This window comes from Quercus lobata, chromosome 2 (genome assembly GCF_001633185.2).
Source record: "Quercus lobata isolate SW786 chromosome 2, ValleyOak3.0 Primary Assembly, whole genome shotgun sequence".
Lineage (NCBI taxonomy): Eukaryota > Viridiplantae > Streptophyta > Magnoliopsida > Fagales > Fagaceae > Quercus > Quercus lobata.
In genome coordinates, this window is record NC_044905.1 from 9,199,469 (window position 1) to 9,271,557 (window position 72,089).

At 33.8% G+C, this 72,089-nt stretch overlaps 5 protein-coding genes across 5 annotated transcripts; 1 reads left to right on the plus strand and 4 right to left on the minus strand.

The window, feature by feature from the left end:
* The first annotated feature begins 18,887 nt into the window (after positions 1-18,887).
* On the plus strand, positions 18,888-24,987 carry LOC115974370 (proteasome subunit alpha type-1-B-like). Its single transcript, XM_031094697.1, has 2 exons — positions 18,888-19,406; positions 24,020-24,987. Exons 1-2 carry the CDS (start codon positions 19,056-19,058, stop codon positions 24,512-24,514), a joined length of 846 nt encoding a protein of 281 aa, XP_030950557.1. The 5' UTR covers positions 18,888-19,055; the 3' UTR covers positions 24,515-24,987.
* Positions 24,988-27,617: 2,630 nt separating this feature from the next.
* On the minus strand, positions 27,618-31,547 carry LOC115974371 (uncharacterized sugar kinase slr0537). The gene is made up of 8 exons (XM_031094698.1): positions 31,288-31,547; positions 30,699-31,016; positions 30,504-30,575; positions 30,020-30,058; positions 29,231-29,338; positions 28,777-28,874; positions 28,510-28,621; positions 27,618-28,099 (listed from the first exon to the last, which is right to left on the minus strand). Exons 1-8 carry the CDS (start codon positions 31,444-31,446, stop codon positions 27,851-27,853), a joined length of 1,155 nt encoding a protein of 384 aa, XP_030950558.1. The 5' UTR covers positions 31,447-31,547; the 3' UTR covers positions 27,618-27,850.
* A 6,932-nt stretch (positions 31,548-38,479) lies between these two features.
* LOC115974372 (gamma carbonic anhydrase 1, mitochondrial) lies at positions 38,480-43,373 on the minus strand. Its single transcript, XM_031094700.1, has 5 exons — positions 43,091-43,373; positions 41,574-41,717; positions 40,035-40,160; positions 39,782-39,933; positions 38,480-39,110 (listed from the first exon to the last, which is right to left on the minus strand). The coding sequence occupies exons 1-5, from the start codon at positions 43,203-43,205 to the stop codon at positions 38,826-38,828; spliced, it is 822 nt and encodes a 273-aa protein (XP_030950560.1). The 5' UTR covers positions 43,206-43,373; the 3' UTR covers positions 38,480-38,825.
* A 2,685-nt stretch (positions 43,374-46,058) lies between these two features.
* On the minus strand, positions 46,059-52,232 carry LOC115962071 (abscisic acid 8'-hydroxylase 4). The gene is made up of 10 exons (XM_031080949.1): positions 52,094-52,232; positions 50,835-51,156; positions 49,209-49,358; positions 47,752-47,935; positions 47,455-47,534; positions 47,178-47,264; positions 46,994-47,072; positions 46,723-46,829; positions 46,462-46,560; positions 46,059-46,140 (listed from the first exon to the last, which is right to left on the minus strand). Exons 1-10 carry the CDS (start codon positions 52,150-52,152, stop codon positions 46,126-46,128), a joined length of 1,182 nt encoding a protein of 393 aa, XP_030936809.1. The 5' UTR covers positions 52,153-52,232; the 3' UTR covers positions 46,059-46,125.
* Positions 52,233-55,989: 3,757 nt separating this feature from the next.
* On the minus strand, positions 55,990-59,891 carry LOC115977936 (jasmonate O-methyltransferase-like). The gene is made up of 4 exons (XM_031099970.1): positions 59,728-59,891; positions 58,960-59,364; positions 56,666-56,938; positions 55,990-56,455 (listed from the first exon to the last, which is right to left on the minus strand). The coding sequence occupies exons 1-4, from the start codon at positions 59,800-59,802 to the stop codon at positions 56,096-56,098; spliced, it is 1,113 nt and encodes a 370-aa protein (XP_030955830.1). The 5' UTR covers positions 59,803-59,891; the 3' UTR covers positions 55,990-56,095.
* Between the last annotated feature and the right edge of the window lie 12,198 nt (positions 59,892-72,089).

Sequence of the window (72,089 nt, forward strand, 5' to 3'; positions counted from 1 at the left end):
TTCAATTTTATTTTTTTCAAAAAAATCAATTTTGTCTCAAAGTACAAATATCACTTAATAATGTTCGATAATTTCTTTATATATATATATATAATTTTCTTTTCATTTCTAACCATCTACACACTCCTTATTTGGTTTAAGGGGTTTTATATTACTCTCAACATCTAAATTACAAGAAATATGATGTTTGGTAATTTAAATATTTGAAAATGTAACTATTTATATGTTTGGTTTTATTAGAATTCTAATAAGAATCATGAGAGTATGAGATGCTTATATTTGATTTATGTTTTAAAATTTTTAAGATTTATTTCTTTTTTCAAAATCTCTTTTAATTCATGTTAAGTCCTTTTTTTAATCTTCCTTAAATTAAATTATAAAAAAGAAAACATAAAACATAAATTATTAAAATTATTGTACAACATTAAATGCCAAGTATAATCCAAAAAATTATTTAAATTGTCAATTTATAATAATAATTATTGTTATTTAATTTTGTTTCTATTGATTAAATGGTAAAAGGAAATGGGTAAAATTTTAGTTTATAAAAAAAAGTACTTTTTTTTTTTTTTTAAATCCACATTTCTACCCAAAAAAAAAAAGTTGAGTGGGAATCTAATTTTTTGCAAGAATCCTAAAATGGGGGCTCAAGTATGTAATCATTGCCCCCATGCTTCAAGATACATTGCTGCTTGAGTTTTTTGGTAACGTTTGGATATGATCAGCACACAAAGAGACGTACTACTACTAAATTACCTCTGATACTTGATTCAAAATAATAGGTTTTTTCAAAAAAAAAAAAATTACCGTTGTACCACACTCGCTTCCAAATAATAGGTTTTTTCAAAAAAAAATTTACCGTTGTACCACACTCGCTGATAGTCTTGGTTGTATCTAGTATTAGCCTAAAACTTTATAAAGTTTTTTTTTTTTTTTTGTGCTTTCCCAAAAAAACAAATGTTAGTTGTTTTTGTATTTTCCCAAAAAATAAAAACTATTACATATTGGCTGAATCGGCGATTTTTTTTTTTTTTTTTCTTATTATTTCATGGTGTGTGACCCGTGACCGGTAGAGCCCTTTTTTTTTTTTTTTTTTTTTTGAGTGAGAGACAGAAGTGATTTTTGACGCTCATTGTAGTATTAGCTGTTGTCGTGTTGCATGGACTGTTGTTTCGTTTCGGCTTCGCTAAGTTTGCTTCTTCACACGTCCAACCTGTCAATCAAACACGAGATACAGACTATGGGTATTTTAGTCATTACGTCAAACACTTAAACTTTAGCTGTAGCGCTCAAACGCTTAAACTTGAGCGCTACAGCTGTGGATTCTCTTGTGACGTGGCGAGCTGATTGTTTCCTCCGTGTGTATATTAATTAATTGGTTCTAATTAGTTCAATTGATAAAGTCTTGAATAAAATATTTTGAAATTTAATTTCTGTTTATATCAAAAAATAATTAATATTTTAATCTGATGATATACTATATACTATATATTCTCCTTGTTTTGTTTGTTTTTGTAGTTTTAATTTTATATTGTTGTTGTTTTCATAAATTTCATCGACCAAAGATGTTCAACCGGTGATAGATGCTTTCTTTTTTTCTTTTTTCTTTTTTTTTTTTTAATTGGCTTTTAGTTTTACCGTTGTGATTGTGATTTTGGACAAGTCATCGTTTTTCCCGTTGTTATGATTACTATTTATTGAACAGTTCTTTTTGTTTCTTTGTTGTGTGTTTAATGAATCAAGGGGTGAATCCAAAAACCACCAACCAAATAAAAGAAAAAAATTTTGTGGTGGGAATTTGCTATCTCAGTTTGTCTTGCATTTATTTGGTTTAAGATTGAATTAAATAAAACTTAACTTTGAGTTTAAACAAGTTGGCTTATAAGCAAAAATTAACCGTTTACTTGTAGTTTAGATCAATTATCATTCATTATTTGAAATAATAAGATTCAATTAAAATCACTCACCTAAAAAACTTCCTAAAGAATTATTATCTCTTTATAATCATTATAATGTTTTCAAATTTTAAATATCCATCAGCTAGATCCACTCCTAACACCAAGTTAATTACATTTTATTTTCACATAAAGGTAGATTTTACATATTTTGTACAAAAAATTCTACAATTACATAAGAAATAATTACAATATGATGTTAATTTTGCAATTCGAACTTTTTCCCTCTTAAACTCGTGATTTTTTAATTTTTTTAAGAATCTATTTAGATACCGCTTATTTACTAAAAACTGAAAACTTATTGCTAAAAACACTGTAGCAAAAATAATTTTTTTAAAGGCAAAAACACTATAGCAAAACCTATGGCTGCGTTTTTCAATTCTTGATAGTTCGTGAATAGTACTCAAAAGACCCATTAAAAAAACGCAAAATGCGGAAAACTCTGTACGCAAACGCACTCTAGCATGCGTTGCCTAAGGATTATTAGGCTTTTTGCGTTTTTTGGCTGGGTCCTATGACAATGTTCATAACCCAGCCAAACTTTAAAAAACGCACATAAGCATGTTAGTCGTGGATCCCACGATACTATTTATAATTTAAAAATTATTTTATTATATTATTTTCAATAATAAAATTTTAATTTTTAATAAAATAAACAATATTCAAATACACTCCAAGACATAAAAGGTATATCCCATTGGTCACCTGTTTTTTTTTTTTTTTTAATAAAGTTGAGGATTCTTTGTCGTTTCGGATAAACGAAGCTATAGATTCTAGTATGGCAAATTGGCAATTATATGAGATTCTCAAACGTTCGAAAAATTTCAAATCCCAATACCTACACATGCATGGATGGGGACTAGACACATTAGACATACTCACAGGGTAATAATGGTGGGGAATTGGGACCATAAAGTGTGGTCACACCCACCAAATACAACATGCCATATGGTACAAAATATATATTTTTACTTGCCCACCGACCAGTTTTACACAGTTATAACATTATTATTATTCTTTTGTGCAGTATCACACACAAATTCTTTTATTAAATTTTATTCACGGTAAAACAGAAAACTGAAACAGTAATTGAAACTATGATTTGTTGCTTTTTTGCGTGTTGAAAATGTATAAAATAATGTCTGTAATAAGTTTAACTAATTTTATTTTTTTGTGGAGTTGTGGTTTGTTTTTTTTTTTTGCATAAAAAAGAACCCAACTCCACAAAAATTGAAAGTGTCATTACGTGGAAAGGCCGTTGGGTAGCACGATAAATTGTTGGGCAAAGATGGTACGTTACGGTACGTACATATTCTTATATGTCATCTCAATAACCATAAAATCTTCCAAGGCATTTGCTAAAAAAAAAAAAAAAAAAAATCTTCCAAGGCAGTAATTATTGACTCCATGCTCTATAGGTGAAAAATTACGAAACTTCGATTTTTTTTTTTTTTGGTCACATTAAAAGCAGAATAAATGTTTCTCGAAAAAAATATAATAATAAAAGCAGAATAAATGAACAGAGATATTCTTGAGTTTTGGGCAATGGCCCCCCAATTTTTTTAATAAATATTAATATATTACTAATTTTAGTAATTTGGTTCAATAAAATGACACTTGGTTTCTTTAACAATATCATTGATATTTTTAAAGGTCATAAATAAATTTATAGATCTAAAATTTAAACCCAACAACAAAAATTACTAATAACAAAACTAAAAAATATTAAACTCAATCAACCCATTTTACCCAACACAAACAACCTAAGCCTTTAAAAATTATAAACAAAATAATTTTGCTTTTACTTAGCTGCAAATGCATGCATCAAAGGCTTGTACTTACATTTTCAGTTTCTATCACCACTACGGAGCAAACTTTTCAATTATAAATGTAGGGTGTAAATGATTTATGGGCCAAGTCGAGGAGGATTATGGCCCAAGTTCAACGAAATAGACTTTGGGTACCGCCGAGGGTAGTTCAGTCCTCGGCAGACCCAAAGTTCCCCCTCGTAAAGAAGGGTAAAAATGGTATAAAACTGAAACTCGGAAAAAATATCTAAAATATCCAGGGAAAGCTGCCCTTATTGCCATTCAATACTCTGAACCTGACAAAGTCGCATTCTTTGGCTTTTACAACCACCCCCAACGATTTTGAATATGGGCTGATGGGACAAGTATCAATCTAGGAAAGGTTGATCCAATACGTGGACGAAGGACAATGAACGCAGGCAAATATAAAAGGAAAAATAAGTGTGGGTCCGAGAGTTCTGCAGTCCGGCCCAAACTCTATCTGGGCCCAGGGCCCGTGCCGAGGAGGTACCTTGCCGAAGACAAATGCTCAGTGGCCGAAGTAGCAAGGGGAACGGCTGAGAACTTACCCTGTCCTCGGCATTCCATAGCTTCAACAGGAAGACCAACACCTTGGTGTAGGCAATCCCCAAACAGCCCCCTCAAAGGGATGTGAACGGAATGAGGCCCATAGGGAAGCAGGGTGTGAACTCGGACCAGGGAAAGTGCGGCCGACCCCCTTCAGTAAATGCACCTGCCAATACCCAGAGCTGGTTAATGAGAAAAGACGTTTGGGCGGTGCGAACGTCGGTCCATGCAATTAATAGAAAGTTAGACAGGACAGCTGATGGGATGGATACAGAAACAAGCTCCTGCCTGACCTACAAGTGGAGGGTCAGGATCAGCCAAGACGGACTATATAATAAAAAGGAAGGTGCGCCAAGAGGGGGGGTTGGGAAAAATGGCCAGAAACCTGAGCCTCCCAGCCCACCTCCAGGAGAAAGACTCCAGGGGTGTAGGAAAACTTAAACTGGTACGAACACCGTGAAAAACCCACCACCTATCAACCAAGGCCTAGCCTTCCAAACCCACGCTCTACAAATGATATTGTTAGGGGCCTTTTCACGTGCGAACCCGACACTGTTACGGTCCGCCACGAAACGCGTCCCTACAATTGGCGCCGTCTGTGGGGATGGCTTGTGTGTTGGCATAGGAAGTGGGTCGATAGAGTTTCTTCGATTATCTAACCGTTGGTTATAGAGTTCAAGTATAAAATCTCACTAGGGGCTACGTTTCTTGACGAGGGGCTTAGCTGAAGAGCTGACTCCCCTAAAAGCTAAAGCTCCTCGTACAGAACAAGCTAGGCGCTTGGTAACGTTAACCGTATAGATAAACTCAAGGGGCTTGGCTGAAGAGCTAGCTCCCCTAGAGCTAAAGGCGAGCCAAGGCCCCATACAAAGAGAAAACTAGGTTTTGGACAGAACCAAGGCATTGCATGGTCCACCGGACTCAAGCCTCTGGGGAAACCAACTACCTGGATGTAATGAAAACTAGGTTTTGGACAGAACCAAGGCATTGCATGGTCCTCGGACCCAAGCCTCAGGGGAAACCAACTACCTGGATGTAATGAAAACTAGGTTTTGGACAGAACTAAGGCATTGCATGGTCCTCGGACCCAAGCCTCAGGGGAAACCAACTACCTGGATGTAATGAAAACTAGGTTTTGGACAGAACCAAGGCATTGCATGGTCCTCGGACCCAAGCCTCAGGGGAAACCAACTACTGGATGTAAAAACTAGGTTTTGGACAAACCAAGGCATTGCATGGTCCTCGGACCCAAGCCTCAGGGGAAACCAACTACCCGGATGTAATGAAAACTAGGTTTTGGACAGAACCAAGGCATTGCATGGTCCTCGGACCCAAGCCTCAGGGGAAACCAACTACTGGAAAACTAGGTTTTGGACAGAACCAAGGCATTGCATGGTCCTCGGACCCAAGCCTCAGGGAAACCAACTACCTGGATGTGAAAACTAGGTTTTGGACAGAACCAAGGCATTGCATGGTCCTCGGACCCAAGCCTCAGGGGAAACCAACTACCTGGATGTAATGAAAACTAGGTTTTGGACAGAACCAAGGCATTGCATGGTCCTCGGACCCAAGCCTCAGGGGAAACCAACTACCCGGATGTAATGAAAACTAGGTTTTGGACAGAATCAAGGCATTGCATGGTCCTCGGACCCAAGTCTCAGGGGAAACCAACTACCTGGATGTGAAAAACTAGGTTTTGGACAGAACCAAGGCATTGCATGGTCCTCGGACCCAAGCCTCAGGGGAAACCAACTACCTGGATGTGGAAAACTAGGTTTTGGACAGAACCAGGGCATTGCATAGTCCTCGGACTTAAGCCTATGGGGAAACCAACTACTTGGAGGAGGAACCAACTATTTAAAGAAAAAACTACGGCCCGTAAACCTCGAAATCCCTCCGAAGAGAATTCCGCGTTAGCAGACGGGTTAACACCTTGATTGCGCGGATTCCTCGGTCTACCCTCGGATCCCCAGTATCAAAGGGGTTGATGCGATACGGCGCAACATATTACCCCAAAAGCACAACCAAGGTCCCTCGCTACTTAGCTACCCTTTCAGACGAATTATTTAGAGATTATCGTTCTCGAACATCAGTCTAGCATGCATCGCGTAATACTCAGCGCTTATCCCGGTTAGTTCCAGGAATTTAATTTATTGAAAGTTACCATTGTTATACTTGATAATATTTGTGAGTTTAAATTAGAAGGAACCTGTGTTAAAGCATTTTTTCTGCCTGGAATATCCTTAAGGGCAAGCTTGCATTTAATATTCATGCATAAAGTAGTTGTTACGGAGAAGGAAGATATGTATGGAGAAATAGACACATATTTTATTAAGACAAAGGAACAGTACAGTGTACAATGAAAAGCTGAAACAAGCTTACACTAAAGCTGATTACATAAGTAAAGGAAAATACAAGCGAGTGGAGATAAGGCCGTGGGGACAGCTCAGAGGAGAGGTTGGCTACTGCGCCAAGTTATTGTCTAAGGAAACTATTCCTCGACACTTCTGCATGCCCATAACTCAGGCAGCAAAAGAACCTGACCTCAGGCTAACACCGTCTACAGAAAAGGCGCAGGGAGCCGGAAGTTGGGAAGCCCCCGCAAGAATTTGCCGGTTACAAGGTAGACAGTGCTGATAGTGGAAATTCCTTCTTCGGACATACCAAAAATCTGGCATGACCAGAACCTGCTTCGGATTTTGACTGAAAGGAGGGGAGACACCCTCCCCCCTCCGTAGAAGTGTAAATTTCTCTTTAAGTTTATGCTTTCTTGGCCCGTGCATCACTCCTTCGAGTCTCGGGAGGACACGGCGCCTCCGCGGTGGAGAAAGTTCTTTTTCCCTAACCCTCGCCTCAAACATGATTTCCTAAAGGAAGAAACTAAAGGATTTGTGCGTAGGAAAAGTAACTTTCTCTCCTGTTTTATATCAAAAGATAAAATAGTAGCATTTAATTCACGCAGCGTCCCAAGGAACGCTACAGACGAAATGTCTCTGGCTCGATTTCCAACGTCGTCTGCAACCCTGAAGTTAGAGGAGTCTCGAGAAGGCACACCTCGAATACTGGGACGCCCAAAAAGTATCGCGTGGTCTGAGAATACGGAAATACCCCCTAATTTTGGGCCCAGTCAACTCACGGCCCAGGCCCGATTTAGCACAAGGGCCCAGGGACAGAACCAAGGCCTTGTATGGTCCTCGGACTCAAGCCTATGGGGCAACCAAGCACGAAAAATTATAAAAATTACAAGTTTTTGGACAGAACCAAGGCCTTGTATGGTCCTCGGACTCAAGCCTATGGGGAAACCAAGCACGAAGAATTATAAAAATTACAAGTTTTTGGACAGAACCAAGGCCTTGTATGGTCCTCGGACCCAAGCCAATGGAAAAACCAAACACTTGGATGAGAAAAGGTTTGAATCTCATAAGAAGAGTTACTTGATAAAAATGCCAGGTCACTTCATCCACGGCTTAAACACCACAAAGGGTTAAGGCCAATAAAGGTGTAAGGAAAGGGGTGGAACGCCCCAGCGCTTAGTCATACAAGAAGGCCGCTCATTTGGTGGGTGCCATATCTTCAAATGGCTATTCCTTACCTGACATCAAGCCTTCGTTTTTCACCTCGGCTAGCATGGGGTAAGTATTACTCTTCATTGATCGGCCTTATTAGGCCAAGAATTTCTATTAAAGTTATCGCGATATCTATTTATTATCGAGTATTTTGGTTTTAGTCGTCATTGATTTAGATATTATATCATTGTGCCGAGCAGTGCTTGCAAATTTATGAAAACATAAAGACATAATATGCGAAACAAGGTAGACAACAATCTTTATTGATATGAAAAATTGCTACAACATACAAAAAGGGGCTCAAACGAGCCTATACAAAATGTAAACTGCCTAAGCAACCATTACATCTGTAGTACAGAAAGGTAAACTGTCAAGCGTCTTTTAAACTCGTCTTCAAAGTTTCTCCAATCTCTGCCTCATTGCTGCTCATACTAAGAGAGGGACTCACTTTAAAAAAGAAAATGAATGAAGAAGAAGGAAATAGTAAGGAAGAAATCAATGACGAAGACGAAGGGGATGAATAAAGAAAATGGAGGACATGAGTAAAGAAGGAGGAGAAGAAGAGAGAGGGATGAAGAGACAAAGAGAGGAGCAAAAGATAGAAAAGAAACAGCATCAGGGCGGAACTGGTGCTGGGAAGACAATAAGAAGAGGGAGGGGGAGGGCACCAAGGAGCAAAAGAGGGAGAAGCAGAAACGCTTAGCCCCTGCCTCAGCCCTGACTCATAACACGCCGGTGCCATATTAGGTACGCTCGTGAGGAGCCGGGTGGTAACGGTCTTGGGTGTTCTCGACTCCGTCACGTCGAAGGTTTGACGTGACGAGTCCCTGCTTCGGATTTTGACTGAAAGAAAGATGAGGTTGATTTTGAGTCTTCGCCATCCTTGTCCCGATCGAGCCATGATAAGCTTTATCGGAACGTGGCGTTTTTGGGAGGGGTGGGGCTTTTGCATCCCTTGTTGTTATGGTAAAGTATTTTACGATTAAGCGTATAAACCAGCGAGTAAACCGAATCCTAAGGGAGGCTAAGTATTCCAGAGTCGCAGGGGGATGAAAAAGGGATTTTTGGTAAAAACAATAACCTCCTCCTGTCCTACTTATACAGAGGGCGGAGCGGGAGGCATTTAATAGGTTCAGATCTCCAAAGGAATCAGCAAACCCAAACACGCCGGTTCCACTTCTCCACCCCATCAGAATAAACCGTCGAATTAAAGTAGTCTCGTAAATAGTGATTATTCAAAGCTCGTTTTGGATACCCCAAGCGATAAGAACGCCTCAAGCGCGAAATTAAAAACTATCTCGTAGACCGGTGAATCTCTTGGGCATATGAGGAACCGCCAGCGTGTTTAATAGGCCGAATTGATTGGGCCACAGGAAGAAGTTTGGCGTCACCAAAACCCCCCTGTCCAGCCCAGGGGTTGGACAGCCGGGTTTTGAGGGGCTAATGTAGGGTGTAAATGATTTATGGGCCAAGCCGAGGAGGATTATGGCCCAAGTTCAACGAAATAGACTTTGGGTACCGCCGAGGGTAGTTCAGTTCTCGGCAGACCCAAAGTTCCCCCTCGTAAAGAAGGGTAAAAATGGTATAAAATTGAAACTCGGAAAAAAGATCTAAAATATCCAGGGAAAGCTGCCCTTACTGCCATTCAATGCTCTGAATCTGACAAAACCGCATTCTTTGGCTTTTACAATCACCACCAACGACTTTGAATATGGGCTGATGGGACAAGTATCAATCTAGGAAAGGTTGATCCAATACGTGGACGAAGGACAATGAACGCAGGCAAATATAAAAGGAAAAATAAGTGTGGGTCCGAGAGTTCTGCAGTCCGGCCCAAACTCTATCTGGGCCCAGGGCCCGTGCCGAGGAGGTACCTTGCCGAAGACAAATGCTCAGTGGCCGAGGTAGCAAAGGGAATGGCTGAGAACTTACCCTGTCCTCGGCATTCCATAGCTTCAACAGGAAGACCAACACCTTGGTGTAGGCAATCCCCAAACAGCCCCCTCAAAGGGATGTGAACGGAATGAGGCCCATAGGGAAGCAGGGTGTGAACTCGAACCAGGGAAAGTGCGGCCGACCCCCTTCAGTAAATGCACCTGCCAATACCCAGAGCTGGTTAATGAGAAAAGACGTTTGGGCGGTGCGAACGTCGGTCCATGCAACTAATAGAAAGTTAGACAGGACAGCTGATGGGATGGATACAGAAACAAGCTCCTGCCTGACCTACAAGTGGAGGGTTAGGATCAGCCAAGACGGACTATATAATAAAAAGGAAGGTGCGCCAAGAGGGGGGGTTGGGAAAAATGGCCAGAAACCTGAGCCTCCCAGCCCACCTCCAGGAGAAAGACTCCAGGGGTGTAGGAAAACTTAAACTGGTACGAACACCGTGAAAAACCCACCGCCTATCAACCAAGGCCTAACCTTCCAAACCCACGCTCTACAAATGATATTGTTAGGGGCCTTTTCACGTGCGAACCCGACACTGTTACGGTCCGCCACGAAACGCGTCCCTACAATAAATATCATCAAAATTGACCCTTGCAACTAAATGTAAAATGAGTTTTTGATGGACACTATAATGTTATTTATTGAAAAATACATCACTGTGACAATTGTATAGTATTCAATCATAGATGACTTTGAAAACTTTAAAAAAAAAATCTTGAATTCTCTTTCTTATAATTGATTGCATTATAATGTATCAACGAACAACAATTTTGTGTCTTTATTGATGATTTGTTATTATTAAATTATACCTATACGAAGTTTCATAATGATTTTTTATATATATATATATACTTTTGCCTTCTTAATTCTAAGTACTAAGTCCCTCCTTCCTTCACACGAATGTCTAGCAATGATGCTGTTGCTTTAATCTCCTTTTTCTTTTTTCTCCTTTTCCAATAGAAGCTATATTTTAGGGAGCTGGGGAGTGGGGACTGTGCCGTGGCTTTTAAGTCTTGCCCTAATGAACTTTGGACTGGATTTGCCTTCTAATCATTAATGTTTGGTTCAATTATTATTTGCTTTATATTGTCATTATTTTGTACTATTATTTCTTTTCTTTTCTTTTTTTGGTGAGGGGGTTGTACTCAGGGCCGGCTCTATAGTGGAGCAAAAAATGCAACTGTCTAAGGTCCCAAGTAAAAAAAAGACCCCTAAATTTTAACCAATAGGATTATTTATAATCAATAAATAAAATAATTTTTTTTATTAGATGAAAAACAAATAAAAAAATAGAGAAAAATGCAACGTCGTCCATAATATTTTTCACAACACTTTTACAACTAATACTAAGTAACAAGTTATTACAGCCTATTGTTGATGGCAAAAAAATAATTATAGTGATATTTTCAAATAAAAAACAAAAAGCAGTTTAAAATCTAGGATTTGTTGTAAAAAATATTGTGAATGTTGCACTTCTAAAAAAAAAGAATAATAATAAGAGTTTAATTAGCAAACTTTTACTAGTTTTCATCTAAATCTACCACTAACACCACTGTTTTACTTACCATTATCAATCTACCACATCAACAAGTATGAAAAATTTTGTCAAATTTTTGTCTTAAAAATTCAAAAAAAAAAAAATTTCTATGTAACTCATGTTAATTAGTAGTAATTTTACATCTAAATAAGATGATCAATTTCCGCTTTAGGCCCCCAAATGCATCAAGCCGCCCCTGGCTGTACTCTGATTTCTTGAAAAGTTATTTGTGTTCCACGATTCAAATTTTGCACTAAGTGATAGGACCCGCGCAAATAATGGCGTCTTTTCCTTTCATTACCAGGCTGATCACTTTCTTATGTTTAAGAGCTATCAAAATATTATAAAAAGCGTGTAAAACTTATCCAGATCCGTTGTTACTGCAGGCCTAAGCACGGTGAATAGAGTATTATTAAAATCACGCTATAGTGAAAAACGTTAACTTAAGTTGTCTTCTACTTATTTTTTATTCATAAAAAATGTGTAAAATATAAACAAAAAAAACCAAGCATGATTTCTACTGTTAATGTCTTTTTTTTCACCTCCTTTTCCATAAAGATAAATGAAACTAAAAAAAAGAAAAAAAGTAGGGATGCACCTAAGAATCTACTACTAAAACATGATCAAGTTGGCAGTCTTGTTGGCCACGTTATCCCTCTCTTAGCAACTAATTATTGAAGTCGTAAGTTAATCCCTATCTCCGTATCACGAAGGAGTAGAACTAATTATTGATAGGACCTTTTACTGTAACAACAATTGTCTACTCTCCAAACAATGTTCCATGGATTCAAGTCTTAAAAAAAAAAAAAAAAATTAAAGATGCTTAATTTAAAATACTTTAAAGTATTTATGCTTATACATATGAAAGAGTTGTTGAACTTACGACATCCTAAATCCCAATCAAAGTTTACATATCTATAAATTAATAAAATTATTGTTTTTAAAGTCTAAGGTTACTTGTATTCATTTAAATAGAGTTACAATCTCATTACCAATAATTTGTATATACCAATTACTTTAATTAGAGTGCGTTTGGATTGAAATGAAAAATTAAAATTATTTCACTATTCAACTTATTTTTTCTACTATTTATGGGCCACACTCACTTTTTGATACTATTTATGGGTCTCATCATATATTTCAACTAACTTTTACCTTTATTTACAATATTGTTAACAATAATTTTTCAATTTCAACAAAATAAACGGTATCTAAACATACCCTTAATGGCACATTCATAAAATTATAATTAACATATATACCAATTACTTTTTATTATTGTCTATTTTTGTAGTCGTGTAATGCTTAGATGATTGTTGATTAAAATAATGTTTAAGATATCACATTTTGTTGTCAATATTGGCATAGTTTGTCAAGTTTAAAATATATTTTTTAATTTTGTTTATATCACTTAAAAAAAAATTTGTATACATTGTGGTAGTTATATATAAAGAAAATAAATACTTAATCACCACATTTTTATTCAGCCTCATCAAGGACAACTTCTTAACTTTTTTTTTTTTTTAAGAGAGAATTTCAATCTATGACATCCGCTATTGATAATAGCTTTTTATCATCAAACCAAAATACTAATTGGTTTTCGGTGTAGGCGGGATTGAATCCCAAATCTGTTATTCAAACATTAGAAACTTTACTAGTTGAGCTAACTAGAATCAACCAAGGCACCAATCAATGACAACTTCTTGACTTTGTTGTTAAGGTTACCTACCAACTATCTCTTTTACATGGTTGTATTAGTAGTATTAGTAGAAGAGGGTATTTTATACATTGGACACAGCTTTTTAGTTAGAGTGTTTTTATCTTAGGTTGTGTTTGTCAATATGTAAATTATTTTCTAAGTGTAAAATATTTTCAGGTGAAAATATTTTTAGGAAAAGAAAATATTATCAAGTGTTTGGTTGCATCCTGAAAATTGTATTGGAAAATATTTTCAGGTGTTTGTAACATTCTGAAAATGCTATTTTTCTACATTTTTCTCAGCCATTTTCTCATCTTTCAAACAGATTTTATAATAGAAAATTTCAATATATAAACTTAAAGAAACAAAAATCAAAATAAAACCAATTGTTAAACTCTCAAACTCAGTGAAATTGAGAGGGAGGAAGAAAGAGTGAGAGACTAAGGGAAAGAGAAAGGTAGATCAAGAAAGAAATAGAGATTCGATCAAGGGGGGTCGATCTAGAGGCGGTAGTGACAAGATCGAGAGGTGGAGGAGACGAGCTACAGGGCGGCGACGACGAGGAGCTTCGATTTAGAGCTTCAAACGACGACGAGCTTTAGGCGACGACGATCTAGAGCTTCGAATGACGACGAGCTTCAGGCACGATGGGGGGACCGTGGGTCAGGGGTTGGTTTTGGGCTTCACTGGCAATACCCTCTTCTTCCTTCTCGGCATGGGCTTGGCATGAGCTTGTTTGAGTCTAGAAATTGTTTGAAGGTAAAATAGATGTGTAATCTATTTTACGGGTCAAGGGGCATATTTTACAGTCAATTTTTTTTTTTTTTAGTTTAACTTTATTTTACATGTGCACCCAAATACACACAAGGGTGTAAAATATTTTCTCAATTCTATTTTCACCCGAAACAAACGCAATCTTAGTAGATATATTATCTTAAAGTTATCCCCAACCTCAATTATATACTATTTCTCTTGATTCTTTCATCATCATTTTAGGTTTTTTTTTTTTTTTTTAATTGCTGAATAAATATAATTATATTAATGAAAATCTCGGTCCTTTGGCTCTAATTCCTAAGCTTAGGCAAGATAGATGGTAATTGGTCATAGGTTCATGAAAAGAATAAGAGGCGTTGGAAAGTATAATTCACCTTCTACGTCATTAAAGACCAAATGAAGACATTATTTAAAGAGAAAATATGAGATTATTGAATAATAAATCAAGGGATTAATTGCTAGAAAAATTATTGAGATTAAAGCAATCAATATACCATTAGCCTTTTGGACTATTTTTCCCATGGATGTAGGCCACAAGACCGAAACACATTTGTCAATTTCGCAAATTACAGCCTCTATAAATAACTTATGAAGGAACTGTGGCATCCAAATTAGGCTTCATCCCTTACAAAAAAAACTAAAGTTCCACCCAATCCACAGAAGGGTGAAACTTTATTGATTCGCTCAACGTTAGCATATAGAATGATTAATATTGTGGAATTGATAATCTTCAAATATATTTCAATTTTATTCTCTCTCTCTCTCTCTCTATATATATATATATATATATATTTCAATTTACTTCGGCACCATCAGATTCTGTCACAAGTTATTGCTGCAAATAATGTGCTAACTTTTTTCCCAGATACATACAGTTGTGTTGTATTAGGATGAGTTGGGACAAATAAATAAATTAGTCCATTTTGTACAAGCCAAGTACGTGTAAATTAAATGTCTTATAATAGAGCATGAGTTCTTTGCTAGAGTAGAATGTCTGTTGAAGCGATGTGTACAACCAACTAGTCAAAACCATTCTTCTTCTTATTCTTTTTGGACGACGGATACGTGTGGGTCTCATACCTTGGGCAACACTGAGATAAGCTGAATAATTAGGATATATAGCCACATGACATGTTAAGTTTCTAGAGAACAAAGCATGATTATAAAGTTTGTTTTGTTTTCCATTCAAAGACTCAACGACATTGAAGTGTTCAAATATAATGAAAGCAGAATAATAAAATACAAGGAAGTGCTCAAATAATAGACCCCTTCACATCAAAAAAAAGAAAAGAAATAGACACTTGTAGCCCTGCCTTGTACTCCATGGTTACTTATTCGAGCAAATTTGTTCAAATATGGATAGAGTTGGACTCTAAACATGTTTGGAGTCCAAAACTTGAACCACCAAATATTATCACTAAAATGAGGGAAACAACAAATGAGAGAAACATTATGTCGAGATATGAGTTGAGAGATTCTCACTTACAAGTATAACAACTTGTTAGCGGTTCTATTGCTTACAACTTACCTACCGTTGATCATTAAAATAAACAACAATAAAATTGGATTTCATTTAAAAGCCATGGCTCGTGAGGAGCATAAAATGCTATAAAGGGTTTTTAGATTCCTTTTCCATTTCTTTAAGTTACAGTGTTAACACCTTGTAATTATAGTAACAAAGAGATCAGCTGCAAAGCATGCATGCATGTATCTGATGGCAATCTTTGTAACTTTTTTTTTTTTTGAGAATCAACATTGCGATGCATTTAATTAGGAAATACCAGCTAAATCAGCTTGGTAACAAGACAATACAACCAGAGGAACATCTTCCATCCAAATTACACAATTTGATAAATTAACTACTAATTGTGTCAAATTGTGTGCAACTGTGTTGCCCTCTCTCATAGTGTGAGAGTAAGACAATTTTGAAAAAGCTGAAGAAAGAGACAGAGAGTCCTGAATCATTAACCCATAAGGAGCCAAAACAAGATTCTTGGAATTCAAAGCTTCCATCACCAGTAGGGAGTCACCTTCCAGGACAACATCTGTTAAGTCCAATTCTTGTGCAAACTCTAGAGCATTGTTGGCAGCCAAAGCTTCAATTTCAATCGCCTGGAGAAGTTGGGGAACACGGGTAGCCATGGCTGCAATCACCAAACCTGCCTCATCACGGACTACAACACCCAAGCCGGGGCAGTTTTCATCAGCGAACGTGGCTCCATTGAAATTAACTTTGAATGTACCCGGATCAGGTGGTTTCCAACGTGTTCTCCTCACTGTCCTACAGGGAACCGGAGCTATTTTCAGAGCTTTGTATTCCAAATAGCAGTCATGAACCCACTGGGAGAGAAGATTTAAAGGACGGTGAGAATTCTGGGTTCGTATCTGGTTCCTTTGCTGCCAAACGGCCCACACAGTGAAGGCAAACAGAACCGGATTCTTATGGAGCTCAAAAACCCAGCTCAATAGTTCACCGAAGCTAGAAAATCTTCTTTGGTTCCTAAAGCTCCAAATATTCTCTGCTCCCCACACTTCGTCCAGCCCCTTACAGCCCCACATCGCATGTATGATGTCTTCGTTTTCTTCCTTACATTGATCACACTTTTGGTCGGTAATAATTGTTTGACGCATGAGATTGCACTTTGAAGGGAGTGAATTCCGGCAAGCCCTCCAAATTAGATTTCTAACCTTATTAGGACATTCAAGAGCCCAAATTTTCTTCCACAACTCTTTCTCATGGTCTTGACGCTCTGCTACTTGAAAACCCACTTCATCTTCCTTCAAAAACCGATAGCCCGTTTTGCAACTATATCTCCCATCTTGCTCCTCTGGCCAATATAGCTTGTCCTCTGTTTCTTTTTTGGCCAACGGAATATTTTTTATTACCTCCGCTTCTTGTGGAGCAAAAATACCATCCACCATTGTCGCATTCCACGTTCTAGTGTTTTTGTCAATTAAGCAATCCACTGTGGCTTCATTCATTGTTTCCACCATTGGGGAGAGAACCTTAGTTGGGTGTTTTCGGGGCAGCCAATGGTGTTGCCAAATTTTTATTGATTTTCCATCCCCCACCCTCCAGCACGCCCTATCTAGGATGACACCACGGCCTTGTAAAAGACTCTTCCACGCGTAGGACCCAGAACTTGAATCCTTAGCTTCTAGGAAAGAATGGCAATCTTTGTAACTTGATGACTGTTAATCACTGTATAACAAATTAAAGTTGAGGTCAATACCTTTTAGGAAAATTTTATGGACATGTAGATCAATGATAACGTGAAGAATTTAAGATCTAAAGTATAAAGTAGAAGTCTATTGGTGTTTCCGCTTTTTTGTCTTTGCTTTATCACTAGACTATTGCTTTAACTTAATTAGTGACTACCAACTTGGACAATTCAGCCTTATAGGCAGATGGATTTATCTTTTATGTTTACCCTTTTGCATGTGCGATGTGTCTCCGAGAAAGAGAGAGGGCACACATTAGAATTAAGTATTCACTAATTAATGTCGGTTGAGAACAACTTATTTAGCTTTTTGTTAATTATTATTATTTTTTTGCTAAAAATGTACTAATTAAAGTTTACTTGTACAAAAATAAGAAGTGAAAAAAATAAGATTTTAAAAAACTGTATAAATAAGTTAATTAAAAGTAAAAAAACTGGCTAATAAACTAATACCAAATGGACACGAAGTGTATAAAAAGCTATTTTTTTCCTTACAAGAGGTTACAATATAACCAATATATATATATATATATATATATATATAACTTGATTAAATACAAGGTTAAAACTTGGATAATGTGCAAACCGCCTTTGGCATATGCATTGTGTAGATCAAGAAAGTTAATTAAGTAAAATATAGGGAAAAAATAATTTTGAATGGACAAACATGCACAAGATCTTGATATTTAAAATATCTTAATATAGTTAATCCATTTCACTTAAATGTTCCCCTCTTCTTTCTCCAAAAAAAAAAAAAAAAAGTTCGCCCCTCTTATTCTCCCATGAATTCCTATTTTCTATTTTTTTTTATGCATATATCTTGAGTAGTTATATGGAAAGAAAATTCATCTCAAAATTACAATTACACATAAATTAATAAAGAAAGTTATTGTTTATTAAGGCGACGTAGGTCGCCTCAACAAGAAGTACATAGCTGTAGTGCTGTAGCCAAGCTTTTCATAAAAATTGACAAATTTCTTACCACAAAACTCATTCGAAATATGCTAAAGATTTCAAGGAATTAATGATTTAAACATGTTACCAAGACCAACCTTTCGCAAATCAGTCACTCAAGTTTAGTGAGTAGTTATTAGTCAAAAAAGTTTAATGAGTAGTTAGAGAAATATTTTTTCTTGATTATTTTTAGACTTATGGGGAGACTGTTCTTAATTAACAAAATTCCTATTAGAAAATAAATATGATTGTATTCTATATCTGTTATCACTTAAAATTAAAGACCATATATACTTTTAAACCCTAAAAAAAAACCCTAAATCTTAAATTTCAATTTTATGTAACAACTTTTAAAGTCAATATATTTATAAAAAAAAAAAAAATGCAAACTTTTCATATGTAGCAACCAAACTAATAAATAAAAATATTTATTCCATTACAACATCTTTTATTCTTAGTAAAATAAATTATTATTCTTAACATAATCTTTATTTAGTGTCTAAACATGCCCTATATAAGACTTACGGTTAACGCTACAGGAATATATTTACACCCTTAGCTATTACATAAACCCATCTCTTTTCTCTTTAACAGCAATGCACAAAGATAAATTTTTTCCAAAACCCAAATAAAACAAATGATAGAAATTCACAAGGGAAAAGAGTTAAAGATACAATGGACTGGCAACAATCCAGTTTTCAAGAATTTGGGCCCAAGTTTCAGCAAAGAAAACAAACTTGGGCCCACAACCGAGTTTCAAATTTGGGCCTCCTGGACTTAACCTCGGATAAAAAATTCGGCCCGGTCCATTATAACATTTAGAAGACAGTAATACTATCAAACTAAAAAATAGTCCCAGCTGTTTTAAACTAAACTATTCACTGCTAGAGCTTCCTCTCTTTTGAGCCTACTTGAAGAAGAAGAAAAGAAAAAGAAAAACCTCTATAAAGACACACACAGAGAGAGAAAGGTTTCGCTGTGAAAAAGCAAAAAAAAACGACGTCGTAGAAGCAAGAAGAAGAAGAAGATGTTTAGGAATCAATACGACACGGACGTGACGACATGGAGTCCGACTGGGAGGCTATTCCAGGTGGAGTATTCGATGGAGGCAGTGAAGCAAGGCTCGGCGGCGATAGGGCTGCGATCGAAGACTCACGTGGTCTTGGCCTGTGTCAACAAGACCAATTCCGAGCTCTCCTCTCACCAGAAGAAGATCTTCAAGGTCGACGACCACATCGGCGTCGCCATTGCCGGACTCACCGCCGACGGCCGTGTTCTCTCCCGGTACATGCGATCTGAGGCCATTAATCACTCCTTCACTTACGAGTCTCCTCTCCCCGTTGGCCGACTCGTCGTTCAGCTTGCCGATAAGGCTCAGGTCCTCATTTCTCTAACCCTAATCCTAATGCTGCCTTTTAATTTTTTTTTTTTTTGGCCTTCTTTGTGTGTTTTTTACTGTGGTAATCTGTTGAATGTTGCTCGTGTAAGATCGTGGAAGCTAGGGTTTTAGCGATTTTGAGTTGTTGTTTATGAGCGATTGGATTATGGAAGCTTTAGGGTTTTGGATTTGGAGTTAGGAGTGAATTTTTGGTTACTGAGGGAATGCTTAAGATCTTGAAGTTGAGTGATATTGAGGATTTAGATTGAGTTTTTGTTAATTTCTTTATATTTTCATATTGAAAATTTATGGTTAAACTTAGTTTTCTGTGTGTGGAAAATGGCTGGTAATCATCATTGTGGGAAGCCCTTTTGATATCCCTTGGAATTCAACAAGGCTCAATGTTGTGAATGCTTAGTAAAAAGCTTACATCTTACAACTGCATTGTGCGATTTTGAGTAATTTTCATATATAACAATTTTTGTTAGTGTCCCTGTGATGTTAATTTTTGGTTCTTTTTATACTTCATGTTACAATTTAGTTTTGCAACATTCATTTTAAATGTAGTGATACATAGACATGTCTTGATTGGTATTTCTTAACCCCGAGAGGAATTTAATCTATCTTTTTGCTGGTTAGCTGTGTTTGTATTAAACTGCACTTGAGGTTTGGTGAAGCCAATACTTTATTCATTCGATTGTATAACTCTCTTTTTGTGCCTCCTAATGAAATCAGTCCTTTTCTGGGGACGTGGGTATGTTTTTGATGCCAAGCGTGTTATGCTAAATAGTTAAGACCCCATTTATAGGGATGTCTTTTTTTTTTTTTTTTTTTTTTTTTTCCCTCTTGATTGCTGTAATGGCATTGAAATACATTGGTTTGTGAAAATCTTGGGGGGTTAAATATCATCTGCTGCTTGGCATTTAAAATCCTACCTTCAAGCATGGGTTTAAGTTTGTCTTACCTTATGAGTAACTCACATTCTATTTGAATTAAAGATGTAGGTGAGTCATATATTTGATATTATTGATTTAGCCACTTTCAACCAGCATCCGAAACTGGTTTTAATCTAAGACTTGTTGACTGTACTCATAAAAAATGTATGGTATCCTAGAATTTAATAATTTTGAATGCTTAAAAGTGCTAAACAGGCTGGACTTATTTTTCTTTGTTAAGTTCTAAGGGTCAGACTCAAATGTATTGAAAATGCCTAGGCTGGCTGGATTTGGTGTAATATTTTCATTTCTCACATACATATACTTAATTTTGACATATTCATAAGCTGGTGAACATATTCTACAAGGGGCCAACCCATTTTATGGAAATGAATTGACTGAATTTTTATAAGTAATTAGTTTATTATATTTTTGAAATATGAGTAAATTTCACGAGTACCTCCTTGTTACAGTCCCTATCCAATAAGAGATTTTCACATTAGCTTTTATTTAAATCTTAATACATCCTACTGCACCTAATAACATCTCAACAAACTCCCAATTGGGTTGGATTTTTAGATAGGTATTAGAAATGATTGGGTGTGGCTGTGCCTATTCTTTAATATGTAATATGATGACGTGGCATGTTGGGATTGGAGGGTGTAAAACTTGGTTTTACGACACATCCTTAAAGAATTTAATCTCTTTGAAACTACATTGGGTCTTAGTGGATTTTGGGCTCTCAGTTATTCAGATTGACCAAACCAGGTTAAAATTTCCTCAGTTCTGATTTTAAGTGTTAATTTTATTCTTGATTTTGTAATGCTGTGTGTTTTTTAAAATTACCAAGTCTAAAACAACAAGAGATACATAAGAGAATAGGCTTGAAATTTAAGGATGTCATTATAATGATTTGTGAATCCCGATGGTCAAAGAATATGATAGTGGGATTTAAGACTTCTTTTTGGGGATTCCAAATTCTCTACATCTACGCCTTTCTCAAATTTTGAATTATTTCTGCTTCTTTATGATGAATTAATCAGATTTGGACCCTCTCCAAAAGAAGTCTTAAATTGCAATGGAGAGGGTCCGTCATGGCTAGGGTCTATTTAAAATGATTCCATGGATCAGAACATGCCACATCATTTAAAATGTGTAGTATATGCCATCTTGCCTAAAAGGCTAAAACTAACGGTGTTAAAACTAAATATTGTTGACTAGAGAGAGAGAGAGAGAGAGAGAGAGAGAGAGGAGTAGCAGCAGAAGAAGGGATGGTGCTACAGGAAGACAAAGACCCAGATTGGCTGAGCAATTTTCATTCGAAGTAAATAAGAAGAAGAAGGGATGGTTTAAGACCACCATTGAGCTGACCACAGCTGCTGCCAGGCGATCAACGAACAAAACCCCAAATTGGTTCTTAATCTTGTACCAGTTCATCCACCTGAAAAACGCCCAAATTGGACTCCTTAGGGATTTCACCTCCTGCAAATGAATAATCACTTTGTGCTCAAATTCAAACCCATTCTTCCACCATGCAAGTGTTTCATCTTTTGTACTCATACACCACGAGATTCAATCTTGTGTGAAGTGTGAACAACCTCCGTGGCCTTTTTTATCAGCATTGGTCTTAATGGATAATCTGAAATTAAGTTGGAAGCCCAAATCACCATAGACCAGAGTGGGGTAAAACATCTGCTTGTTTAGTTTTAAATGAGGTGGCACATTCCAAGCGAGGGATTCATTTTAAGTTGATTTTAGCCATAAAATTGACCTTCTCCATTTTACAGTGAAATGGAGAGGTTCCAAATCTGAATTAATCATGTTATATGTTTTTAACTAATAAAGGGGAGTTCTTTTTGGATGAAGTATTTTCTTCTTGTCGTGATTGACGAAAAACCCCTATCATTGTTTTTGCAAGGATTATTTGCTCATATTTGGGAAGAATCAAATTTATATATGATCTTTAACAGGTAGATAAATACAGCTACTAACTATGAGGCTTTTGTATTGTATTTATTTATTTAGTTTGTACTTCATATAGGATGTGATGCTGATGGGGTTAAAGAATGAATAACTACAAACTGATGTGTGAAAAGTTGTTTGCAAGGGTTTTTTTTTTCCCTAACTTTTAATTTTTAGAATTTGGGCACGTCAGCTATTGAAGGCAAGAGCTCTATTGAAATGACCATACCTTAACAATTTTTCCTGTAAGTGAATGATTGAGGACTGAAAAAGATTTGATCATCATACACTTTTAGAGTGATTTAGGTTCTGTTTAGCTTTTAATTGTTAAATTCTAATCAAACTAGAATAATCTGAAAAGGTAATAGCCAGTAATAATGTTCCAGGCATGTTCTGAGTAACAATATAAATGGGATTTAAAGAATAACTTTAGGTGAACATCATGAAGCAGGCATTGTAAGGTTTTCGTTTCTCTTTATTGGTAGTATGTGAATTTTCATTTCTGTCTTTCCTTTAATGGCTCCATTTTGGAAATGCCCATCTCTTTCCTCTTATTCATTTGTGGAAGCTTCTGTATTTTTTTTTCCCCTCTCTAGTGTCTTAGCTGATTACTTATGCTTCTATTTCATGTCCTGGGTACAGCATCTTTGTTCTTAGAGTAGGGGGATGCGTTCATATAGCTTAAAGAATATTATGCGATCTTGATTTTCTTTTGGTGATTTTGATAATTCTTGGTATTAAACACCATTTCTTGTCTTATGTCTTAATTTGTTTTGCTGGAAGTATGGTACTTCTATTGCAAATACTATATGTGTGGATGCTTATGGTATCAGAATATCAGTATTTGATGAGATCTCTAGACTCACATACATGCACATGTGAAAACACATACACCTTCATGTGTTTACAGAGATATCTTTTGATTGCATATTAAGATCAGCTTTTATTCAGCATGATAGATTTTCAGCAAATACAAGAAAATTTGTGGAATGTTCAAACTTAAGAACTACTTATAATTTATTACGCTTTAGAGCTCATATTCTATATGGACTAATTCCACCATTTTAAGAGTGGATGGCTTCAAATTGATGGGGAAAATTGAAATAGTTGGCATATTTTTGCTTCTCAATGATGGTAATGTTCAAGGTGATTCTTTGCCTAATGATTTGATCCCTCATAATCTAAATTATCTTCACATGCATGTTACTGAGCTTTTTGAACTGAGTTGAAGTTATTGGCAACAAATTTTAATCTGATGTTATAAATATCAGGTTAACATTATTACTAAAATTCTTTCAGATATTGACATATATTTCAGTTGGTTTGGGGTTTGGAATCTGGGCCTGAGGGCGATATTTTGTTTTCAAGTGAATTTTAATGTTCTGTTTAGTCTCGCAAAACCCAAACTACTTATGGGTTTTACTTGTTTTAAGGGAAAGCGATCTTTATGGGGTCTCCTCATGTATTTACCTCATAAATGAACTATATATTGTTGTAATTATAAATAAAAACTTGATAACATGCTTTGGCCATTTTTAGGCCAACTTAGAATTTTAAAAAAGGGGAGAAAAAGAAAAGAAAAGAAAAGAAAAGAAGTGATTGTATGTACTACATGTTCTCTGTGTGTAATGGCATGAAAAAGAAAATTCATGCTTCCATGCCTTCTGCAAGAGAAGCTATTCCTCTTTGTAACTATAACATGCTTTGGGGTGGCAGGTTTGCACACAACGTTCATGGAAACGGCCCTATGGTGTTGGTCTTCTGGTAGGTGGCTTAGATGAATCTGGTGCTCATCTTTATTACAACTGCCCTAGTGGAAACTACTTTGAGTACCAGGCCTTTGCCATTGGATCTCGTTCACAAGCTGCAAAGACATATTTGGAACGCAGGTTTGAGAACTTCACGAACTCTTCACGGGAAGATCTGATCAAGGATGCACTTATTGCAACAAGGGAAACCTTGCAAGGAGAGAAGCTCAAGAGCTCCATATGCACAGTTTCTGTGGTGGGAGTTGGAGAGCCGTTCCATATATTGGATCAAGAAACTGTACAACAATTGATAGATACATTTGAGCTTGTGACGGAGGAAGAGCCTCCTGCTCCTGAACCTGCTTCTGAACCAGCTGCTGCTGATCAGGGTGGGGCAGAACAGGGTGCTGGTGCTGAGCAGGGTGCCGCACCTGATGAAGGCGTGGCTCCAATGGATATTTAGGATGCAAGGACTAGCCATGGTCTCTGTATTGGTGTCTTCAGATGTTTTCTGCCATGTGTTTGCAGAAAAGAGTATGGCACCAATGAAGACCTCAGTTTCTTCCTCATTTTTTTTTTCTTTTTGGCATGCTTGCTATTACCTCATTAGTGCAAATGACTGGCACTGGTGAACCTAGATTTACATTTGACGTTTATACTTGAGATAAATTATGAACTTTGTGGTTATGTTTCTACTGTTAAGTATCATGATATTCAGGTATTCAGCACGTCAGGAGGCTTGGCTATGTTTATTTTTAACCCTGCCCCTCTCCAGGCTGTGGGTTGAAAGTATTCAGAATACTTTGTGTACTATACCCTCTTCTTGAATGTATAAAGGTGGGTTTCATTTGTGGATTCTGCATTCTGCATATGAGACCTACATTTATGTGAAACAGAGGTGCAGTGTACTCTATGGAATAGTTTCACTTTTTTTTCTTTTCTTTTTTTCGTTTTAGTTGGTCTTATCTCTTACTTTTTCCTTTGCCTTCCACAATTTGTCACCATATAGACTGGAACAAGAAGTTTAGAATTATTCATTTTATTTTTATTTTTAACACGAGTTAAAGCTCATCACCTTAACTCCTACTTTTTCCTTTTCCTTCCACAATTTGTCACCATATAGACTTGAACAATAAGTTTAGAATTATTCATTTTATTTTATTTTATTTTTATTTTTAACATGAGTTAAACTCAAGCTCATCACCTTAATTCTTACCTTTTCCTTTGCCTTCCACAATTTGTCACCATATAGACTTGAACAAGAAGTTTAGAATTATTCATTTTATTTTTATTTTTAACACAAGTTAAACGCTCATCATCTTAACTCAAGCTTATATCACCAAATTAAACTATATGTTTATATGTAATTTATTTTATATTGTTTGTCCTTGGCTTGATTAATTTATTACTTTTTTATATATAGTAAACACCGGACCATGATTAAAATTATTTTTCTTTCTCAAAAAAATATGTTAATAATAAATAATTAAACTATAGATAAAATTATATTATTTGAGTTAACAAAATATAAATATTTTTGTTTATGTACTTATAAAAAATTGGATTAACTAATCTTATATAGTTAAAAATTATACTAGATGTAGGGGTATTGGGTTTAGGAGTTCATTATCTCCATATATATTGGGCTTGTGACCTAATCCGATGACATGAAGTCGTCCGAGGAGGAGTAAACATTGTCAGGGGAGCCCGTGTTAGTAAGTGAAGAGGTTAGTTTTGGTCATAAGGGCCCAGGAAGGTGGGTTGAGGATGAATGTCTCTTTTGCTAACCAAAGCCGAGGTTCGAAGGGATGGTCTGCCGTTCAGGAGAACGTTCCAGGAAATTCTATTGATATGGATAAGCATTACAGAAACATAGGACAGGAGGGAGTCATAAAATATCTAAGAAGAAAGCTGCTATCATTGCATTGAATGCTCTACAGCTAACCCTCTAGCCGCATTAATGTGGAAATGATACCTGAACAGTAGTTTTCAGTATTTCAGCTACTACACAAAGACTTCAGGAAGATGCTGATGTGATAGGTATCAACACCAACCATTTGGCCTGCATGTGGAGGGAAAAGATGAAAAGAGGAAGAGAGTATAAAAGAAGAAGAAGGGAATTAGAGAAGGAGATCGAGAAACTAAGAGAAAAACACTGTAGCAATTCAGAATTATATTTGTAATCAAACTTGAGAGAAATATATAAGAATTGATCTCCTCGGACTGTGTCGAGAGCGATTTTTTTTAGTTCAAACTTGTTCACCTTCATTTTCTTGTCATCTGAATCCACTTTAGTAATTATCTGATTCATTAAAACCCAGTTTTCTAATCCACTCTTTACAAATTCATTGTTTTGAGCTTTTTGAGCTTAAGTCCATTCACTTTTTGGACTAAGAACTCAAATCTGGTCCTTACACTAGAAATTAAAATTATATATATATATGTGTGTGTGTGTGTATCACCAATAATAACTAAATATCTTATGCATATATTTTCATACATATAAACTTCTTTTTGACTGAAGAATATATATAAACTCAAATTGAGTCACCTGTTTATGAGATTATTTATAAAAATATTACTTTATTTAAGCTTAACTTATTTAATAGTCAAGTCTAAACTTGAAGTTGTGTTTGACTTTATTTGTTAAATAAGCATAAACAAATATTTTCTTGAGTTGAATTTAAATTTGTTTGATTCATTTGCAACCTATCACCATATTTTCTTTACTCTGTTTGAGTTTAACTCATTTAATAGTTAAGTCTAAATTTAAGTTGCATTTGACCTTATTTGTTAAATAAACATAAACAAATATTTTCTTGAGTTGAATTCAAATTTGCTTGGTTTATTTACATCTTGTTTGACTTTATTTGTTAAATAAATATAAACAAATATTTTCTCAAGTCAAATTCAAATTTGCTTGGTTCATTTATAACCTATCACCGTATTTTCTTTTGTTTGGTTCTTGGGTGTTAGGTGTGTTTTCAAATTTGCTTGTTTCATTTACAATCTATCACCGTATTTGCTTTTGTTTGCTTCTTGGGTGTGTGTTGTGTTTTCAAATTTGCTTGTTTCATTTACAATCTATCACCGTATTTGCTTTTGTTTGCTTCTTGGGTGTGTGTTGTGTTTTCAATTAGAGGGTTTACCCATCGGAGAGTTAAACTCTCAGAGGATTGGATTAAACCAATTATAAGAGTTACATTCCCTAAAAATGGAAATCGGGATCTAAGATCTCTGGGATATGCAATTGACTTTTGACTTTTTTGGGGAGCAAGAGAAGCAATTTAATGGCGATCACATCTCCATGAGCTGCTGAACTCAATGCAGTTAGAAAAATGCTCGCACAGACTTACATCTAAGCTTGTTTAGAATTCATTGCCACATGATTCCCAAATCCCACAAATCGTTGATCATTGTTAAAGTATCACAATCCAAACACTAATATCTGGGGCCTGGGCTGGATTTTATAAACTTAATCAACTGATTATCACATACATTGCTCCTTGCTATTAATTCACATGAGATAATAGGCCACACAGATTTAAAAGCCTCAAGAAAAGGGGTTAAAATTAAATTTAGAGATTTTTATTACCGGTAGTAAACTAATTTAGTGACTCAACATTTTAATCATCAGTATTTCCGTGGGAAAATAATCGTGTAAGCATTAGTCAAGCCACCCTCAAAAAGCAACCAAAAAAAGAAAAGAAAAGAAAGAAGAAGCTGCAGCTTACTTAGAAAGGATAAATTAAATAACAATTAGAAAAAAGAACAACCACTAATGTAATTTGGGGAGAGATCATTTGTGGATATCAGGCACAGGGAGGCCCTTGATCTGCATCTGCTTGTACATCCATTGCAAGTTCTCCGGGGTCACTTCACCTCCGAGAGAGCGGATAACAGATCCACCACTACATGAGCCAACTTTGCAGCATTCCTCCAGAGATAACCCTTTTACCAATCCATATATAAACCCACTTGCAAATAGATCACCTGCTCCAGTGGCATCAATTGCCTTTGACTCCCCGATGGCTGGAACTTGTACAATCTGACAGTAAAATTTTATACATAATATTAATCATCCATATGAAACTTTGTATTTAGAGTACACCTTTTTTATCATTAGTATTGGTGCTAAGTCTTATATTTTTTATGAGGCACGCTTTAACAAAGCTTTTAAAAGCTTAAAGTGTCCTCCAATGTACGGATGCGCAAAAGAATAAAAAATAAATAAAGAAAAGGAAATCATACGAGTGATTGTATATATGGGGATGTTGAAATTTTCAAGGACAGGCATCTATCAAGCCATAAGTCTTAGAACAATTTGATGGGGGGTTATTTGAAAATTAAGCTATGTAGTGTACATTTCCAGAGATTATCAAGCTTCTCCGGAAGGAAAAAATGCCATTTTAATAGAGTACTCAAATCCTCAAATTTCTAATGCAGCATCTTACTAACCTCTTTGCCATGCTTAGCAATGCATCCATTAGGGCCTAATGTCACCACAGCCCATTGGCAGTGTTTGGCCAGAAATTCAAGCGCAACTTCAGGATTAGCATTTTGTTCACCCCTACAAAAATTGTAGGAGAAATTTACACCACCTACTAGAGAATTGTAAATATTCTAAGAGAAGAAAAAATAGTTAACAAATGAAGAGTCTGGAAGATCGACTATTTTATCAAAAACTATCTTAACATGCTAACTTTATAAAGAGATTACAGTCACCTTAGCAGCTCTGTTGCTTCATCCTCATTGGCAAAGCAAAGGTCTATGTCCCCTGACTCAAGTAACTCTAGAAGAGGTTTTTTAAAGTTCCGAATCATCTGTCCACATTTAAAGACTGTATAAGATAATACAATTGTCCTGAAAATTTTTGGCATAGAAAAACACAATAAGAGAGGGCAGGGGGGTGGGGAAGAAAAGGGAGAAAAGAATATCAGAATGTATATCACTGCATGCATCAATCATACTTGAGATATGAACTTAGTCAATTCCATGCACAAAGTGATTCTTGCAATCAATATTTAGTGTTATAAAAATTTGTTTCAATTATTCCTACTGGTGATACATCATTTTCAGTCACAAAATAATCCACTTAAAACATTGCCTTTTGTGATGTTGGAACTCAGATATTGAAAACCAAACTAAAATAATTTGAAATTAGATGTATAAAATATACCTCAAAACTGGCCAAATCCATTGACACAAACAGACCTTCCTGTTTGGCAATCTTTATAGCTGCTTGAATAACTTCCACATTGAATATCCCAAATCTCAACAACAACCACTGCCCCCCCAAAAAAAAGAGAAAAAGAAAAAAAACATTAGCAATAAAATTTATAGAAAGTCTCAACATATCACCAACATATTATCTAAGGAACAGGACAAAAGAACCAACAAAGCCAGTGGTGGCTCTAGGAATTTTTCTTAGGGTGTTCCTTAAGAAGCATAAATTATACAATCTAATAAAAAGAGAAATTCATTATCAATGTTACAAGCTACATCTCTTTCAATGTACACAACCAAACAATCATTCATCTACTGAATGTAGAACAAATTATGGAGCAAAATTTAATTTTATTGGCATAAAAAAAACTGAGGGTGTTCTCAAATTTTTTTTTTTTTAAGGGTAGACAAATAAAATTTTTAAATTATTATATATTAAAAAAAAAATTTCAGGTCAGGGTGGTCCTGGGACCACCCTGACCTTAAGGTGGGGCCGCCCCTAAACAGAGCTAGTTTGTGGAAGGAATGACATTATCTATATTACAAGGAGTTATTTTCAGATAAGAAATAAAAGTATCTGTATTGTTATACACTATAGCTGGGGTATAAATTTAGTCAACTATTCTATGAGTGAATGAAGTATATGAACTATTATTATACGAAGAATAACAGCAATAATGTAGGAAAAAAGCAAAAAGAAAGAGAAAAATGCTATTGGAATCTGGTTCTTATTCTAGAGGACCTTGGAGCCCTTGAAATCGTCTCTGGTCAAGTCATCCGCCTGAAAGACAATAAAGATCACAAGTGTTATTATTTTATATTAGCATAGGGATATTCTTGTAATTTTTCATATAACTTTAATATATATATTCACGAAAAGGCGAGGGACCGACTGATAAATTCCTAAACCTTTTTCTCAAATCTCTCTCTCTCTCTCTCTCTTTTAACTCCAATACCTCATATTTACAACTTAACTATTAGCTTAAATATTAAGAAGTCCTTCAGATTTGTGAGAAACTGTTTTATCTTAAAATGGAAAAAGACATATCGACACACCCTGCACACCCTGTGACATATGCATACAGAGAGATGTAAAGAAGCATTCACATGAATGCTTGTAGCTTATCTCATTAAGAAGCCCATGTTAATCCTTAAATTTTGGGACATAACATAGTGTAACATGTACACACGCACCAAAAAAAGAAAAAGAAAAAAAAGCACGGCACCTGAACTTTCACAGCATTGGAGAGACACGGCCGCATGGTACGGTTGCCCAAACCATCAACCAAGCAAACACACTGCGCCATACAAATATACATAACAAAAGTTTCAGCATCTAACATTAAGAAATCAACGAAAAAAGAAAAAGAAAAACATTCAATAAACATTCAACTTCACAGAATTAGAAACTCGAAGCTCACCTGACCTGTGGGTCCATTCTTCATCCTCAACCTCGAGAGGTTCACACCATTAGAGCTCATGTTATTCACAAACAATTGACCTTGCTCGTTATCCCCATATGCCCCAATTATTCCACACGACACTCCAAAGCCCGCACTTAGTCCCCTAACAGTATTGGCAATACTGCCCCCAGCCAACATCTTCATCACCAACTGATCATCCGGGGACATTTGAAAATGGCTTTTCACATCACTCTTTATGGCCAATTGTTCGTTATGCGACCCGTTAATATGGGTTTTCACCTTACTCCATATCAGCTCAAGCTCATCAATTGCAACCTAAAGACATAATAATTAGATAAATATAAAGCTTTAAAGTACAAACAATTGATCAAAACCTTGTACACAAAACCACAGTTTTACCCAGGTTGTTATGGTATTAATCAACTAAAATTAAAACCATATAAACAAAGCACTAAAAACATAGTTACATAAGAGTGACAACTGGGACCCAATAATCCTGATATCTCAGAGCCTGCAAATTAGCGCAGAAAACTTGAAAATTGAGCAAATTGAAGCGAAGAAATATTTAGATAAAGAGAGAAAGTACGGGAAAAGAGCCACCGCGGTCGCCGGGGACTTGATCGAGCAAAGACCAATCGACGCGAGCCACGTGGTCAATGAGGGCGGCGGGTTGAAGGCCGAGGATGAGAGGAGGAGGAGGAGGAGCGGTGGCGTCATTATTGTTGAGGAAGGGTTCTGCTCCCATTGTTTAGACCGACCAAACCAAAAGTGTTGGAGTTCTCTTAGTGTTGTTGTCGCCCCACCCCGTCCTCTTTCACTCTCACATTGCTTCTATTATATAGAGAGACTTGTTTGTTGTTACTTGCAGCAGCACGAAACTTATGCTTCTCTCTCATTTTAATTAAAGTAGAATTTTAAATTTCTTTAATTAAATTATATTAATAATTGATAAAGCACAAAAAAAAAAAAAAAAAACTTTTTATAATAGAATTTTAGTCAAACTGTAATTTTATATTTCTTAAAACTTAGGTGTTTTATTAATTAATAAATTACTATCTTTATACGTAACGGTAGGATTTGGCTTACCTCTAGTACTTTTTTAACTAGATTTAAATGTCCTTTTGTTTTAAATATACAATAAAGTGGTAGTAGGTTTTAATCTCCACATTTTATTAGTGGATGATGTGACAGTCCCTCATTTAAACAAAATAAGATTCATTTTTAAAAAGTACCGGAGGTAAACTAAACTCTAACCAATAACCATAGCATTTTGTTACTGATTCTAATATGGGCCCCCATTGATTATAAAATACAGAGTACTAAAAATATGTTGTGGGGGTAGGATTATTATTTTGATAAGATTTAGTTTAAAATAAAATGGGAAATGTAAACATATACTCTAAAGGCATTTGTTTAAGAACTATTTTTTAAAATATTTTATGACAAAATAATAAAACAATTAATTTTATTGACAGTTTTTTATATTTATCATAAAATTGGTTTTAAAATTTTCTTAATATGATTTATTAACAATTGCCCTAAGGACATTTGTTAACGAAAAATTCTTAAATACTCTCAAAACATAAAGTCATGATACTTCCTCCGCTCATGTTTTTTATAAAACACTATCATGAATTTAATAAATAAACCCTCCATGAATGTGAGCGAGTAGCGGTCTTCTCCAGCCCGGTGTACTAAGAATTAGTCTCTGACAACATGACCCACATAAAATAAACTAAAGAAGATAAGAAAGAAGACAAATTGATTGTGAATAACGCCTTTTTTATATTTTATCCCCCTGGCCCAAGAGAGCACGTTGTAAGGCTATGAGGGATTTTGGTCCGATGGTGTTGCACGGCAGCATCGGCTTTAGTTTAGAAGGTTAATGTATTTTTGACAGTATTACGTAATAGGATGCTTATTATAATATTATTCCTCATCTGATTTTTATGAAAACCCCTGTGCCTCAATTGGCTACATAAATCTGCACATACTCTAATTTTTAGAAAAAATTTCTTAAATATGAAATTTGATAATTGATAATGGTAATTATAATAATAGGTATTTATTATGATAATTATTTTTAATAGATATATGTCATAATAATTAATAGATTTAGTATTTATTATGATATTTACTAATATATAATTATAGTAATTATTAGTAGATATTTATTATTGTGGGGGTTAAAAACCACTATCCTAAGTGCATAGGAACTATCTAAGGGGTGGTGTTGAGATGACAATCACAATTTATTTATCTAAAATATGTAGGGGAAAAATTTCACAATGGGAAACTCAAACAATTGATTTAACTAACACAGTTTATATTTCAATTGAAAATTGCACATTACAATAGGGAAAATTCTCTTTCCCGTGGTATTCCTCTGTGATAGATTGAAATTTCTCTCTTTATTTCTCTTTATTCCTTTCTATCTCTTTTTTCTTATCCCCCTCTATTTGCTAGTTCCCCTCCTTATATAGGCACATTTTCTACCCTTATCCTCCCAGCTGTCCTGTCTCCAACCGGATTCTCAAGAATATTTTTCATAATCTTTATTGGGTTTCCTCCCTTCCTTCTTTTGGAACATGACTTTTGGGGGGTATTTCTACTGTTTAGGTTGTCCCATATGTATTCAATGCAGCAAAGGTTAGGTGGAGGGCTCCTCATTAATGCAGAGGCAGAGATCATTGCCATTATTATCTGTCTGGAGGGTTTCTTGGGGTTAAATGTACCAATTGTGGGCACGCCATAGATTATCCATGTTTGTTACCTCGAATGAGACGTTGCTCAATGTAGTTTATTGTCAACTTCGCGGGAATGGATCTATAAGGATTCCCTTTGCCTCCTAGATGTACTGGCCGGTCTTATTCCACTCCACAAGTCTTCTAAGCTAGTGAGCCTTACCTTAAGCAGATGGGTCTGGCCCATTCAACTCCACGGGTTCTAGTAGGTATTTGGGCCTCAGGCCAGGTGAAAACTCTTTCCATTCCCCACAATGATAATTGTGATTGTATATGAAAATATGTATTCTATGAATAGAAATAATTTATCTCATTTTTTGTGTTTCATTTTATGTTCCATCAATTATGGTATACCATGAAAACACATGGATGCATTTAATTTTTTTTTTAAATTATTAAAAAATATAAATAATTAGTCAATTTTTTTAAAAAAAAAAAATAGCATGTAACATGACATATAGATATATTTAAAATTAAACACAATTTTTATCATAAAAAAATAAATTAATTAGTCAAATTATTTTTTTAAAAAGTAAATGTAATTAGTCACATATTAAAATTCTTACCTAAATTTAATACTACTTATGATCATTTTTCTTTCTAATTTTTAACAAGATAGAACGTGTGATGATCTTTGTTATGTGGTGATTTTTATTGAGTATATGTGATTTATTTTATTTATTTATTTTATAGTTCATTAATATTAGATTCTTAGTATTTTGGCATTAACTCACTTGGTACAAATATTAAAAAATTTAAGTGGACACATGACATAAATTTAAGTGGATAATTATGATGTGGTCTTTACATAAATTTAGACTTACAGTGTAAAATTAGATTCTAATTTCAAATTCTAATTGAATTTTCTTTGAGTTTTACCTATATATATATATATATATATATATTGGTGTGTCATGTGTGATTTTTCTCCCACCTTTTAAACTTTGAGTAATTTATAAGAAAAGTAAAAAAAATATGTGACAAGTTTTGATTAACATACTATGATGGTTTAAGTATAGAATAGAATTATGGGTTCCAATTAACTCTACTAGTAAAGACTCTTGTTTTCGAATAAAAAATTTGAGGTTCAATCCCTATCCACACAAAAAAAATTGGTGTTTTGATATAATGATAAAGAGTAATAATTAGAAGCTAATGCCATATGTTAAAAGATTAATTCTAGTACCACATAAAATATTACAATTTTTGTCATAATTATCTTATGTGGTAGACTGTAATGAATTGTCTATCACTTTCGTATGAACTCACTATTTTTTTCTCAATGATAATTATAGCAAAAAATATCTATATATATGCCGAAAATTAAAGTGGAATGGTGATTTTAGACCATAGCCGTATACTTCCAAGGGGACGCTCCAAATATTTGCGAACCCGACAAGATAGAAAAATTTTCGGCGTAGGATTGCTTTGCTATTCTTTGATTTCTTTTAGCCTTTATGCAAAATAATTTTTGTGCATTCACTCATTGTCTCGGGAACGTTAATGTCATCATTAGCTTTAGCACTAAAGTTTTCCAATTTCTCTAAAATATTATTAGTAGATCACAATTTATAGAGTTTTTTGCTACTGCATAGCTCAGGCATTTACCAGTTACCACATCTTCTCACGTGATTTATAGCTTAAAGCTTCAACCACTACCCTATGGTCCCTATCTATTGTTTATATATAAATGGCAAGTAACATGCAACCCATGATTTTAAATGCAGGCATTATTCCATATTCTAATACAAAGAGATTATTATAATAAATATAAATAGAAAGTTCATGCTCATTTTTTTTTTTTTTAAATGGTGGTTGACCAAAAAACGATTGAGTGTGTGTTTGTATAAACGGTTGAAAAACTGAATTTTGAGTATAAAATGAGCGTTTGTAAAATAGTTACGAAAAGTTTGTGATTGCAAAACAAAATTAGGATTTTAAAGGCGCTCATTTAATCTCTCGAAACGCCTAACCAAGTGTACCCTAGTAACCATCGAGATTCTATGCCTTGTATAGTTGGATCCAAAAGTAATTCCAAAATGAGATTGGAATGATCATCAGAATTCAGAAAGCATCAATTTCATCAAATTAAAACATAGAAAAAGTACAACTAATTTTTTTTTTTTTTTTTGGTTAAAAAAGTACAACTAATTAACGAAGACAGCTTGGGGCAAAAAACAAAAAAGAGAGGATATAGATATACGAGAGAGAATGTACAAAAACCCAAAAGAAACCAGACTTTCGGTTATGGATTTTTTTAGATATGGATGATTGGTGGGACAAGTTTTTGTTTCTTTCAACAAGAACCCCAGCTGAAATCACGGAGTATTATGTTTTTAGCTTTCTAAGATTCCGATCTCTCTGCAATTATTGCACAAAAGTTCTGATCATGGAGTTTATCTATATATATATATAAAACCGAAGCCTTTGCTGGCACCACAATTTTCCACGTCAGCATAATATTTAAAAAATAAAAAATAAATAAAAATTATAACTCCTCAAAACCCTAGCAACTTTACCCCTCTCTCAAGTTAAGAAATATAAAGCCACGGTTTCTGCAAACTCTCTCTCTCTCCAGACGTAGGAAGCCCTAAAGCATTCAAGATCTACATTGCACGGTATAGCATTCAAGATCATAAAATATTATTATTAGTATGAATTTTATGGAGTTGCGGTGTTCAAGAATTAAACCAAAATTCTTTTAAATTATCTATAATATTTTGTCCTCTGAAAATTTTATCTCTTTGATTTTATTATATTGTATTTCTTAAGATATAGAGAGATTTTCTTTGGTTTCTGCAAACTCTCTCTCTCTCCAGATGTAGGAAGCCCTAAACGCACGGTATAGCATTCAAGATCTACAACTCACGGTATAGATTTTAGCTTACAAAGTTCAGTTTTTGTAAGGTTAGTTTGTTTATATATTTAGTCCTTACGTTTAGGTTTAGGTTTAGGTTTAGGTTTTAAGAGATTTATATATTACTACTATGTGGCTAAATTTCCCGTGACATCAGTTTTATGTTTTTAACCAAATACATCAGGAAAGCAAAAGAAGGCGCATAAATATTTAGTCCTTACGTTTAGGTTTAGGTTTAGGTTTTAAGAGATTTATATATTACTACTATGTGGCTGAATTTCCCGTGACATCAGTTTTATGTTTTTTTTTTTTTAATTTGTTTTATGTAAGGTTAGTTTGTTTACATCAATTCTTTATCTCAAAGATAAGGCTTTTATTTCTACCGCAAGAACTATTTAGGTATGTATCCCTTGCAAACACACATGAACTTAAATTGTCTTTTAATATATGCATGCTTTATTATTTTCTAATAGTTTTCCCGTGCATCGCACGGGTTAGCGACTAGTTTATACTATTTCTAAGCTACGCCAGTATTATTTATTTTAGGTCCTTGTTGGTTGGAATAACTTGTACTCACGCTACATTGAGTCTACAGTACTTTTCTGTATTCAGTGCAGCTCTCTTCCAGTGGATAAATCTAAAAAAACAAGCAAGTGTGCATTAAATATATATATACACAATGAAAAGTGAAAACATGGGGAAGTAGATACTGTGCATAATTTTGTGGATCCTCATTGGACATGCCTGTAGAGATAAAATTCAAATCAGATAGAGCTTAGACATGGTCTCCTGTGAAAGCACGAATTCTCCTGTTGGATTAGTTTGCATAAATTTCAAGTAGCAACCCTTTTATTTTTCCTGTGTTGAAAGAACTCTTAAGGATCATTTTCTTGGGTACATGAACTCTTAAGATCTTAGCATGCAGAACTTGTTTAACTTCTAGCCCCAAGCATGCATGACCATTTTGTTTTATATATAATAAACTTGGGCCATTTGCCCACTTGGAAGAAAAGTCCAAGATGTTCATTAGCGTCACTAGGGATTGAGATCTGATGCAATAGCACTTTTGATGCCTAAGATTGAAAGTTAAAAACTTTTTAAAATTTTCAAACTATTTTATGATTTTACCTTCTCAACCTTTTCCTCTCACAATTGCATGGTGCAATAGTCCTAGCTAGCTATTGCACCTGATCTGATCTGGATCCCATTGTCAGTGCAATTTACTTATCCCCAAAGGCACCATCCAACCATTTTCTCACATTGCAAGAAACTACAAACGGACAAGCAACTGATACCAGAGGTTTAATCTGGTTAATGATATGGGCCAAAAGATGACTATTTTATTTTTAATTTATTTCACATATGACACGTGAAATTTGTCCATCTTCCTTCCATAAAGGATATTTCTTAAGGAATAGTTTACTAGAATCATTTGATGCCATTCCGAGATAAACACTGACATTGACATCGTTGCAAAGAAACAAACAGATAGCAGAACAAACCGCTAATTAACGACAAGAAGAACACGAAAGTAAAGACAAAAGATTAGATGTATTCCGGAAAAATTTGAGGTAACAAACAGAATGTTTCTTTCAGCCGACTCCTGAGCCTAATCCAGTTTCAAAATCTTAAACTTCACATAGATAAGAAAAGACCATCATTCTGTCTCATCATTTCATTCTTCCCATTTCTATCAGACAACAAAATAAGGCTACAATTGTCACCAAAGATGTTTTTGTCATCCCTAGAATAGTTTACTCACCTTTACTCAATTGTTCTATACGTAACCCATTTCCAATTTGACATTTTTTTTTGATAAGTCAATTTGACAGTATCTAATGTTCATCTATTCAAACTATTCTTTTTTGTAAGTTAAAAATTCAAACCTAAGACCTACTGTAAACCCACTTCGCTGCTTCTCCATCTTAAGCAGAATATGGATTCATCTTTTCAGACAATCAAACTAAAGATTAGTCCCCAAAACCTAACCATTCATTATGATTGGCAAAGTTTGAACCACTCTCTACTTTAACTGTATATAATTTAGCCTTTCAAAACACAATCTAGCATTACTTATAATTAGAGTCTGCAAGCCCGCACTTGGAAAACTACTCAGGGTAACAACCAATGCTAAGGCTGCATGTAATTGAAAATTATGACTACTATCAAAAGAGTACTGGCAAAAATATGTTGACTGCAAGGAGAAAATATTCTCACATCATGTTCTAGAATGATTGGACATTTATAACTACAGATCCAATAAATCAACTCAAAAACAGGTACCTTAAACACAAGGAAAACAAAGCATCAACATACTTGCTGCTTATGGTATCAGTATCACTAGAAACAGAAAATAGAGATTCCAAAAATCTGCAGGAGGACTAGAGCCATAATTCTACCCTAAGATGTGTCTGGTATTATTGGGAAAGAAATTAATCTCTTTTCCAGGTATTTTCTCATAACAACAGATGTTCCTTGATGTTGAATTTCAATATCTGAACTGAAGAAAAACTTACTAAAATCTCAATTTTGCGAAGGTTTTGGTGCCTTATCTGGTAGGATATTATCTGGGAGAATAAGTTCAGGGGGAGTTTCACGAACAACACCCAGCATAGAGTCATAGTCCTCATCCCGACGAGCAAACTTCTTGCGGAGAAGCTTCTCAAGCTCGATCTCATCAAAAGGCTTTGCATTCTCAGCTGCATGGACCTGTGCAAGGTTTGTATAATTGGTGGCTGACTGGGAAATGAAGGCTATCTCTTCATCAGTGAGCTTTCTCAGGAACTTTGCTGGATTGCCTCCCCATACCTGTGATTTGTATTTTATATATATCAAATAAGCATTCACTAATCATCTGTCAAAGCTAAGCATCGGTTCCTAATCTAACATTTGAGAGCTGTTCACACATCAGAATGGACTAAATTGGCCTTACAGTGTTATATATCAAATCCAACATCCCAACTAGGGAATCCTTAAGGAAGAATTTTGGGACTGAAGGCACAAGACAGAAGTCTCTCTCTCATCTCTCTGTGAGAGTGAGAGACCGAGAGAGAGAGAGAGAGAGCAACAAAAGAAATTAAAGGATTAAGAACCCTTACATAACAGAAGTTCATAAAACTCTAAGAAACCTCGAGAATCCCCTGTATTTTTACATTCTCACACCATTGCTGTGATTTTGAATATTAAAACTATAATATTATTTGGGTTATTATTCCATAGTCATTTGCTAGTAAAAAGACCATACCTGCTCATCATTCAAAAATTTACTGATTAGTTGCTGTTACATTCTGAACAGTCTAAGCATGGACTCACCATCCTATTTATTCTTTTACAATTGATCAAGAATGGGACCATTTTTGACACTTCAGCATTAAATTTTTAAATACTTCTCAGTTACTTCATGTATGCTTGCATAGGACAGAAAAACTCCCTTTCAAATAAATTGATAGACTCACAGGATAGAGTATCTGCAAACATACCTCGCCAGCAGGGATCCTTGTATTCTGTCTCACAAGGGCTCCAGCAGCAACCATAGCATTTTTCTCTACAAAGACACCATCAAGGAGTGTTGCTCCCATGCCAACAAAGGCCTCATCCTCAACGGTACAGCCATGTAAAACAGCACTATGACCTGCCCAGTTCAAATTTCCAAGTTAACCCAGAAAAGAATGCAAACAAAATCCAGTTAAATAATTTTCAAATCATGCATATCATGGCCCGCATACCACTCACCTACAGTAACATTGTCTCCAATAATAGTAGGGAGGACCTTCCCACTTAGGTTAGACTTTGCCACATGCACAAGGGAGTTATCTTGTATGTTAGTTCCAGATCCAACACTGATGCTGTTCACATCACCTATGCAACAAAATATTTTCACAGGATCAATTTAGAAATAACTGCAGTCACATCCAGCTAAAAGAATGAGCCTTCAAGAAGAAACTTGCATCTTCCAATCCATTGGGTTTGGGGAAGTGGAGGAAGGCTGCTGATTTGGACAGCCCTCAACGTTGATAAGGAGAGATAACTTTACAATAAGACTAAAAACATCCAGATAATTCCATCTAATACTGAACAGGTAGATAATCTGATTATGAACTTGTCCACAACTTATTCTAATGGATGTACTCACCATACAAAACATTAGGACAACATATAGTACATATTTGAAAGCTAACCAAGCCCAACCAGATAGGCAATGAGGTTGTAATATTTCTCGAAAATAAAATATTGTTTGCAGAACAATTAAGTAGCAAAAAGAAGTTACACTTTGTCATACTAGGTGGCAATATGCATAGTGCTATAAACAATCTGAGTCAAGCCGAACCAAGTATTAAAGGTTCAGGATTGGTTTATTTAATTTTATTTCGAACATGAGCCAAGCTCAAACTTATTACTAAGCTAAAAAATTTTACCCCTTAACAAATCCAAGCTAATAATTAATAACTAAATTATAAGTAATATAATATTATCTGAGTTAATTTGATAAAATGATTTTTAAGAACTAATAAAATTACATTCATCAACCTTGTATTTTGAAAAATTATATGTAATTTTTACTAGGAAAATGACTAATTATATTATCAATAACTTACACAAAATAATTCAATACCTTATAAACTTATTTTATCAATAAATTACAAAGTAATTTATTATATGACCTCTCCTAGACTCCACAAAAGTACGAGCCTTGTGCAATGGGTACAACTTTTTTTTAATTATTATTATAAACCTATTTAAAAACTAACACAATCTAATCTTACATACATACTTATACTCCAATCGAGCCTCATACCCACAACCTTGTTGATGAACATGTTATCATATTTTAGTTTGGCTCATTTAACAGTTGAGTCTAAAGTTGGGCTGACTCGTAAAATATAAATAAACAAGACCAAGCCCAATCTATTCATATACAATAGCTCTAATTATATGCACATAATATTTCCACTATCATTTGAATAATAATGAGGTGCCTCATACTTGCGTGATGCTTTATATTAATCAAACATGTCATCCTTCCATTCAAACAATTAAATTGAAGCCCCCCGCCCAAAATAAGAAAAAGAAAAAAAGGGAGAGAGATTCAAGAAAAGTGTGTCATCAAACTTAAATGTATTATCTCAGTAATAAAATAAAAAAAAAATTAAAAAAAAAAACAGCATAAAAATGTATCTTTTTTATTATTATAAAAGATTAAAAGAATGAAAGGTCAAAGTCATAGTTTAAGATTTTGCAGACATAACAAAATTCATGCATAAAGGGTCTTACCTCTCAAGACACATCCATACCAAATAGACGATCCTCTTCCCACTTGAACATCCCCAATGACAGAGGCACTTGGGGCCACAAATGCATCCTTATCAACCACAGGTGCTTTATCAAATATGTTCATCAGAGTTCGATGCCTAGACACTACCGAAAATTTATAGTCAATAATTTGTTGTATGGTAGAAAGCAAGCAAAACCAGTACAGCAAATATGTAGCTCACATCAAAGCTGTGACATAAAACATGTAAAATTAAAATATCAATGGAGAGCAAACTGGTACAACGCATGTGCACAAATCTCTGCAATGCAAATGAAAACAGCAATCACCCTATGCAACTTTAAAGCACACAAGAACACAAGTGATCACCTGTGTTATAATAACATGCTTCAACTAATTTAAATTTTTTTTGATTATTGGTAAGTTACAAACACACCCAATGGGGTTTGAACCCACGACCTCACCCTCCTCCAGGTTGATTAGATTGGAACTGAGGACTTAAGCCACCACACCCCTTCACTACTTAAATCAAAGCCTAATTGACAATTCTATTTCAAGGAATTTTTTTTTTTAATAAATAAACACGCTTAGCTGCAGAATTTTGATGGAATCAGATTTCAAGGACATTGAGATCTCTAAGTTCCTTCAATAATTTAAAAAAAAAAAAAAAAATCCATAAGTATTCTCAACACGGCTCCTCTTAATTTGAACACACGTAGCATCATCTTTTTCTCTATTATTAATTGTAAGTTACACATGCACCCAATGGTTGTGAACCCAAGACCTCATCCTCCACCTAGAACTTATAGGGGGACAAAGTGCCAGTTCAGCCAGAGGTCACTGTCACGCCTAAGCTAGGAAGCATGGATACGGACACAGGTATGACATGAGCAATTTCTAAAAAATTATAGTAAGACACGGCGGGTATGACACTGGCATGACACCGGTACGGCACCCCAAATGAAGTGTATGTGCTTCCTAGCGCCTAAGCATCGATCAATCTAAGATCATTCGTTCCAACTTCCAAGGCATGCACATGCCAAGAAATTCAAATAATGATAGCTCTTTGAAATTCATCTCTACATATTATTTGAATGAAAATTCGAAAGTTCCATAACTTGTTATGAAAATGTAAACCCCCAATTACAAATATCACATCAATCCGTATTTATATGCGTGAAATAAATGCACATTCGTACACACAGTGAATCCAAAGCGTTAATTTGGTTATTAAAAAAAAAAAAAATCACTCCCTTAAGATTTGAACCACACAATATAGCTCACACACCTAATTGAAAGATCATAAATTTCAAATATTACCATGTAACACAATTTATACAGCAGCCAAATCCAATCAAAAGCTAAAACTCAAACCCACAGTGATCTAAGCTGGGAAATAGTCAATTTATGAGAGAGAAATGCGATCTAATTAAAGAGAGAGAAAATAATGAAAATGAAAGAAATGAGAGGAGATCTTGGAAGCGGTTAGGGCATATATAAAAAAAAAAAAAAAAATTACGTTGCTCTTGGAAGTAGTAGTTGCCTTGGAGGCGAGAGCCGAGACGATCAATGGCTTGGCCGGTCTCGCGAATCCAGAATCCGACGGTGTATATGGCTTTGCCCAGGGTCCCCATGTCTCGGCCTTTTCAGTGACTGAGAGGTTGAACTCACTGGGTTTTGGGGCCTTTATAAGGTTAAGGTTTCAGCTGTGTGTGTGTGTGTGTGTGTGTGTGTGTGTGTGTGTGATTGGGGAGAGAGGAAATGATACTGTAGCACACAGCACAGTCGTAGGGTAGAATATCCGGAGGACTTGGGAGGCAGGGCAATTTTGGTTTTTTCATTTTTTAAATGGTCCCCCAGGTAATTCGGAACAAGAAAAACGTTGTCGTTCCAGTATTTTAGATATCTTTTTACGAGCAACACAGTTTAAATTTATCCCCCAATCACAATTTTTTAGTCAAAAACTTTTAACAAAAATTAGCCACAACTTTGCCACAATTATTTTACGTGACTGAGTGTGAGTGATGGATAAAAATTAATAAGTTTATGTGAAAGTTATTGACAATTAGTTATAATTTACCACGTAAGATAGTTATAAAAAATAGTGTGGCTAAGTTTATAATCCTAGAATAACTTAATTTTTAATTGCTACATTTGATTCTTAAGTTTTGGATTAAAATGAAATTATTAGGAACTTATTCAAATTAATAAATTTTACATTTTTTGGATAAATTATTTATCCCTTTGTGATTTAAGGGTATTATAATTTAGTTCGATAAACTTTTTATTTGCTAGTACATTTCTACCTGCTTAAGCTTGTATTAAAGTGAAAATTTAAACCCAATTGTTCAATGTTAGCGAACAACTCGATAGTACACACACCATGTGGCTAGGAGCCATAGTGCAAAGGTACGTTGTCAAGCTTAGGTTTACTCACTCACATAAACGATCACTTTTTTTTTTTTTTTTTTTTGAGAAACCATAAACGATCACTTCTAGCTGTTGGATATCAAGTAGATATGAGATGTAGTATTCTTTGGCATTCATGAAACGTTGGTACTTTTAGAGTGAGAAGATGAATACACCAATTTATTTTCCTCCAGCTCAATAGAGATTTTGTTTATATTTTGGAAATGAGTATGTGTACGATTTCTTTCATGATCATGTAGTCTAGAGTATTCAGATATGGGATTTCTTAAATGCTTGGGGATAGCAAGTGTGTGTATATATATATATACATGAGTTGGGTTAAAGTTACATCTAAGTGTAACTTTAAGTAATGTTATACCACCCAATATTTTTTAATTAGATGCGAATTTTGACAAATTTACCGTTAGATTATATTATTTTTGTATATTCTCCATTCTTACATAATTTCAAGGTGATCAAATGTCAATAGCTATGTCATTAATCAATTGTTTAAATTCAAGTTTTTGTAGTTTTAAATAATGCATAAAAGATGAGTTTATGAATCGAATAGTAAATTACATCTGATTGACATGAAAATTGGCATGCATGTTAAGAATATATAGAATATGTAATTCAACGATTGAATTTTCAAAATATGAATTTAATAATAAGTTAATGAGTGGTGTAATATTACTTAAAGTTACACCAGGTGTAACTTGAATCCAATCATCTCTCTTTCTCTCTCTTGATATATATATATATATATATAAATTTGAAATAGAGTTTAAACTTATAACGTCTGCTCTTGAATTGTTCTTTATCATTAGATTAAGACACTAATTGGTTTTGATGTAAGTGCTGATCGAACCTCAAATCTCTCATTCAATAACAATAGACTTTACCAGTTAAGTTAACTAAAACCTACAAGATAACACAAGTTGATTGCTAACTTGCGTTAGGTGTTGTGAGCGATTGTATTTACTATTTAGATTTGTACATTGAAAACATATATATACATGCATATAAATATATATATATATATATTTTTTTTGAAAGGATATATTCATGCATATTAAGACCTGCATTTTTTTTTTTGGAAATAAAGGAGAGGTCCACTATAGCATATAAGTAACCATGCTACATATGCTTGTAGCGACCATCTAATAGGGAGGACTGCTCACTGTGGGCAAGTGGGAAGATTTTTTTTTTTTTTTTTTTTTTTTTTTTTTTTTGAGAATTAGTGGGAAGATTTTTTGTTGGTTAAAAAAACAGAAAAGAAAAACTGTGGCAATTGGACAACCACCAATCTGTGAATTGGGAATTGCTTTTATGCTTATATGTGCCAAATTAAAAAAAAAAAAAAAAGCGAAGAACTTGTAGACACTACATGATAATGTTTGAAATTTCTTTGCAGTCCATAATATTTTGAAGGTCCTTCTCTAATGAAGGCCATTGTACATTATTCCGCAAATAAAATTTTTTGTTTTTTAAAAAGGGTCTTATTTTTTTATTTTTTTTATTTTTTAAAAAGGGTCTTATTAATACACAAAGTTCTCACATTTTATAGGATCTGAAAAAGATGACTGATAGATAACCTTACCCTTAAATATCAAACATTTTTATTTTAATTATTTACATTATAAAAATATATGTGACGTCTTATACATACATAATACAACACTTTGACATACAACCATGTCGTTCAATTTCCACTTAGTAAAAAGAAAAGATACTTAATTACCAAACTAACCACCAATCTATGAAAACAGTCTTAATTAACCACTAATCTAATATCTATATAAACAAAGCCATTTTTGTAGTCTTATAGAGATTTAGGTAATTCTCTTAGTACTCGTGGAGAAATGGGTAATTGTATTTTCACACTTTTTCATGTACACTCCGTATATACAACATCCATAATTTCACATGTGACATCTACTAATTTTTATTTTTTATTGATGTACATATTTAAAACGTGAAATATGTGATGTGTATGGACAATATACAATAAGAAATTTGTGTGAATTATACCCTTTACATAATCATCAATGACAATATGCATCATTTGGGATGCGAGTCACATGCACTGGGCAACCACTTCTTAATTTTGAAAAGAGCGCCCACTTCTCAGTGCTTGAGTCAGAATCAGTCACCTTCCACCTGAAAATGTTCAAATTCACCACCTGACAGTTGTAACTATCATAGTTTTGTTTCTAGAGCAACCATACAATTAAGAGTGATATTAGGGATTATAAATTTTATTGTATAAAATCTCGTAAATAGATGTATTACTAAATTACTAATCATAAAAAATAATTTTATTTAAGTTTATAATATTGTGAAACCAACACTAATTATCAGTATATAAACTTTTTATTATAAAATTGTCATATCAGTTGTAAACCACTTACGATAAAATTATAATAATTTTAGCTTTCAATCAAGGGGTACAAACTGGTTTGATAATAAAAGGAAAATCACCTGTATGTGGTGATTAAACGGTGGAGGAAGACTAGCATCATCGCTTTGGCCATGTTCATCCCCAGACAAGTCCTCCCTCCCATTCCAAAAGCTAAGAACCTGTATGGTTTTGACTCGTCCTGTTGAATAGCAAAAGAGAAAAAAACACTTCATAAAATTGTGTCTTCTTTATAACATTGCATTTTGAAAAATTCTTAATCCTCTTTTTACTCTAATGGAAAAGATTGAGAAAAAGATTGATTTTGCCACACAGAAACTTACATCAAACCTTTGTGGACTAAATTTATTGGGGTCATTGTACACCATAGGATCAAGGTGTATTGATCTAGCATCAATGTTTATGTTCCACCCTCTCTTGATCTTAAATCCTACGATGATCAATACATTGCATGAAATAAACAGTTGCAGCAAAGTGTATTGCACCAAATTTGTACTAAGAGTTGTATAATAAACATAAGAAGATAAAAATATTTAACATTAATAATAGTGTTCTGCAGGAAATATACGATCTATTAGGTTTTAAAAAACAAACCTTCAATCTCACAATCTTGGAGTGCTTGTCTTGGGAACCATGGTACTACGGAAGCCATTCTTAAGGATTCTTTTACTACCTGTCAATGATTTTTGTTGATTAATTACTTTCATTTCAACTTTAGTGGTGGATCATGAAAACAATTGTTTAACTAAACATCATAAACTGAAACTGAAATAATTACCTTAGAAGCATAGGGCATCTCACTAAGATCCTCTAATGTAAGACACGACTTTGGTGAAGCTTTCTTTGCTAAATGCTGTTGTTCATTCTGTACCAACCAACAAGTTAGCAATCAGCAGAGTCAAAAAGGGAAAAAAAAAATCATAGATGGATATGAACAGCCCTCTGTGTTACTAGTACAAGTGTATTCACCCACAATTTTTTTTTGGTAAGTTACATTACATGGGGTTTAATTGAACTCAAAAACTCACCCTTCACCTACAATTGTTTTCACTTACTCTGAGTTTTTCAAGGACATCTTGGTTTTCATCCAGGAATTTGATCATCCATGTGATTGCACTTGCTGTTGTATCCTGACCTGCACATTTTCTTCCAAATGTGACTGCACTTGTTGTTGCATTCAGGAAAATTATGTTCATGGCAAAATTTTCAAGAATTTTTACCATGAACTTATAAGGCAGTGACATTTCTAAAGAAATTGAAAGAATGCTAATGGCATTTAGGATTGAGAAATAAAATGGGAAATTCTTATCCACATTTTGAAGTACAATATATGTATAGCAACTTTTTCTAACCTGCAATTATCATGGTTAAGATGTTATCTATAATCTCTGCATCTGTTAGCCTAGGAGATTCATCACTAGATGCTTTATCATTCTCGCTCAACATATGTTGTAGAAAATCTTCGTGAAAAGTTTGTATGCCTCTTCTTCTTTCACTAATTTCCTTCTCCAGAATGCTAATTATTCTTTTTCTGGCCTGAATTGTCAATAAAGCAAAACAATTTCATAAAACAAGTTGTTGAAATCATAGTAATTGAATTGGACATCCTAGGACAGTCGAACTGGTGAATCATGAACCAGTGCTTGGACTTCTTTAAGCCTTTTAGTAGATCATTTTAGCATGTAATCTTTCTAAATCTAGTCAAACTTACTGGATTCTTGTTAACTTGTTCAATCTGACTGTTTTTGTAGAATCAAGTTTTTTTTTTTTTTTTTTTTTTTTTTTTTTTTTTTCATGTAATTTAAACTATTTATGTACCTAATTTTTAAGATGATTATTTTATAAATAGTTTGTAATTGTAGTCTTCTGAAAAGAAAAAATATATATTAAGATAGAAACAAAAAAAATAGAATGTCTTACATGATGTGTTTGCTGCTATTTCTATGACTGTATCTCTTAATTCTTAATCTATATATGAAATTGTGAAAGAGAAAAAACTACAAATTTTCTAAATTATTTTCATTTCATTTTTAATCAAAATTTCTCTGAATGAATTCTTTTAGTTTCTATTTCTATTGGCTTTCTTTATATATATACACCTGAATTTTCTATTAATTGTATCTTTTGATTTATTTTTGTAATAAGCTAACCTTAATATTCTTTATGGGTTATAATGAATGCATTTGTTTGAACATTCACTACATACATTTCTATAGTGTTAAGGATTTGATGATTAACACTTTTGTAGATCAAAAAATAAAAAATGCTCTATTTGTGTTTATCTAGCACAATGGGCTCAATAATTAATATTGTCATTGTACGCTTATATCTTTCATTGAAAATATTTTATATAATTATTTTTCATTTTCAAAATTCATATGTAAAATTTTTATCAACCTTTTTTAATATTGTATTCTTAATTTTTAATTTAATTTACAGTTCAACTAGTAATTGGGATGAACCAACAACTCAGTGACCTGAAATTTATAACGTATTTAGCTTCGTTTTGACAATGGTTGAAATTATTTAATTTTCCTTTCTTTTTTGGAGAAAAAAAGAAAAGAAAAAGAAAAGTCTATTGTGGACTTGTGGCCCACCATCAAATCTCTATTCGGGTTGAAATTTTTTACTATAATAAAATACACAATTTTGGCCACGATTTACAACTCACCATGTGCGTAAATTATAGCAAAAGTTGTATAATTTATTGTGACCATTTTTCGTTGATAAAATGGTCAACAAGGCAATATTTGTCAAATAACTAGGAGACCCATTTTTTCTGATTGATGGGCTTTGGAGGAACTTTTACCTGAAGGCCTTTATAGAATCTTGTCCAAGGTAACCTCAAAGGAAATGCAAGCATTGCTTCACAAACTTGAGCGACCTCATTCTGCAACATCTCTAGTTCATGCCCGCTCTCTAAACTCATCAGCATTTTGCACATTGCTTTGCAAGTTATCTGGACCAAATATAATTCCAAAATCAGTATGCATTAAACATTGAATCACTAGGTAAAAATCTAACAAATTCTGGCTTCCATTGCCAATATGGAAATCTACTTTGAAAATATGGAAATCGTGGTTCACCTACTTGAGCAACGAGGTTTTTGGGGTTGGTGGAGAGTGTCCAATTATGTAAAATTAAATTCATCATATTGGAATGGAATAGAATGGGAAAAAAAATTTTAAGAAATATTTCATCAATTCCATTTAAAAATAGTTTATCTTGTTTTTTACTAAAGACTATTTAATGACAGTATTGTAGTTAAAAAGTAAAAGTTAAATAAAATAAGTAAAAGATTTATGTGAGACTCGCAAATATTAGAAAGAATAAACAAAAATTAAATAAAATAAATAGGTAATTCAAATGAAACTTACAAATAAGATAAAAAAATAAGCAATAAATTGACTTATAATCCAATCCCAAATAGGCACTTATTATATAACCAGTAAACTATAAACTTCCAAACACACTAGAGATTCATTCCATTTTATACTTTCATGATTCATCCATTACATTTCATTTTTTTTTCAATGAACTCCAAAAGTGTAAGCAAAGATCTTTTTTTTTTTTTTTTTTTTAATTTTAATTTTTATCAGAAGTGTAAACAATAAACGCGGTTTGAGTCATTTGACATGAGTTATTAATGGGATATCCGGAAGCTCGGCCTATCAGACTCAGCTCAAGCTTGTCTATAAGTTTATTATTGGGCCTGGGCTGAGTAGCTGATAGGACCCCATTGATGTTTACATTATATGTTATATCTTCTATTTCGACAAGCTATAATTAAAGAGCCAGTGGCTTGTGGACCTAAGGCCTTACTCAAGGGAAAGGGTCCTCTAAGGACTCCAGTTTCCTTTTGGTGCACTATGGGCTCTAGTTGGAAGTCCAATAAGTGGGCCAGAGACATAAGGAAACATGGGCCGACAACAAAATACAATTATCTTGTCGAGCTGGCATAATTAAACAAAGGATAGAGATACAACATAATAGCAACAAATTTCACAATTATATAACGTGACGAGTTGTTAATTATAGTCTATAGATAATAAATAAGTGTTAATAAAATATAATTATTTCATCCAACTCACAAAATTCAACAACAAGTTGTTAATAATAGATAATAAAACAGTGTCGGTGATGAGCTCATTTGGGAATCAATAATAACATCACCTCAACAATTGTGATTTGTTTTGTTTTTTGTTTTCTTGAGAAAGAACATTTGTGAAATTTTGTTGTAAAAAGTTAAAATTACTGTATGTAGTATTGCATTTCTAAAAATTCACATGAGGACCCATATAATGTGAGAGAGAATCATTTGTATGTGGGGGTGTTAAACATGGATCAATTAATTTATCCTTTTTTTCCTGAATAATTATTTTCTCCACTTAATCAACCTCCAAGTGCAAATTTTTTTTTTTGGGGTGTCAAATACCTTAAGTGCTTCATCGAGTATGACCACAGTGCTTCCATGTTCCCAGCCACTAAGAGTTTCCACCATGAGTTCATCTACCATTTTGATAAACATTGATATAGAAGTGGTGGAGAACAAATTGGCAAGATGGCCACGGATCATCTTGTGTTGTTGGTGAGATGCACATAGAAGGCTTTGATCTCCCACTAGTTCCGCAATTGACCTTATGTATTTCTTTGTGAATTTTCCCAATTCATTGTTTAGGATTGCCTTTGCTGACTCTGTGCTCGAAACAAAAACATGTGTCTCCCCAAAGAGCTTGGTTCTAAAGCAGTTCCCATACCTGTGTGTTTGAGAAGGAAAAATCTTGACCATGTCTCAAGAAATACACAATACTTTTCTAAAAGTTATTTCACAACTTTGTAAGTGTCAATAGGCTCTTATAAGTGCGCATTTGGTTCCACTTTAAGGAGTCAAAACACGCTTCTTTAAGTTGGAATTTTAAAATGGGAGTATGGTAACATAATGGAAAAGTGCTTTGGAAGAAAGTTACGTTTTGAAATACAAAGGTTTGCGAGTTTATGTGTGGACAGCCAGCTCTAACTATTGCAAAAGCCACAACATTTTATTAAATATTATCATTGGAATGGTAGGATACAAAGTCTCCTCTTTCCGGTAGTAGAAGTGCATGTGACTTCTAGGATTTTTAATTTCGTACTCTAAGTTTTAGTGTCTGTTTGACTAGAGTTTATAAGTTTAACATTTATCTTTTATGTATAGTTTTTTAACACTTCATTTTTTCTCACATTTTCAAAATATAAATATATTTTAGCACACTTTTAGCAAAAAAATCTAAATAAGTTGTTCCTAAACAAACATTAAGACTTCTAAGAGAGAGTGGTGCTATGTCACTTTTAGATAGCCCCCCCTTTTTTTTTTCTTTTTTATTTATTTATTTATTTTATTTTATTTTATAATTTGATAAATGGGAGAGGGAGAATTTAAATCCTAAATGTATTTGTCGGAAAAAAGTTACAATACTTTTAGCTTATATGACCTATCAAATTAGGCATCAATGGAAAGTGACTGACAGTCACACTTATATGGGACTAAAGTACATAACAACTAGAAGAAAGAGTTAATTAAGTTAGTAGGAGAGGGTCGAATATCATGTTTCAGGTGTATGCACCCACCCTCTCACAATACATGGGACCCATATACTTTTGCGGTTAGTAGTGCTAGAGAGAGAGAGACAGAAAATAGAAAGAGGTTGATCTTACCGGAGACGACGAACTCTTACAAAGTCATAGAAGCCTTTGCCACTATTGATGGAAGCCATGAACTGTAAGGTTTCTCCAATCAAAGGCAATCCACCAGTCCCTGGAGGAATACTAGCTGTTGAATCCTGATGACCATGGCACAAAAATATCTTCACTAGTTGACATATCAAATATATCAAGGCACCTAAAGAAAGCAAAGTGAAACAACAAAATAAACAAGTGCAAGGCTGTTCATGAGGCAATAGGGGTAAGGGAAGCATTTTGGTTCTGCTATGTTGAGTGAATTATCAAACACCATCATATATATGGTATTCCCATTAAATTATTTCGTTAAATAAGCACATATTATAGACAGGGAATTCACATCAGTAACGTAATATAGACACGTGTACGGCAGAGAAGATGATATATGTTTCAAATCAAGTTTTGGCCGACAGGCTATTAAGTGATTTCTGAAATATGAGGTTTCCACTTTGAAGCTGGTGGGGTGTAAATGAACGGACATAATAAGAGAGCTTAGGCCTTAAATGAAATAGTACTTTAGAGATTAATTCGAAAAAGAGGCCTATAGTTATATTTATGTACCAAGAAACTGAGATTTTTCAGCCAACAAGTTGGCCCGCTGGGCTCATTCTCAAAAAAAAAAGTTGGCCCGCTGGGCTCATTCTCAAAAAAAAAAGTTGGCCCGCTGGGCTATTTTTTGTAACCAAGATGGTCCAATTTCCAATCTCTGCGTTGCCATCTTGGGCTTTCTCTTCTGCCCTAAATATTACCATCTAACATGTGATGGTACTTAGACACTTCATTTTAAAATTTGGCAATGTCACCTTTTTATATATTTTGGAGGATCGACATATCTACAAATATGTCTATTTTATAAATTTAAGATTCGTAAGTTTCAATTAGTTAGTAGTAGAATTTTTTGATTTAGAATTCGATCCTCCACTTATATCAAAAAACCAATTGTTGTAATAAAAAAACAATTATCAAAAGCCCATAGGATCCCAAATTCCCAATCTCCATTTGCTCAAGCTTCTAAACAAAGCAATAAATAATCTGCTTTATAGCCACTTTTGTCCATATGAGTGCTTATCTTAATCAATTTATCAATTTATGTTGGCTTCAAACTTCAAAGGCACAAAGAGTATCTCAGCCAAAAAAAAAAAAAAAAAAAAAAAGGCACAAAGAGTTTGTACGACATATTCTTTCTTTCTTTCTTTTTTTCCCATCAAAAAAGAGTTTGTACGACACAATCAAAAAAGAAAAGAAAAAGAAAAGCCATTTCAATATTTTGTTTCACTATTCATTTAACCATATCTGACAAGAAAGTTAAATCTTTTAGGAAGTCCAGAATAAAACTGTTACAAACCTTGAAATACATCAGAGAATAAAGGTAGCTTCTTTAGCATCTGCAGAAAGAGTATGACATTATGTAAAATACTATACAATGATCTATTTTGGCCAAGCACAATCCATCCTTTATCTTGAAATAAAGAAATTACATATGATCTGTTCAACGTTGAAATAAAGAATTGTTCAAGGATTTTAGTAAAGATTCGAAATTACTAGCATTCTTGCACATTATGTCACCTTTTTTTTTCAAAAGAATGTACAATGTTGTCTCCTCACGAAAGCTGATAAAGATAGTTTTGATCATGTCTTCCACAATTTCTTCAATGATTCCGCTTGTGCGTAATAAATTGTTCTACACATTACTAATTTTAATTAGTGGGTCCAAATTGGAATTGATCTTTTTTATAATTAGATTTGTATAAATGAAGGAAGATCTGCTGAAGCTAGACGCTACCGAAGTCCTGCACAAACGAAGATTGACATTGCAATAAATGATTGTAAGTTCTTCCTTAAACCAAGCTGTGACCGCGGACTTAACCGTTGAGGCTTCAATAGCTAAGTTAGTGAGACAACATGAGAGAACAATATGTTTAGAGAGTGAAAGAGAGTTGGATGAGTGAAGGGAGCTGTACTTCCTGAGAGAGAGAGAGCCCCTTGTCCAAATAGTATTTCTTTCTTTTATAGAGAAACTAGATTCATCACAGGTGTTTATTTATTTATTTTGGATTTAGTGAATTAATGTTTAGAAATGAGATAAAGATAGTGTTATAATTTTTAGAATTTTTCTCTATGTGAGATTTGATAAAAGTTTGAAAGCTTAAAACTTAGAAACTTTAAAAAAAAATAGTAAAATATTCTTTTAGCTGGTTTGTGTTTAAAATTTTAAAATTATTTAACTAAAAAATAGAGGTATTTTAAAGAGTTTAAGAATTTGTGTGAAGATATTTTAGTATGCAAAAAGATGAAATTCAAATAGAGAATTATGTTAATATAGATGAGTGGTTATAGGTACTCAGAAAAATGGGTGGTTGCAAGTGATTTACTGTTAAACGGGACACCTCTTACACTAATGTTTCAAGGGATCATCAGTATTTGCTAACTTCTTTTTTCCAAATTATCCCTAATTGAAAATGAGAAAAAGAAAATTCCTTGTTGCTGAACACCTTCACACAGTCACTAAAAGTTAATACTCACAAGCTCCAAAGAATAGGTATTAGGTGCTGCTTAAAAGCAAAGGCAAGGATATTCGTGAAGCAAAAGAATTGAAGCAGCACTTTGTTATCTAATCATACACTGCCATTGGGCGCATGATAATGAAATGTCAAAGCAGTGGATGTTAGGAAGAAGGAGATGGGTCACATTTTACTATTCTACTCCACAAAATACAACCCCCCCCCCCCCCCTCCAAAAAAAAAAAGGCACTCACTTGTGTATTGTGATAAAGCAATGGAGCAGATATATGAAATACCATCTCGTGATAGTAGATATATGGTGCTACTTTCGTTCTGCTTTTGATATGGTGCAGTGTACAAATGGTGTTGTCTTTAGGGTTGATAACAAATCGTACAACTATGACTATAAATAAACTGAGTTGTTTTTAAACATCTCGGACTCAGTTTGGAAAAAAAATTATTTATTTGTAAATTAATTAAACTTACACTCAAGTTTATTGACTCAATTATTAAACGAGTCAATCTTAAAGATAATAATGTGTTTATAAATAAGCTCGTTAGTATAAGTTTCAAATTAAGTACATATACATATATTATTATATGTTATATATGTATGTATAAAGATATATTTATATAAACCTGATATTGGATTGTATAAATTTTTTAAATAAATTCATAAGATATCAGATTATTATTTATAATTTATTGTAGTAAAAATTATGTATAATATTTAAAAATACAAGATTGTTGAATTTAAATTTTATAAGTTTATAAACGGAAATCATCTTTCTAATTAACTTAAATCATTAATTTCTAACATTAAAAAAATCATTAATTTCAATCACAATTTAGTTTCTCTAATTAATACCATATATTTGTAAAGAAATAAAAAATTCTAGTTGCAATGTTAGCTTGTTTGATAAGAAAATGAACCTAAGTTAAACATATAATTTTGTTTATTGATAGGCTCAAAGCTCAACTTGTATTCAAAATAAATGTAAATGACTAATCATAAACTTCTGGTGCATCAATTTAATTGACCAAACTCATTCACAGCTCTACATCGAACATCCAAGTTAAGAAAATATATTGATTTTTACTTTTTCCACACTACTCAACCCAAAATTATATTATACTTAAAAAAAAAAAAAATCCATTCCTAGAAGAATAAGGGTTTTTTTTGGTAAGGATTTTCAATAAATAAAATAAACAACAAAGAGGATTGAGCTTTTCTTTGACCTTCAATTTCTAATTGATTTTACAACAAATAGTACATATGCTAATAGTGTACAAATTGTCGCAAATTGAACATTTTAAAATTTATTATATTTAATTTTAACTATAAAATTAATCAATTTCAAATAGAGATAATTTCATTATTCTACGGACTGTTGACATAAAAAAACTTAGTTAATTTAGGACATTAAGTCCAAATCACATATAAGATATAATGTGATTCCATAGGCCTTTACATTTTTCAACCCTTTCTTACAAGGTGAATGACCAAGTTTGTGTACTTGGTTCTAGTTTTTGCCAAGTGCTTGTCCACTAAATCAGCATGCCTCTGAAATAAATCATCCATTATATCTCTTCCAAAATGAGATTCCAGCATTGACTCAATCACAGCCCTTATGGCCTTGGCCACTCGCTGCCCACTTGAAAGTGTCCCATTAATTGTGTTTGGCATGTCTACACCTCCATCCCAATCAATCTCAAACGCTTCCAGCCGATCCATAATGAATGATCCTTCTTTTTGTACCTCTAATTCTAGCTCTTCGGCACATGGACCATAATAGGGTGCATTGAATGTGTCTACCTTTTCCTCTGGGACTAGACCCTGCAATTAATCAAAGAAATAATTAGCCTACAAGAAAAGTTTTATTAATAATACATGCACTACTTCTATATTATGGGACCGTTAGGTCCAATTCTCTTGTCACGTGTTTGCATCTTAATTGGTCTATTGCTCTTGTACATTGGACCCGATTGTTGCTCCTATGTTATTAGTTTACGAGAAATTATTGTGGATTATCAATACAACGTATACCTCTGAGACCATGTTCATCAATGCCTGGGCGAGGAGTTCCCATTGATGGCAACTTTCTATGGAGGTAGGGTCCATAGATTTCCTGCCTGTGAACGACAAGACCATGCACCCTCCCGGTACTATTTCATTTGAACGTGATTTGAGGAACAGTGAAAAATCCTTCTGGAATTGCAGCATGTATGAATCTAAGACGCTTTGTGGGCTGGTCTTAGATATGTATATCCTCCCCTTGTTTATGCCTGTGCTAGCCTTGCTGTCCAGCCCAGAAGGAACCTGTACGTAAAACAATCAATTGCTTGTGAGTCATATTGGAAAGAACTTGACAACATCATTAAACTACAAATCTCTTTAACTTATCAACCTTCCCTTATAATTCAAAAACTATTCAAAATTTTTTTATGTGAAATAATTATTATCACACTTTCCCTTGTAATTCAAAAACTATTCAAAAGTTAATTTTAATCATTATATGTGTTATCATATATGCACGCAACCAAACAAACAATCATAATTTACCAACAGGAATCATCATTTGTCATAACCATTCTAACTTTACTGTAGATGATCCATCTATTATTAGACTTTCATTGAAAAAAAATGTGGTTAAATAATTAAATTTATCATATTTTAATAGTTTTAGCTTTTGTGATAATAGGTAATTTAGGCTACAAGAGATACAACAGTTACAACTATAAGCTTTATCCAATGCATTTGTGCAATGGACAGTCCGTATCATATTGTGTTTAGTTTACAAATGCACTGGATATGAACATCAATCATTATTGAATGAATTATAGCGTGGAAGTACTAATTAAATTTAATAATCATGAACGACATTAACGGTTCAACCCTCCGATCCAACATTGTACAATTCCAGACAAGGATCCAACATCAAAAGCGCCAAACCTTTGTGTGTAAAGGCAAACACCCCCTCCCCCCCAATTTTCAAGTGCAATTAATGGAACAGTTGAATACTCACGTACTACTTTTGAATTTTACATTTGGTTGATGTGAAACCGTTCCTGAAGTCTGGTATTGTGGTCCAGTTTCGTCGTTATGCACTAATGAGATTGTGGCTACTAATTAACATCACCAATTTAATAATTGTCCGGATTCATTTTGAGCTAATATTGGGTATGAGTGTTCTAAAACCACAAATAGTTTTTTTAGATAATTGGCCGGTTCATGTAAAAAAAGAAGATAATCGGCAAGTCTCAAAACATTTACTGGAATAATATAATATAAGAAAATGTTAGACTTACTAGTATCAATTTTAATGTAAAAGTCTTCCAACACCATGAATTAGATTAGTCTCACATTGACAATATAATTTAAAAAAAAAAATACTAACTACATTTTTATTCCATCTTTAAAAGTTAACACATTTGTTATAAGATTTATGTAATAAAATTTATAATATGATTCTATAACAATATGAAAAATAATAAAGTTACCACCAATTTCTTTCTCAAAAAAAACAAAAAAAAAAATGTTACCACCAATTTTATAAGAGGGCATACAAACCACAATAAGTGTGATTAGTTTCACTCCAATAAAATAATAAACAAATATCTTAAACATTTTTATATGATTTATGACACATCAATTTGTAAGATTTTTATATAATATATTACACATCAATTTGTAAAGTTTTGGTTGCAAAAATTCATTTTCTACCCAAAATAAGATAGACAAATTTGTATTATGTATTCCTAGCCTTATTCTATCTACATTATCAAAGACAAAATTAGCTCTAATTAATATTTAATTAATAGCTTTCTTACATTATACTTCCAAAAGACAAGTTGTTAGAACAAATATATACTAAAAAAGTATTGTTAGAACAAGTATAGATGCTAATTTACATTAAACTCAAAAGGACAAGCCTTGAGTTGTTAACATTTTCACGATTAATGCGGGTCCTATTATCCTATATCATAAAGTTTGGATTAAAGTTTTGACAAAGTTTGATTCATACCATATGCACCATGTTTTAAAACTGAAAAAATGACTCATGTTTTTAATTAGTTATATAAAATATAGACAATTTTTATGTAGTCTTGAAGCAGTGTTTCGGTTCTCACATAAGGGTGTGCCTTATACCTCCGAGACTATTTGTGTGTGTGTGTGTTTTTTTTTGGGGGGGTAAAACGCTGCAAACCAGCTTGCAAATCACGCACGGTCATATTTCATGTGTCAACCCTGTTAATTGACCCCTAACGTTGTCCTTTCTTTTGCTTCGTATACTTACATATGAACATGATGACAAGAATAATGGAAACACATATACAAACCTGGGAGAGCCAGTGGAGGCTGGAAGAAGAGTGCACAAAGTGCATGCTTTTTCTCGGAAACAATCTACCATAGAAAGAACCAGGCACACCTGTAATGAAACACTGCCCAAAATCCGTACCCTTCTCTTCCTTCAGTTTGTTGTAAAAAGCTGGTAATGACCCAAATACATCATTGAAATCGTTGCTATAAAGATCATTCAAGCAGATTCTAAGTTCTGGAGTTGGGCAGCCTAGGTTGCTGCATTTGGAATATATGATATCTATTATCTCTGAGATCACAGTTAAGGTGTTGGGTCCCGATGAGCAACCCAAGTCAGCAATGCCCATGCTCTCCGGCAAATTTTTGCACAATAGTTCAATTATGGCTTCCTCGGTTACAGTCTTTGTGATAGATATTATCTTGCTCTACAAAAAAAAAAAATAATAATAATAATAATAATGAATATGAATTAGTCTCCCCCATTATGGTTAGTACACAAAACTTATTGAAAGATTTTCAATTTTATAGTTTTATTTGCTTATGTAAAGCTTTTTATTTTCTAATTGTATTCTAATAGTAATAAGTTTTAAGCTGCATCTAAATAGCTAAAATATGTGAATTGTGAAGTGAAAAACATGGGCATGATATTTCCAACATGCATGCTTTTTTAATTGAATGATAAAGGTTTTGCTATTTGTTTTTCATGTTTTGGAAGATAAAAATTACTTGAAGATCAAATTCATACTGAATATGTAATGATTCAAATAAAGGAAGCCGATTAGCCGAACCTGAACTTTTGAGTTCTTAGCATAGCTAGTTTCGCCTTCTCCCTTGTTCATGTGAAGTACTTGCACGACTTCCATCTCTCTCTTTCAATTCAAAACCAAGTGAATCTCAGACAATAATCCCTGAAACCAAAGACAGGTTAATGGCCAATTTTTTTCGTAGAGGAGCTACACAAAACTTCGTTGTGAGGAATCCAAGATTGCAGCACTCTATATATAGACAAAAATTTCTTGTCGGTGGTATAGTTACGGTATAACTACGTGGAGATCTGGGAACCTGGATTCTTTTGATGTTTGAACAGGAAAAAAAAAAAAAATTCTCTTTATTTGCTTTAATATTAGTTAGAAACACTTTTCTATAAAGAAAAATACAAAATCAATTAGAAATACTTCTCTATTGGAATAGCATTTTATTTTCTAAAAAGTTATCTCATTTTTTAATATTCAGTAACAAATTTAAAATGAGTTCAAAAGTTATCTTTTAACTTTTCTTGTTTAATTAGCCTGAAACTAGATAGAATTGTTTAAAAATTAAATCCATGGCATGCTAAATAAGGTAGTAGAAAATAACTCTATCTCATACTAACTTAAATAAGAAAAATTAGGAGATAACATGGCAAATGGAGATAACTCTATCTCATACTAACTTAAATAAGAAAAATTAGGAGATAACATGGCAAATGGAGATAACTCTATCTCATACTAACTTAAATTAGAAAATAACTCTATCTCATACTAACTCTATCTCACCTATTACACACAAAAAAAAAAAAAAAAAAGTAAAAAATTGTCTTCACTTAAATTTTTTCATAGAAACAAATGGAGTGTAACTATCACGTGGCAATATACCAAGTATGTATACCCTCACTCTATGTTAATTCAGTTGGGTTGAAAAGGAGGAGGATGAAAAAGAGGGGAAGGGAAGTTAGGAAAAAATACGAGTTTTCCACAGTTTGGTTGATGAAAGAAAATGAAGGGGAAGGAATATGGAGTGGGTGATTTTCCACATGAGATACAAATTTCAATCCCCCAAATTGGAGAGAGAAAAGAGGACAACAAATGTGAAAAATGCAATTACTATTTTGCCCTTTAAACTATGTCACTTTCTCTTCCTTTCCTGCCATTTCTCCATAGCCAAACACAAATTACACAAAATTTTAAAATTTGATGAACTTTACTCATAGAGATAGGTTGGTGTTACATCGAACATTTAACCTTGATGGTGCAAATGGATTACTGTTACTTTATTAACACTATATCTTAAGTCCTTGAGTCTCCAATTTAGTGTCCGTTTGGAATCTATTTATTTTACTGAAATTAAATTTTTTTTGCTGAAAGTATTGTAGATAAAGGTAAAAGTTAGCTGAAATAGTACAATGGAATCCATGAATAGTACCAAATAGTGCAATGAGACCTATGAATAATAGCAACAATAAGCTGAATAGTAAAATAAGTTGGCCAAAATAATCCATGCCAAACGCACACTTAATTTCTAGATTATTCTTATTTTCTTGGAATCTAATTCCAAGGAATATAAAGTAAATCCTTACTAAAATAATCAAATGTGATATTTTGAATAATTAATTATCATTAAATTTGTCTCAAGAGGATGTTTCTTATCTCTTATTAAAATTATGGATTCCATCTTGAGGAATAATGTTCTCACAACGCTAGCGTTATATGTGATTGCCCAACATATTGAAATATTGACAATACAAGATCTCACTTTCACATACATCAAAGTAACATACAATAGGATTGAGAGTTAATGTGTTTAGTAGTCAGGAGATCTTTTTGTAAGTGATAGTAGTTTATAGAATAACAATTCACAACAATCTAGTTTAAAGTATTCCAAATACACCAACATATTAATATGAAGTCTCCACTTCCATGATCAAGTAGATCATCATCATTGACATGTTATGCTCTAATAATATGAAATGCTCAATTTCATCATCAACTACAAACTAAGATTTATGAGTTTACGTGGAACTATGATTTAGATTTTCTGTATGCGAATTTTATTCTCATATTAAATTACATACAATGCATCTCATGGATTATAGATAATTTCCAATGTTCATATAATTATTAGATAACAATACACTATTATTTATTAAAGAAATGTCATACAAATTAGATTTTAGGGTGTAAATCCTAGAAAAGCCTTATGTGTGAATAATTTTTTGTGTAAGGAAGGATATATAGGTGCCCGTTAACACCAAACTTTGTGTCAGAATTTTTTTTCTTTATGTTAGTATTTCATCAATTTTATAGGCTTTAGGATTAGTTTTATACAATTTCTCCCAACTATTTAATTTTTTATTAAGTGGGACCCATATTATTTTAACCTTAACAAGCACTGCATGGTGCTTGTTAAGGTTTGTCTATATTTATGTGGGAAAATTTTATTGCACGTCAATGGCACAGACACACAAGTACGCAACAACTGAAAAAGACAAACCTTAACAAGCATTGCACGTCAATGCAGGGTCAACCCTAGACATTTTGGGGCCTTAGACGAGAACTAAAAATTGGGTCTTTTTTTATACTTATATATTAGTTAAATTAATATTTATTTAATATTTTTATATTATAATATATTTCATTCAAAATCTATTTTTCTTGCATTTTGAGATGTAAATTGACTAATTAAATTTTTGTATTCAAGTTCTTCTAACATCTCTTTTTCATATCCAGATGCATATTTTTTAGTAGATATTTCTAATCAAACAATATATTTATAAAGACTAAAATAAAAAATAACTTTCAAGTGTAGAGAAAATGAGAAATAGAACCTGATTTATATAAAAAGTATTGTTGTAGTTTCACCGAACAATAACAAGTTTTTAGCAATCTCAACTTGCATAAATAAAGACTTATTCAATATATTACCACTAACTAAAAAATATATATATATATAAACACAAGATTAAAAGAAAAAAAAATTAAGCACAAGAATAACAAAAATTTAAGCACAGCCATAACACAAGACTTATTGACAAGACCCACAAAAAAAAAACACCAAAACAAATTGTATCTATTATCTATAACCCCCCCCCCCCCCCCCCCCCCCCCAAAAAAAATGCAGGATTTATTAAAAAGAAAAAATTGAAGGCCCAAACAAAGTGAAACGTCCAAGCAGGAGGCAAGCCTATTGGACAAATAAAATGAAGAGAAAGGTTGAACTGAAAGCCAAGCGCCCAAATATTATACCTGATACGCACTGCACCGTATCAAAAAACTCAAAGTCCTAGAGCAATTGAGAGAGGCAGAGACTCCAGAGAGCAGAGAATTAGAGATTCAGAGAAGGAATGAGAGTCAGAGAGGCGAAGAAAGCTTGTAGCTTGCTTGAGCAGTTGAAAGAGGCGGAGAGCAGAGAGAGAAGCAGAGGAAACGGTAAAACTAAAAATTTTAGGGATTTGAGTTGTTTTATTTGTTTTGATTTGTGATTGTTTTGTGGTTAATCTCTTAAACCGGATTTGTAGTTTATCTTGTTGATTTTTGGTTTGTCTAGAGGATAATAATGTTATTTTTGGACAATAATTTTGTTTAGAACCAATGTTTAACGGGATTTACCAAAATTTTGTTTTTTGGTTAAAAGGATGTGCTGGATATTTCTAATTCATTTGAAACTATTTTATTTTTTATTTTTTATTTTTTTTGCCCCTACTACTCCTTCTTTTCTAAAATTTTGGGGCCCCCTTCCACTTGGGGGCCTTAGGCAATTGCCTAATTCGCCTAAGGGTTGAGCCGGCCTTGTGTCAATGGCACAAACACACAAGTACGCAACAACTGAAAAAGATGGGAGTTGAAGGCGTAGTTTCTAACTTAAAATCGTGTCTTCAATGCACGTTTTTAGTTGTTTGCAGACTTATGCGTGGGGGCACTCGAGTGTGCAACAAACACTGCCTCATGTATGTTACATCCACCATGTTTTACACTTGTTTGGATTGTTTCCCTACCGCTTAATAGTTTTTTCATACATATCAACCGTCATCGATCGTACGTACCATGGTGATTAGTGCATGGTATATTTTTTGCGTGTCTCATGCTTGAGCCATTAGCACCACTAATACTTGAGCCGACAATCGAAGATCTTTCGAAGAAGTCACCTGTTGGACCATATGGAAAACATTTACAAATCAATCTTCTAGACTGAGTCTTGAGACATAGTCTCCTAGGAGGAAACTTCCATGACAGTGAAACAGGAAACACCCATAATTCATGACAGTGAAAATCTCTCTCTCTCTCTCTCTCTCTCTCTCTCTCTCTCTCTCTCTATATATATATATATATATAACAATTTAGGATAATTTTTTTTCATAAGATATATATTACGATAATTGAGTCAATAGTTTTAACAAATGTATGTGTTGATATCTATACTTATCGGGATTGGGTAATGTACACTGACTGTACATTAAATCTCACCATCAATTAGATGGCATTATCTATAAGATTTATTACAATTAGGATGATAATTACTAATTTATGATGCAAAGTATAAATACCATATAGTTTATGTTAATTTCCTACCATTAATTTTTTACCAAAATTATTTGAGTAATGCAATATCTACCTTTTAACAACAAATGTTAAGTGATAAGTTGTTGCTAATTCTAATTTGAGCTCACCACTGAAATCATTTATTTATTCACTGATAACAATTTGCCATAAAAAATTCGTTATGAAATTGTTGTGAAATTATTGCAAAGGTAGCATCACTCCAAATTCTTTGGCAAAACTCATGCTTGACAAACCGGACGGTTCAAAAATGGTAGAATCCTCAATGATTCTAACTCTCTAATTCTCTTACTCACTCAATATGGTAGTTCTTCAAAGGAATTAGTCCTCCAATGATTCTTCAAGGGAATCAACCTCCAAGCTAGTCTCAATGAGAACTAAGCAAATGTATTCTTATTCAGTTCTTCTTGTTACAATCATCTTAGTCTTGTACTAGTTACTGTGGTATTGTTAGTAGTAACTAACTAACTAACCGCAAGGTACACATATTACAGCTCAACACTCCAACTAACAATGTACAATACTTTGATGCTTGTTCTAACTAACGCTGTACAATTACTTACTGCATACAATTATCACAGCTGTGATGTCTTGTATTGAAGTCCTAACAAAAAGAATAGAAAAAGAGTGGTTCATGCTCTTTTTTTTTTTTTTTTTTTTTTTTTTTTTTTTTTTTTTTTTTGGTGGGAGTGGGTCAAGTTAGGCAAGTTGGATGCAATTGTGGAGGACAACTTACCATCATAGCTGGAAAATGTGATCCAAACCAAGGGCTTTTTGGCACTCTTCCATTAGAAGATGCAAGAGAGTCAACTGAAAATAGACTTTGATTGTGTTTTCTTTTTCAATGCCTTCCTTTTCACTTGAAAAAAAAAAAAACATTATGGTACCATATACTGAATTCGTTTGACAAATATGCTTATCACCGAAACTTGTGTTACCAATAATAACAGAATGTCAAGCTCTTGAATGGGAATCGAACCATGCACGTGAAAAATACGGTTTAGCATCCGCTGTGATATAGGACACTCCATCATTCCCCTCGTTTAAAACGTTTCACAATATCTAAAAATTATGTCAACGATATACTGTCTCCTGTTGAATTAATGACCAATGCTTGTGAAATCCAAATTGGGTTCTGCAAGGAGCAATAGCCCTTAAGAGGAACCGAAGTCACAATATCGCTTTCGATGATAGGATATAATTTGATTTTAATTGTTTGATCGTAGTGTTTCAAATTATAAGAATTTTTATTTTATTTTATTTTTATAAGGGCCTTGTAACTAAATTAGCACCCTTCATTCACAAAATACTTGGGGGGTCTTGTCTTAGGGGAAAAAAAGTTCAAATTAGTAGTATATTGTGACCAGCTTAAGGTTTTTGTTAACAATTCTTTAAGGAACATTAAATACTTTTTCTAGGCATTAATGTACTGATCAACTTTTTATATAACCTTTTAAAATAAAAATAAATAATTTTTTTTTTTATATAACCATAAAAAATGGTAAATTACAACTTACTCACCTGTGCTTTGGTCAAAATTTAAGTTGCCTACTTATGGATTAAAATTTGACACTTTACCCACCTGAGGTTAGCTCAATTAGAGTTCCGTAAAACACCTTAGTAAGCTCCACTTTTATGTTTCTCTCATCTAAAAAAAAAAAAAAAGATAAAAAAGAATTTAGCGGAACACTTGCATCATGAGATTTCAAACCATCTATGGTTTGACCGAAATTTAAGTTACGAACTTGGGGTTTAAAATTTGATATTTTACCCACCTGAGGTTAACTCATTTAGAGTTCCATAACACATATATGTTAAAAACATAGCTAAATATGTAATTTTACTCCAATTTTATGTCTCTTTCCTCCAAAAACACAAAAATATAAAAATATAAAATCAAAAAAATCCAGCAGAACACTTGTATCATAAGATTTCAAACCACAGGTAGACAACTTAAATTTCGGTCAAATCTCAGATGGGTAAAGTGTTAACTTTCAAATCACAAGTGTGTAAGTTGTAATTTTCCCAAGAAAAAAAGATTCAATATTATGGGATGAGTATAATAAAACATTTATACTTTTTTTTTCTTTAATTTTTTACAACAATAAAATGGGGAGGAAATTTGTAAACAAATTCTCTAATATGGAAAAATATGTCGATATCACCTAACTACAAAACAACAATTATCTCTTTCATGGAAACTGTGAAGTGTTTTTTTTAGAGAGATAATGTAAAGTGTTTTTCTCGAGTAATGCATATTTCTTGATTAATTTTTCCATGTTTAACATGTGAACGTGAATACGTGATCTTTTTTTTTTTTTTTTTTTTATAAAAGATAGAATGACTCTAGCCTAATTTAAGTGTATATGTGTGTGAAGCTCCCTCTTAGAGACTTGAACTCCGACCCTTGTCTCCCATACCCCACAAACATTTATACTTGTGAAATAACCATTGCATTAAAGATGTGCGATGGTATGAATACATGATCCTAAAGTTACATAACTTTACAAAGCGGCACAACTAAAATGAGTGGTTGTCACTTATCAATTGTTTGTCATTAATATGAAATTTGACAAATAGTAACTAGGTTGACTTTAGGCCTAGGCCATTTGCCTATGGAGTATGGTCCCATTAAGTTGAGGTACCTAGATTCATTTTTTTTCAAGTTTCAACACACTTTAATTCTTTCTTTCTCTCTCTTTAATACAAAATTTAAAAAATGGTGAAATTTAGGCACGCTTTTTAAGATGTTGTACATGGGTTCTTCAGTTAAATTCAAACAGATTGTTATACTGACTAATTAAGCACATACTATCTTTGTTTTTTTTTTTTATCAAAAATAATTAAATTCATTGTGTTTATGTTTTTGAATCTAGTTAAAGGATTTAATATATTACACATAAAGAACGGTCCAAAATGTTATCCAACGATAATTAATTGCACCAATCACTGAGATATGTAACTCATCTATGTCACCCACATATAAGACTCATTTTTATGTGAAGAGGATTCTAGTACATATTGGGTGCACTAACTAATTTCAAGGGAGGGAGAAATGTATTTTTTTTTTAATACAAAATAGAAATTTTACTCTAGCCTAATTTAAGTGTATATGTGTATGAAACTCTTTTCTGGAAACTTGAACCTCGGCCCTTGTCCCCCCACACTTTACAAGCACTTATACTTGTAGAGTGATCATCGCACCAAAAAATGTATTAGTTGTAGGTGAATGAGTGTGAATGAATTAAAGTGCATTGAAAACAATGAGAATAATTGAATTACATAATTTAAATTGAAATCTGTTTGTTGAATAACCGGATTTGTTAGAATTTGGAATTACTTTGGAATTTATTACTAAATTCAGCTTTTAACTCTTAGATTTTAACATGACAAACCAAATCTAACGTAACAAATTGAGTGTCACGTATGCACAAAATCTGTTTCAAGTTACATTTAATCTGTCCATTGTATATGTCCAAATTGATTCAATCTCACCCCAAAATTTTAGGTGTATGTTTTCTCCTAGCCATAAACGGCCAAATGCATCAGCAATTCAACACTTTAGCTGATTTGATAACTCAGCCGATGATGGAGAAAGCAAATTGTAGCTCACTAGCCAGCTCTAGTCTAATGGGTTCAATTGATTATTTAACAACATGATGGTCTCTCTTTTTTTTCTTTTTTCTTTTTTGGGGCTGCATTATGTCCTTCACAACCTTATAGGTTACAACTCATCTAAGTTACATGGGCAGTCCCATCTAATTCGATTTTTGGTTTTTTGACCCAAAATAAAGATGGTGAATTTTGGGCTGTTCTGTGATTGGACTCTAAAATGATCCACATTGGATTCAAATCTGGCTTCCTATTTTGGGCTTGAGCTACTACGATAAGCTACACGCTGCCACAAGGGATCAAGTGCAGACTCATAACAAAAACTGCTTCCTTTGTTGCACTTCTCAGCCGACATTTATGTCCCAAACGTGAAACGTACAACAATCTAAAGCAGGCACGCAGTTTGAGAGGACCCGTTTACCCAACTCTCTCCTCAACAATCAGCATCAGATTCTGACAGTAGACCGAAAGAAAGAGAAGGCCGCCATCACCTCTCTTTTTTATTTATAAAATTATAAAAATGCTGATGAATGTATAGGATATGTTTTTAGAAATTTTTTTTAGAGAAAATAAAAAATCAATGAATTTTTTTGACCGTGTTATATGTTTTTTTTCTAAAAATGGTGTCAATTTAAAAAAAAAAAAATTATTAACAATTGTTTTAAAATTACGTTACCCATAGAATTAAGGATCAATTTAATGGGTATTTATGCATTTGTTAATGGATTGCCCAAAGATTCTTCATTCCCCCAACAATCAGCATTAGATTCTAATAATAATAGACCAAAAGAGAAAGAAGGCTTGCACTACCTTTCTTTTTTATTTATAAAATTAGAGAAATGTTAATGGATGTTTTAAGTGCATTGATTTAGATATATTTTTATGGGAAAATAAAAAGTAAATAATTTTTGACAACATTTTATAATTTCCACAAAAGTAGTGTTTAAAACTTTCATAAATTTTTTTATTAATAATTACTCTGAAAACACCTGTTAACGTGACCTATAAAATTAAGGATCGATGTAACGAGTATTTTATGTATTTGTTAATGGATTAACCAAAGATTCCTCATTTCTTACTAATTAGCATTAGTAAACTGAAACAAAGAGAAGGCTGACACCACCTTCCTTTTTTATTTATAAAATTAGGAAAATGTTAATAAATGCTCGAGACATTGATTTATGATATATTTTTAGAAGGATTTGGCTTACTTTCAGTGTTTTTTTAACTGGACATGTCCTTTTGTTTTTGTTTTTGTTTTTTGTTGAGAAACCAACTCAGCATGTATAGAATTAAAGAGCTAATAAATCAACAAGAACAACTGGGTCTAAGTTCGATGGAACATGCTCCATCCAAGCTAGCAACGAAAAAGAAATTCTCGCTCTCTGGGCTAAGGAATGTGCCACAACATTTCCTTGCCTCACAGTATGAGAGAAAGAGAAATTCCGAAGGGATCTAACAAAAAATAAAGTGTCATTGACAAGATGACCAAAAGAAGAGAAAGAAAAATCTATAATCTTAAGGGTTTTAACACCTGACTCTAAATTACCTTCAAAGTGAGATTGGCAAAAACCAATCTCTTGGACGAATGTGGCTACTCTTCTTGCTGCTAGCAACTCGGGAATAACCATCGAAGAAGGTCTATGGATTTTTTCTGAAAGGGCAGCAATGATCTCCCCAGTTGAATTTCAATTACAACTCCAATCCCCGCCTCATCAATTTCATTAAACATAGCACCATCAAAATTTGTTTTGAATTCACCTGGTTTGGGAGGAATCCAAACCTTCCTCTTACCGGATTGAACACCCTAGATTAGTTTTGAGTAGCATCATTAATTTTTTCTGTCGACATCATCCTTTTGTTTTAAATATACAATGACAAATGGTAATGAGTTTTAATCTTCATATTTATTTAGTTAGTGGGTGATGTAACAGTCTCTGATTAAAATAAAGGAAATTCAATTTTTAAAAGTTTTGGAAGTAAGCCAAACTCTTTTTAGAAATTAAAAAAAATAATAATAATTTTTTTTACAATTTTTTATATTTTCCATGAAAGTGATGTCAAAATTTTTATTTTATTTTATACAAGATAGAATTCTACTATGTGTGTGAAACTCCCTCCTAGAGACTTGAACCTTGGCCCTTGCCCCCCACACCCCACAAGTACTTATATTTGTGGAGTGACCATCGCACCAAGGATGTGCGGTGATCCAAAATTTTTCTAAAATAATTTATTAACAATATACCTGTTAACATGACCCATGAAATTAATGATCAATTTAATGAATATTTAATGCAATTTATTAACCGACTGTTTGAAGAAAGTTTTACTAACATTATATAAAAAAATAGTTAACTTTTTTTTTTCCCAATAAATAATGTTGTGTTAACGGGCACCGTAAGGTGCTCGTTAATAACTTTTTTACAATTTTTTGTCTACTTTTTGTAATTTTTTTTATATTATTTTTAACAATTTTTTATCTTATTTATTAAGTAGAACCCATATAAGCAAGATTGAAGCCATGACCAACGAACCAAGTGCTCTTCAACGAACCAAGTGCTCTTCTTTAAGGATCCAGATCCTCTCCATTTCTCTTTGAAATGGAGAGTGTCCATTTCATGGACAGGATCTCTTTAAAATAAATCAACGCTCTAAAAAGTGCCACGTCAATTAAAACTTAAAATACTCAAACCCAACTATGGTTAACTTTTACTCAGTAAACCCACCTACTCTAAACCATTTTTTTCTAAATCTCTCTCTTCTCAAACCCATCTCCAAGCTCCACTCTTTCTCAGCCCTGCCATTGCCGCTGCAATAGTTTTTTTTTTTTTTTTTCTTTTTTCCATCGTTTTTCCAGCAACCAAACAAAGCTTTTTAGTAAAAAAAATCAAGCCACAATTTTGAAAATTTGAAATTGTGGACATCTTTGCCTGCGTGTCGAGACGGGCCACGACGGCGTCGAGGCGAGAGGCGAGGCGGAGATAGTTCATCTGCGCGGTGCGTTTTTGGATTGCGTTCTCGGTGTAGATTCGAGCTCCGTCGATGTTGCCTTTCTCCATGGCTTTCTTGATCTTCAACTTCTCGGATTTCTCCTCCTTCTCGCATTTCTTGGCTTGGCGTTGGAGCGATTTGAATGTGAATTTCAGCTCCATGATCTGGTTCAAAAGCTTCTCTGTGGTTAAGAGAGAGAGAGAGAGAGAGAGAGAGAGAGAGAGAGAGAGAGACTGAAGCTTGGAGATGAGTTGGAGAAGAGAGAGATTTTGAAATTTTCAGAAAAAATGGGTTTGATGAGTTAGAGCAGGTGGGTTTACTGAGTAAAGGTTAACCATAGTTGAGTTTGAGTATTTTAAGTTTTAATTGATGTGGCACTTTTTAGAGCGTTGATTTATTTTAAAGAGATCCTGTCCATGAAATGGACACTCTCCGTTTCAAAGAGAAATGGAGAGGATCCGGATCCCTTCTCTAATGCCTATATAAAAAAATAAAACCCATATAAAGAAATCTTAACATGCACAGTACATCTTAACGATTCTCTTTATAAAAAGACACTTCCTAAATTAATGGCGTTAATGCATCCGTTATCTTTTCCATAAATAAGGCCAGTAGAGAAATTTTTGGTTCCATCGGGAGGACCACTGATGTGGTCCTCCCTGCTCCTGCCAACCAATTAATAAGTGCCATGTGGCCATTTTTCTGATTCAGGTCCACATCAGTAGCAACCCATGTCCTTTAACTCTGGTTAACAAAACCAAACCAAGGTTAAAACAAAAACAAAACTTACCCAGGCGGAAAACCAAAATCAAAACACGCCTCTTTCTTTCTCTCTTCCTCTAGCCCTATTTCCCCAATTCTCTAGAGAAGAAATCCCCATCCCTTTTCGTATGAAATTGAAATTCAAGCCGTGGCTACTACAACAGCGACAGCAACGGCAACAATAATGATAAAGATGAAGATAAAAATAGTGCGATGTCTTTCGCAGAGGCGAGGAGGCTGATGAGATTGGTGAACGTGGTAGTGTGCGAGAGCATGGGCGTCGCTAGATCCGCCGCGTTCGTTCAGGTTCTCGACGAAGCCGGCGTTCTTCTCTTTCGCGACAAGGTCTACTTTCATCCCGATAAGGTCGAAGTCTCTCTCAACCAGCAACATCTTTGCCGAGAAGCAAAGATAGGACCCAAAGCCCACAAGCTCCGATCGGTTTTGGTGGTCATGGGAATTTTGGGTTTTGG

Bases quoted from the DNA above. Each gene is read 5' to 3' on its own strand.
- LOC115974370 (XM_031094697.1), top strand. From the start codon at position 19,056: ATGTTTAGGAATCAATACGACACGGACGTGACGACATGGAGTCCGACT. The intron at 19,407-24,019 runs GTCCTCATTTCT...TTGGGGTGGCAG, and splicing joins AGCTTGCCGATAAGGCTCAG to GTTTGCACACAACGTTCATG.
- LOC115974371 (XM_031094698.1), bottom strand. From the start codon at position 31,446: ATGGGAGCAGAACCCTTCCTCAACAATAATGACGCCACCGCTCCTCCT. The intron at 31,017-31,287 runs GTACTTTCTCTC...TTATGTCTTTAG, and splicing joins ACCGCGGTGGCTCTTTTCCC to GTTGCAATTGATGAGCTTGA. The intron at 29,339-30,019 runs GTCCTCTAGAAT...TTGGGGGGGCAG, and splicing joins ACGATTTCAAGGGCTCCAAG to TGGTTGTTGTTGAGATTTGG.
- LOC115974372 (XM_031094700.1), bottom strand. From the start codon at position 43,205: ATGGGGACCCTGGGCAAAGCCATATACACCGTCGGATTCTGGATTCGC. The intron at 41,718-43,090 runs GTAATTTTTTTT...AATTTTCGGTAG, and splicing joins CTACTACTTCCAAGAGCAAC to TGTCTAGGCATCGAACTCTG. The intron at 40,161-41,573 runs GTAAGACCCTTT...TTTGTTGCATAG, and splicing joins GTATGGATGTGTCTTGAGAG to GTGATGTGAACAGCATCAGT.
- LOC115962071 (XM_031080949.1), bottom strand. From the start codon at position 52,152: ATGGCTTCCATCAATAGTGGCAAAGGCTTCTATGACTTTGTAAGAGTT. The intron at 51,157-52,093 runs GTAAGATCAACC...TCAAACACACAG, and splicing joins GTAAGAGTTCGTCGTCTCCG to GTATGGGAACTGCTTTAGAA. The intron at 46,830-46,993 runs GTTTGTTTTTTA...TGATCATCGTAG, and splicing joins CCAAGATTGTGAGATTGAAG to GATTTAAGATCAAGAGAGGG.
- LOC115977936 (XM_031099970.1), bottom strand. From the start codon at position 59,802: ATGGAAGTCGTGCAAGTACTTCACATGAACAAGGGAGAAGGCGAAACT. The intron at 56,939-58,959 runs GTTTGTATATGT...TTTTACGTACAG, and splicing joins GCCTCCACTGGCTCTCCCAG to GTTCCTTCTGGGCTGGACAG. The intron at 56,456-56,665 runs GTATACGTTGTA...GATTAATTGCAG, and splicing joins TGATGAACATGGTCTCAGAG to GGTCTAGTCCCAGAGGAAAA.